Raw genomic sequence first — 72089 nt, 5'->3', positions numbered from 1 at the left:
ATTGGGTTTTTAAAAAATTTGTATTAATTTATGAGGCACAAGTGTGATTTTGTAACCTAGATTGTGCAGTGGTGAAGTCTTGGCTTCTGTAACCATCACTGGCATAATGAATATTGTGTCCATTAAGTAATTTCTTATCCCTCAGCCCCTCCTACCCTTTCCAGTCAGCAATGTCTGTTTTTCCACACTCTATGCCTATTTGGAAACATCATTTAGCTCCCACTTATTAGTGAGAACACGTAGTATTTGTCTTTTTGTTTCTGAGTTGTTTTACTTAAGAAAATGGCCACCGCTTCCATCCATGTTGCTGCAAAGGACATGGGTGCATTCCTTTTTGTGGCTGAATAGTGTTCCACTGTGTGCGTATACCACATTTTCTTTATCCCATCATCCACTGATGGACACTTCGGTTGATTCCATATCTTTGTTATTGTAAACAGGGCTTCCAGTACAGGTATCTTTTCTTTTAATGTTGAGACGGAGTCTCCCTCTGTCTTCCAGGCTGCAGTGCAGTGGCACCATCTCGGCTCACTGCAACCTCTGCCTCCCGGGTTCAAGCAATTCTCCTGCCTCAGTCTCCCGAGTAGCTGGGGATACAGGCGTGCACCATCACAACTGGCTAATTTTTGTATTTTTATTAGAGACGGTGTTTCACCATGTTGACCAGGCTGGTCTCAAACTCCTGACCTCTAGTGATCCACCCGCCTCAGCCTCCCAAAGTGCTGGGATTACAGGCATGGGCCACCACGTCCAGCCAGTGCAAGTATCTTTTTGATATAATGATTTCTTTTTTTCTTTTCCTTTGGGTAGATTTCCAGTAGTGGGTTGCTGGATTGAATGATAGTTCTATTTTTGGTTCTTTGAGAAATCTCCACACCCTTTTTCATAGAGATTGCACTAATCTACATTCCCATGAACAGTGTATAAGTGTTCCATTTTCTCTGCATCTTCACCAACATCTGTTTTTTTCTTTTTTTTTTTTTTAGTAATAGCCATTCTGAGTGGTGTAGGATGAAATCTCACGGTATGTGAATAGCTTGCTAAAGGGTGTTTGAATGTACTTTGCTGTGTGGCTCACTTTACCACGAAACAAAATCACAGCCCATCATATCTTTTAGTGGCAATTAAAACGCTCACATGAGGCCAGGCGGGGTGGCTCACACCTGTAATCCCAGCACTTTGGGAGGCTGAGGCAGGCGGATCACTTGAGGTCAGGAGTTCAAGACCAGCCTGGTCAACATGGCAAAACCCCATAGCTAGGTGTGGTGGTGCACGCCTGTAATCCCAGGTACTTGGGAGCCTGAGGCAGAAGAACCACTTGAACCTGGGAGGCGGAGGTTGCTGTGAGCCGACATCATGCCACTGCACTCCAGCCTGGGCAACAGAGCAAGACTCTGTCTCAAAAACAAGCCAACAAAAAGTGCTTACATGTTAAGGATCTACCAGAAAATTTGGTATGCATACAGAGGTTACAGATAGGTCTAGGCTGAGTGTACTTGTGGCTCCATGAATCTACATAAAAATCAATCATCTACTTTGTCATTTACAGCACTGTTCATATGGAAGGGGGGCAGGGAAGTGCTGCGTAGAAGAAGGTGTGGTCCTTGGCTAGGGCTCCACCTGTGGGCCTGTGCCCATGGACCTAAGTGAGGACAGGCACTCCTGTTTTCCTGCCCAAATGTTGCATTTCCCAAGAGCACTCTGGCCTGCTATACTCCCAATCTGTGCTTATAAAAACCTCGAGACCGTAGCAGGCAGACACGCAAGGGCCTGGACATTGAGAGGAACACATCAGCGGAAGAAGACATAGCAGCCAGACCTCGAGGGGAGCACGTCAGCGGAAGAGTGCACTGGCAGACGCCGGCAGGCCGGCAGGCCATTGACCGGCAGAACCACACGGAGTTTCACGGGGAAGGTCAGAGGAAAGCCGGGGCTGCTGAGCGGCCGGCAACTCCGGGCGAAAACCATCTCCCTTCTGGCTCCCGCATCTGCTGAGAGCTACTTCTACTCAATAAAACCTTGCACTCATTCTCCAAGCCCACGTGTGGATCTGATGCTTCTGGTACACAAAGACAGGAACCCGGGGTACAGAAAGCCCTCTGTCCTTGTGATAAGGCAGGGGGTCTAACTGAGCTGAGTAACACAAGCCGCCTATGAACGGCTAAGCTAAAAGAGCACCCTGTAACACATGCCCACTGGGGCTTCAGGAGCTGTAAACGTTCACCCGCAGATGCTGCCGAGGGCAGGAGCCCCGCAACCTCCCCAGCTGCCTGCACCTCCAAGCGGTTTGCGCAGCGGGGCACTGAAGAAGTGAGCCGCACCCCCATTGCACGCCCTGTGAGGGAGATGGGGGAACTTACCCCATTTCGCGGTGGTTGAGATAGTCAGATTCCTACGTGATACTCATTTTCCGTTACTTCTTTACTGAGTGTACCATGCTGCATACAGGTGCCCAAAGATGTCCACATCCTAATCCCTGGAACCCATGAATATGTTACTTTGTCTGGCAAAAACGACTTTGCAGATGTATGAGGTTGGTGCAAAGATAATGGCAAAAACCGCAATTACTTTTGCAGCAACCTTATAATTAAGTGAAATGTCCTGAGATGGGGAGATGAGCCTGGGTTGTCCAGGGGCACCCTGATGTAATCACAGGGTCCGTAGAAGAGGGAGCGAGGAGGGTCAGAAAGAGAAAGACTGGAAGACACTAGGCAGCTGGCTTTGAACATACAGAAAGGGACCACTAATTTCCCCACAAGAGCCTCCAGAAGGAACACAGTCCTGCCAGCACCTTAATTTTAGACTTCTGAGCTCCAGAACTATAAGATAATACATTTGTCTTGTTATAATCCACTAAATGCGTGGCAATTGGTTACAGCAGCTATAGGGAAAACCACTCACATACCCACACACTATGCAATATGCTCAACAGAAAAATTTATTCTTTTCTAAACACTCTTCCAGTTGACGCTGTGAAAGTTCAGTGGTGCTGGGAGCTCCTGGAGGGGGTCTTGTTTTGTTTGTTTTTCTTCCTTCCTCCTGTTCTCCTGATTTATGTCTGGAATACAGATGGGGTGGCTGAAGAGTCAGCAGCTTTTGTCTTTTTTTTTTTTTTTTTTTTTTTTGAGGTGGAGTCTGGCTCTGTCCAGGCTGGAGGCACGACCTAGGCTCACTGCAACCTCCGCCTCCTGGGTTCAAGCAATTCTCCCGCCTCAGCCTCCTGAGTAGCTGGGATTACAGGCGTGTGCCACCATGCCTGGTTAATTTTTGTATTTTTAGTAGACATGGAATTTCGCCATGTTGGCCAGGCTGGTCTTGAACTCCTGACCTCAAGTGATCTGCCTGCATTGACCTCCTGAAGTGCTGGGATGACAGGTGGGAGCCACCACGCCTGGGCAACAGCTTTTGTTAAATGTGGGAGTTCACATGCTAAGGGAAGAGGGTGCTGGTATCCCAGAACTCCAGCCTTGGGTTTTCCATCTCCAGAATTCTTATCAGTGAGGCAGAAACAAATGGTACTCTTGTTAAAACACTATTTCTGCCAAACAAACACAGTATTTAAATTGTACAAGCATTTTCAAGTCAAGTTTTTTATTTTTCTTAACACCCTGACCCCTTAGGAAACAGAAGAATGTACGGACTTTGGAGGATTGACTAAAAGAAAGAACTAGAAATCACCCTTTTTTTAGACACCTCCGATACATCACTCATCAATTAAGTCCCAAGAATTATATAAAGCCTGGATGATGAGAATAAAACAAATATTTTTGTTATTTGATTACCCACACTGTAGCACAAACAACAACAATAACAAAAACCAGACATACATACATGCAAAAAGTTTATATAGTGTTTTAGGAAAGTCTCACACATTTGCCAAGAGAAAAAAAGTAAATGAAAGTATTACAATAAAGTCACTTTCTAAAGAATTTAGACTGTATTTTATTACAACTGCATTTTATTCTATTGAAGAAAAAATAATCACACATGATTCTAGCTAACCTTTGAAGAAGGCTATTTTTTATGAAATTAATAAAAAATGAATGTTCAAACTTATCTCAAGTATGGGTAGGTGGATATAAAGATAGATAGAAAATAGATAGAAAGATAGACCATAGAGATGATAGATGATGGATAGACCAGCAGTCCTCAACCTTTTTGGCATGAGGAACCAGTTTCAGGGAAGACAATTTTTCCATGGACTTGATGGAGAGGTGGTTTTAGGATGATTCAAGGGCATTGCATTTATTGTATACTTTATTTGTATTGTGATTACATTATAATATATAATGAAATAATTCTACAACTCACCATCATGTAGAATCAGTGGAGCCCTGAGCTTGCTTTCCTGCAACTAGATGGTCCCATCTGGGGGTGGTGGGAGACAGTGACTGATCATCAGGCATTAGATTCTCATAAGGAGCATGTGGCAAACTCTAGATCCCTCACATGCACAGTTCACAATAGGGTTCTTGCTCCTGTGAGAATCTAATGCGGCCGCTCATCTGACAGGAAGTGGAGTTCAAGCAGTAATGCAAGCGATGGGGAGCAACTGTCAATACAGATGCAGCTTCACTCTCTCACCTGCTGCTCACTTCCTGCTGTGTGTGCCAGTTCCTATCAGGCCACCGACTGGTACCAGTCCATGGCCTGGGGGTTGGGGACCCCTGGGATAGAGGAGAAACAATCAGTAGGTGATAAATTAGACAACTGATAGAGATCAGATACATAGATATATATATATAAGACAATTTATAGATTGATAGAAATATAGATGGATACATGGAGGATGGATAGATAAGTTTACCTGTTAAGAAAAAAATAGAGTATGCTGAGAGTTCGTAAATAAGAAGTCTGTGCTTGCTGTGCAAATATTGTTTATATTAAGGGTTCTATTATAACGCTCCTGGAGAAACATGGGAAGTGTGGTTTCACAGTGGCTTTCAGATGTTCTGTGCATCATATCCATGGGTGCTCATTTCATGATGTGCAGATTCTGTGCCTATTTCACTAGATTGAAAATGGATGCTAACATATTTGGTTCTTTACTAAAAAACATTATAGGCTGGGTATGGTGGCTCATGCCTGTAATCCCAGCACTTTGGGAGGCTGAGACAGAGGGATCACTTGAGGTTGTGAGTTAAGACCAGCCTGGCCAACATGGTGAAACCCCGTCTCTACTAAAAATACAAAAAATTAGCCGGAAGTGGTGGCACGTGCCTGTAGTCCCAGCTACTCAGGAGGCTAAGGCAGGAGAATCGCTTGAGCCTGGGAAGTAGAGGTTGCAGTGAGCCAAGATGGCGCCACTGCACTCCAGCCTGGGTGACAGTGAAACTCTGTCTCAAATAAAAAAAAAAAAAGCGTGACATATAATTTTACCTATCCATCCAATGATCAAGAAATAAACAAAATATGTTCAATATGTTCAATTCCTACAGTCTAATATGATTCATTCATGAAATGGAATGAAGGTCTAATACAGGCTACTATATGTGTGAACCTTGAAAACACCATGCTCAGTAAAAGAAGCCAGTCACAAAAGACCACATATTATATCATTCCATTTACATTAAATTTCAAGAATAGCTAAATCTATGGACAGAAAACATAAAATAATTGGTTTCCAGGGACTAGGAGAAAAGGAGAATGGAGAGTGACTGCTTAATGGACATAGGGTTTCCTTTTGGGATGTTTAAAATGTTTAGGAACTAGATAGTGATGATAATTGCATAATATTGTGAATGCACTATAGCAGGGGTTTCTAACCCCTAGGCCATGGACTGACTCCTGTCCATGGCTTATTAGGAACCAGGCCACACAGCAGGAGGTGAGAGGCAGGTGAGTGAGCAAAGCTTCATGCCTATTTACAGCTGCTCCCCATGGCTCACATTCACCTGAGCTCCACCTCCTGTCAGATCAGTGGTGGTATTAGATTCTCATAGGAGAGCAAACCCTACTGTGAACTGAGCATGTGAGGGATCTAGGTTGCATGCTCCTTATGAGAATCTAAGGCCTGATTATCTGTCACTGTCTCCCATCACCCCCGGATGGGACTGTCTTGTAGGAAAACAAGCTCAGTGCTCCCACCTATTCCACATTATGGTGAGTTGTAGAATTATTTCCTTATATATTACAATGGAATAATAATAGAAATAAAGTGCACAATAAATGTAACATACTCGAATTATCCTGGAACCAACCTCCTCAACCCCACCACTACCGTCCTTGGAACAATTGTCTTCCACTAAACCAGTCCCTGGTGCCAAAAAGGTTGGGGACCACTGCACTAAATGCCACTGAATCATACTTCAAAATGGTTAAAATAGTCCATTTTATGTTATATGAGTTTTACCCCAAAATAGAAAGTGAAACTCATGGAATTACTAAACTTCAGACACATTTTATTTAAACGAGTAGTATTTCTTTTTAAAAGATTATTTCGGCCAGGTGCGGTCACTCACGCCTGTAATCCTAGCACTTTGGGAGGCCGAGGCGGGCAGATCACGAGGTCAGGAGTTCAAGACCAGCCTGACCCATATGATGAAACCCCGTCTCTACTAAAAATACAAAAATTAGCCGGGCGTGGGGGCGTGGTGGTGCATGCGTATAGTCCCAACTGCTTGGGAGGCTGAGGCAGGAGAACAGCTTGAACTCGGGAGGTGGAAGTTGCAGTGAGCTGAGATCACGCCACTGCACTCCAGCCTGGGCAATAGAGCAAGACTCAATCTCCCCCTAAAAAAGATTATTTCAGAGTAAAAGAAAAAAAAAAAGAAAAACCAGGAGATGAAAAGCACAATGCGCCTTGGTCTTTTAGGAGTTTAACTAGGTTAACCTCATATTCCTTAATGGCTTTAAGTTTAAACGTCAAGGCAATAAAACATTCAGTGGTCCTTTTAAACATAAAAATCAGAAGACATTCTTTCTAAATCAGACAAATCCCCCTTTTGGGTATAAAACCAAAAATGCTTAGAGTAAAAAAAAGGAAAAAAAATTCAGTACTAAGCCTTTTTGTCTATCGCCTCTCTCTTCTTCCAGTCTTAAACACAAAGTAGCCTTTAGGAATTTCTTTTAATTTCTCAGAATTTTTATATATAGCAAATCATTTATTAATACATATAGATGTGTGCCAATTAAAATATTTTAAATAATGAAAGAATAACACTCATACTTATGCCTATCTTTACAATGATTATGCCTGAGAAATAAATGAGGAAAGACTGATCATAAACAATTATCTTATAATAATTTAGTCTTATCTAATATCATTAGATAAGATATTATAATATTATTAGATAAAACATTAATAATTACATTATCAGATAAGATAATATTAATAATCAATCATGTCTAATAATTTTCAAAATAAAAACCCATGGGTAAAATACTCTGCCTTATAATAAAAATACAATATGACATAATAATAAAAACAAAGCAAAACCTACCTTCATGTGTTGGTTCTTGGTTCTTTCCTCTAGTTCCTTACCAGAGGAGTAGTGGATTTGGTAATTTAAGAAGTGTCAAATCTTCCCTTCAGCAACCACACGCCTGTCCAGGGAGTCAGCTCACAAATCACGTGTCAATTATCAGGAGAGATGGTAGACCCTGTGCAAGAGCTCTGTATGAGTTTCCTGTGGCTGCTAAAACAAATACCAAAAACACTGGTTGAAAACAATGCACATTTATTCACGTGCAGTTCTAGAAATCAGAAGTCCTAAATGAGTCTCCTGGGGCTGAAATCAAAGTGTCAGCCAGGTTGGTTCCTTCTGGAGGATGCAGGAAAGAATCCATTTCCTTGCAGTTTGTACCTCCTAGAGGCTGCCTGCATTCCTTGGAATGTGGTTTCTTCCTTCATCTTCAAAACCAGCAACAACCAGCAGAGACCGTTTCACATCTCATCATTCTAACCTCCATTTCTGCCTCCCTCTTCTACTTTTAAGAGCCCTTGCAATTACATGGGGTCCACTTGGATAACCCAGAATAATCTCCTCATTTTAGGATCAGCTGATGAGCAAACTTCATTTTCCCTCCAACTTTGATTCCCCTATTGACATATAAGGTAACATTTTCATAGGCTCTGGGAAAGAGGATGTAAAAATATTTACTTAAGGATCTTGGGATGAGATCATCCTGGAATCGACCCTAAATGCAATGACAGGTGTCCTTCTAAGAGACAGAAGAGGAGATGGTGCAGACACAAAGGAGAAGGCCGCGTGGAGACAGAGGCAGAGACTGGAGTGATGCGGCCACAAGCTCAGGAATGCCTGGAGCCCCCAGGAGCTGGGAGAGGGAGGAAGGATCCTCCCTTAGAGCCTCCAGAGAGGGTGCAGCCCTGCCCACACCTTGACCTCAGTCTTCTGGCCTCCAGAACTGGGAGAGCATACATTTCTGTTGTCCTAAGACACTCAGTGGCGGTTTGTGTGGCAGTCCTGGGAAATGCATACAGATTGTGCCCACGTTTGAAGGTCAATTAAGAATAATTACCAAACCACACAGTTTCTGTTTAAGCTAAATACTATATTTGCCTTTTTCTTTGTAATGTATTCAGGGCAACATTTACAAGCTGAATTTTCTCATCCAGGCTTTCTAACGGCTTTGAGTTATTTGTTTCTTTTACTTTATTCTTAAGAGAGTTATATTTATATCTTTAAAGTGCATGTTCCAAAGTGTTTTGATACTTCTTTAAAATACATTAGTGCTCCTTTGAATTTAGTCTGAGTTTTAGTGAATCTCTAAGCTTGTCCACTTACAACACACACCTGTATTTAAAATCGAGTAAATCTCAGTATGTTTCAATCTCATGATTAGGCACACGTGAAGGTCACTGTGTATGAGAACTAATTTCCTCTTCTGTATTTTAAGAATAACTTCAAGCTTGCTCCGTGAGTCCCCCTCGGTCTGTTAACTGAGGCCGCTTCTTCTAATTCATGAAAGAGACTTCTTACCAAAACGGAAAGCACTTCACGCGGTGTCCTATAGAATTCTGAGTGTTCATTATTTATAGGACATCTTTCTGAATTAATAGTTTCATGCTGAAGGAGAGACCACTTGCCATTTTTATTTCGAAAAGTGAGATGGGTCTTGGAATCCATCCACATGTAAGAAGAATGTCATAGGACAGGGGTTTGCAACCCCATAGGCCATAGACTGCTACCAGCCTGTTAGAAACCAGGTTGCACAGCAGGAGGCGAGCAGCAGGCCAGTGAGCGAGGCTTCGTCTGTGTTTACAGCTGCTTCCCATCCTGAGCTCCACCTCCTGTCAGATCAGCAGCAGCATCAGATTCTTACTGGAGCAGAAACCCTATTGTGAACTGCACATATGAAGGATCTAGGTTGCAGGCTCCTTATGAGAATCTAATGCCTGATGATTTGTCACTGTCTATCCCATCACCCCCAGATGGGACTGCCTAGCTGCAGCAGAACAAGCACAGGGCTCCCATGGATTTTACGTGATAGTGAGTTGTAGAATTATTTCATTGTATATTACAGTGGAATAATAATATAAATAAAGTGCACAATAAATGTAATGTGCTTGAACCATCCCAAAACCATATGTCCCACCCCCATCCTGCTCCACAGAAAAGCTGTCTTCCATGAAATTGGTCCCGGTGCCAAAAACATTAGGGACCGCTGCCCTAGGAGATTTCTAGACCATGCCACTCGAGGGCAAGGTCTCCACCAGCCATTAGTGCTCAGACTAGTTTCAGTGACATTCTTTCCTTCTTCCTCACAAGCTTCTAGGGCAGCTTCCATGTGGAATCCCCTAGAAGCCATTTGGTTTGTATTCCAAGAGGCAGCTTGTCTGAAAGAAGACGAATCAGCAAAAACATAAGCCAAAACAGAACACGGGAAAGAAAGAGTCTCAACTCTTTAAATATAGACTTTTAAAAACTAGACTTTATTTTTAGAGCAGTCTGAGCTGCAAAATTGAGCAGAAGGCACCGAAATTTTTATATATCCCTTTCCTACACACACACCCGCTCTTCCATGATCAATATCTCTCAGCAGGGTGAGACGTCTGTTACAACAGATGAACCCACACAGAGACACCAAAGTCACCCAAAGTCTGTAGTTTTCATTAGGGCTCCCTCTTGGTGTGAACTCCAGAATTGTGAGTGTTCATCATTTATAGAACATCTTTCTGAAATGAATAGTTTCACGTTGGAAAAGAGACCCTGTGCCATTTTTATTTTGAAAAGTGAGATGGGCTGAGTGTGGTGGTTCACGCCTGTAATCCCAGCACTTTGGGAGGGCAAGATAGATGGATGACCTGAGGTCAGGAATTCGAGACCAGCCTGGCCAACATGGTGAAACCCCGTCTCTACTAAAAATACAAAAATTAGCCAGGCATGGTGGTGCATACCTGCAGTCCCAGCTACTTGGGAGTCTGAGGCAGGAGAAACGTCTGAACCCAGGAGGTGGAGGTTGCAGTGTGCCAAGATTCCATCACTGCACTCCAGCCTGGACAACAGAGTAAGACTTCATCTCAAAAAAAAAAAAAAAAAAAAAAAAAAAAGTGAGCTAGGTCTTGATTTCTGCTGAATTACCCATCTAGGATTGAGGTCTTTGAAGGGATTCATTAATAATTGCTGACATTGCCGGGCGCAGTGGCTCAAGCCTGTAATCCCAGCACTTTGGGAGGCCGAGACGGGCGGATCACGAGGTCAGGAGATCGAGACCATCCTGGCTAACACGGTGAAACCCCGTCTCTACTAAAAAATACAAAAAACTAGCCGGGCGAGGTGGCGGGCGCCTGTAGTCCCAGCTACTCGGGAGGCTGAGGCAGGAGAATGGCGTAAACCCGGGAGGCGGAGCTTGCAGTGAGCCGAGATCGCGCCACTGCACTCCAGCCTGGGTGACAGAGCCAGACTCCGTCTCAAAAAAAAAAAAAAAAAAAATAATAATAATAATAATAATTGCTGACATTTCCTTGCCTTTCCCTGTCTGCAATTCACTGGCCTGTGTGGTCTGGGTTGGGGAGGAATGGGACAACCTTCTGTGATCTCATCTTCTGCAGCTGGTTTTCTACCAATTGAAATTTTAGGGATCCAGAGCGGAGAAGCTTGTGTCTGTGAGTTCCGTGTTCTAGGTGCTGCTGGTCACGGTAAGAGACAGTAGTAGATAAACAGCTTTCATTTTGCCCGGAAATCCCCATCAGCACGTCCGCCCAAGCTGGGTCAGGCAAGTTCACTTCTCCACGACGTGTTTTCTCTGTAGGCTGATGTGCACCATGCTAAGCAGAATTTTCTCCAGCCTAATTTGCAGAGATAACTCAACCGTGTTCAGGAGATCTAGAGGGTTTCTCTGACATGTTCTTTGTGTTTATTTACTTATTTTCCACGCTGCTGTTCTATTTTAAAGTATGCTGTTGAGAAAATCTGGGAACATTTTAGTACATGCAACAGAACAGGGTATTCCTCCTGGCTGTGCTAAGATGATAAGAAGGAAAACAAAAATACCCCCTCCTTTTCATCGAGGTGGCCAGTAGCCCGTATTTTCATTTAAGGTTTACCCTAGACGGATGAGGGCAAGTTCCCACGGAAAATTCCTGAAAGTCTGTTTCTGCTCAAATAAAGATACAACCCCACTAGCTATTAGTCTGCCCCCGGGATTTCTGAGCTATGCAAGCCCATGAGTTTGAAGTAGAGATTTCCTGTGTAGACTATTTTTTTTCCCTCCAGTCATCCAAGGGTATTCACTAGGTCAGCCCTTCTCCTGATTACAGAGTTTGGGAAGCAGTGGGGTTTGCAGGCATGTGACTAAGAAAGTTACTTTTACAACCCCTGTTAAGAAAATTACATAGTGATCCACAGAGTCCTTTAGAATATTAGATTTTCACATTGAAATCAGAATCGCCAGGAACTGCAGTTCATACACAAAACAGCCAGTGCACCTCCAGAGACTGCATTGGGGTAAAACCTGGATAGGAAGATGAAAGACACAGCAATAAAGTTGAAAAAATGACTGTAGGTTCACTGGATCCTCTATATAAATATTAACTACAGATGTGGTGCAGGTAGTATGTTCAGTTCTCTCTATACAGCATTGCATTCTGTCTTTACGACACCTCCAAGAGGTAAAATTACCCTTATTGTACCCCTGAGAAATCTAGTTTTAGGAAGGGAGAATAGTGTGTTCTAGGCCCTCTGGCCAAGAAATAGCAAGTAGTAGGAGGAGGTGGTTTGAGCTCTACTATCTGTCTGACTTAACCACCTATGGTTCTGCTGTTGGTTAAAGCCTTGCAAGAAAAGTGGATTTTAAAGATCTTATGACGAAGGCAGAGGGATGATGGCTTCCCCATGGTAAGGGCCTCCTGGGTCTCCTGGGCTGCAAGTTTCCCTATCTCCACATTTCTAGAGGAGAGAGGGTCTCTGTGGAGGGTCAGGGTTGGGTAATGGGAAGTGAACTAGCAAACCTGTTTGGATTTCCTTCTGAATGCATCAGTCTAGCGGGTTGAATTTAAAGGGCAGGCACTTCTCAATCATGTCTTTTCCACACATCGTTTTTTAAAACTGGCATGCCACCAGCCTGCTTCAGGGGCATCTCAGCAAACAGGATTGGTTACACAAGGAAATGGTACCATTAGGCTTGTCAAAAAAAAAAGCTTTTTTTTTTTTTTAATACTCACAGATGTCTTTTGTAGATCAAAGACAAAACAGGCAAACGCTGATGATAAGGACACGTTGTCAAAATGCTGGCTCAGGAAGAGAAATGCTGCTAACCAGAGGAACAGTGAAAAGCAGTGGCTGGTAAAAGTCACTTTCACTGGTGCATCCTGCAACAAACTGCAATCCGTCAGGTTCCATGGCATTTGGCGATTAGGAAGGCTCTGACCTTTTGTTAATCACTGAGCTCAGTATCATTCTTTTGCTTGAAGTACATTCTGTAGCTACAAGGATTGACCTGCCCGTCATTTGATCATCCCTCCTCATCCTCCACATGGTGGAATTATTAGCAAACAGATGAATTTAATTTAGCCAACATGTACTCCAAACCTCCTGTATTTAAGGAACTCTCTTGGCACTTCAAGGGATTCGACAATTAATAAAACATGGTCCCTGCTCTAGGAACACATAACCAAGCAAGCAGGCAACATTAGCAGGACAAACATCAAAACAAAAAAAGACTAAATGCAGCAAAATATGCATTTTATTTTAAGAAAGGACGGAATGACGAGATTCCATAATGCTTTATTTGTGGATTTATTGTGCAAGTTATGCCCTGGGACTTTTCTAGTCTAGGCATTTATTTTTATTAGTATGTGTGTTATTAAAAAATAATTTATTGAGATGAAATTCACATCATAAAGTAAACCATGCTAAAGTAACAATGTAATGGCATTTTGTACATCCTCAATGTTGTGCAACCATCACCAACATGTAGTTCCGAAATATTTCTGTCACCCCAAGCTAAAACCCTGCACCCATTCAGCCGTCTCTTTCCACTGCTTACTCCCCCTCATCCCATGCATGAAATTTTCAAAGCAGAATTTAATTAGTTGACTTGGCATTTTATTTACTTCACACTTGTAAGGAATTAAAACTGCTATGTTTGAGTTAACCATCTCATTTCCGTAAACCTACGCCTTTAACTAGACTTCGATAAACCACTTTTGGGGTGCAGATTGTACAGGTAGCACAAGTATTTAGAGGTATTAATAGATACTATCTATTAAATGTGCCAATAATAATCCCCCTGGATAAGGTAGTATAAACAGATTTCCTTACTGCAGGGAAATTCGGACTTTTTTTTTTTTTTTAAGGCAGGGTCTTACTCTGTCACCCTGACTGGAATGCGATGGTGTGAACTTGGCTCACTGCAAACTCTGCCTCTCAGGCTCAAGCAATTCTCCCTTGTCAGCCCCCAGTATGTAGCTGGAACTACAGGCATATGCCGCCATGCCTGGCTATTTTTTTTTTTTTTTGTAGAGATAGAGCTTTGCCATGTTGCCTAGGCTGGTCTCAAACTCCTGGACTCAAGCAATCCTCCCACCTTGGCCTCCCAAAGTGCTGGGATTACAGGCGTGAGCCACTGTGCCTGGCCAAATGTAGACATTTCTTAATAGAATTCAACCTCAGTCATGCACACATTCATTCATTCCATTGAACACCTAGTGTATGCCAAGCTCTGTGCTATACTCCAGGTGTCAAGAAGCTATGATGGCATAAAAAGGTGAGTGATTGTCCACAATGCAGGAAAAAGCCCACATTAGCAATGGGCACGGAGGTAAGGAAATACTACACAATGGAGACTGAGGAGAACTTTGTCAAAACAGTGGCATGAACCGACAACAAAAATCAGGGATGTGCTACCTGATCTTGACCAGCCAGTCCTATCACCAAAAGGAAGATCCCAGGGACAAGCAGGCTGGGAAGCACAGGGCATGGCACCGGCCACCCATGGAAAACTTCAGCCTTGGGTGTGAGGATGATGGCACCCCTCTAAGTTTCAGTGATGGCCTGGAAGGGATGAATGAGAAGGAGTTGGTGGAGGAAGAAGTTGTCAAAATCTAAGACATATCTATGCAACTGCAGTGAGAGAGGTGGAGAGAAGAGCACGTTGGGCCCAGAGATTCTTAGGCATCAGGATCTAAACTTGGCAACCAGTTGACTGTGACGAAGACATGAAAGAGAGGCAGAAGGCAACGATGGCTTGAGTTTCTAGTTTAGCTGATGAGATGGGTGGCAACATCATTAACAGAGGTAAAGACGTGTTCAAGAGACAGTTGTTTTCTGTTTTGTTTTGTAATTTAATCAGTGGATTTGGGGCATGCCCAGAAAGAGGCTACCTAAGGGTATTAGGTGACTATTCCCTGGAACTATGTCAACACACACTGAAAACGAAAGCTAGAGAAGGAATGAATTCCCATTTATGAACCAGTGTTTCCTGACTCTCAACTCTGTCTGACTCTCAACTCTGTGGAAGCCACCCTAGGCATGGGAGGCAGGTGGTGAGGAATTCCCAGACGTTGTGTTTCTTTGGAGGAGCTAAGATGGTCCAGGCTCCATGCAGGGGAAGCAACTTATTTCTTAGGCTTAGTCCTTCCTTCCTCCTGAAAGACCCCTGACAGAGTGCTAGATGTAGGGCAGGACTTCTGAACCTAAAGAGCAGACACTTCTCAATTATACTTTTTCCATGCATTGCCTTCAAAAAACTGCATGCCTGCTGGGCTCGGTGGCTCACGCCTGTAATCCCAGCACTTTGGGAGGCGGAGGTGGGTGGATCACTTGAGGCTAGAAATTCGAGTCCAACCTGAGCGACGCAGTGAGACCCTGTCTGTACAAAAAAAAAAAAAAAAAAAAAAGTACAAAAATTAGCCCAGCGTGGTGGCGTAAGCCTCCAGTCCCAGCTACATGGGGGGACTGAGGTAGGAGAATCGCTTGCACCTCGAAGGCAGAAGTTACAGTGAGCCGAGATCACACCACTGGCACTCCAGCCTGGGCAACAGAGCGAGACTCCGTCTCAAATAAATAAATAAATAAATAAATAAATAAATAAATACCGCATGCTATCAGCCTGCTTCAGGGGTATCTCAGCAGACAGGATGTGTTGTACAAGTACATGGTACCACTGGGCTTGTAAAAAAAATAATTTTTTTTTTTTTTTATGCTCACAGATGTCTTTTGTAGATCAAAGAACACAAGAGGTAAACACTCATCCTAAGGACGTGTTGTCAAAATGCTGGTTCAGGGAGAGGAATGCGGCTAACCGGAGGAACAAGGAAAAGCAGTCGCTGGTGCACCCTGCGACAAGCTGGTGCAATGGTGCCTTTCCGGGCCCTGCACGCCTGTCTGAGCCCCATGTTTTTACCCCAGGTGGGCTCTGCTGACTGAAGATCCTCGCCTGACCTCTCCCCACCATTCCAGGTCTGACTTATCCAGGAAGCCAGACAACCGCCTCCTCCTCCTCCTCTGCCTCCTAGAATAGGGACCTACCCTCTGCACCCTCTACTTTTTGCCTTTTCGCCAGGTCGCTCCCCCCATCCCTCCGCCCCCTCCCCGGACAATACCATCAGACTCTCCGAACATCCCAGCCCTCGCCCTGCCCCTCGAAGGTTCCCCACGCCGGAAGGGAGCCGTTCCACCTTTCAGGCTAGAAGACTGGCAGGGGGAGGGAGGCGGGCGCCGGGGAGTCCCGGAGAGGCGGGAGGGCGTGGCGGCGGCTCTCACGTTGCAGCCCTGCCTGCAGCTAGCTGGATGCCGGCGGGGCCAGCCCGCTCCTGCCTGCACACGGGCCGGGAAGAGCTGCCAGAGAAAACGCCGTCTGGCCGGGAGAAGCGCAAACCCTGCTCCTTCTCTCTCTCCTGAAAGGAACGGAAACGTTCCCAGCGCTGCTTAGGCGCTCTCCAAGCGCGGACTCAACTGCGGCTCTCACCGCGCTCCCTGCATCTCACCCTTCTCTCCTGGGTCTCCAGACTTCTCTCTGACAAAGAGCCCTCCTTCCCCGAGCCGCCTGCGGTTCTTGCAGCGGGAGTGGGCGAGGCATGCCCACCCAGGCCCAGGCGCAATGAAGACGCAAGAAGAAGGCTGAGCGCAGAGCGGCGCGGCCAGGGTCCCTTGGCTCGGGCCCGCGCCCCGTCTCCCCGGGGTGGGGCAGGGTGGGGGTGTGCCGAGGCGTGGACTTGGGGAAGCCTTGCAGTGCCGGGAATAAAAGGGCGCCGGCTCGCTGTGCCGCGCTGGGAAGCCGAGCTGCCTCACCCCTGGCCCCGGGAAGGGCATGACCCCGGCAGACTCCCGGCCGTGACTCGCGCGCCCCAGCTCGGTGGATGCTCTCGGCGCACCGCTCCCGTGTGCGGCGGCTTCTCAAGGACAGGTGAGGACCCAGGGTGGCCAGGGCGCCCCAGGGCTGCCGTTTCTGCCCGCAGGGGGTGAAGGGATTTGAGACACCCAAGGGAAAACTGGGGGTAAAGGACCTGCATGCAGGTAGGTTGCACCGTTCCCCAGCACTGTTTGAAGTTGCTAAGAAATCAGGATACCTGATTTCCTGCAAATTTAAGTAACTAAAGATCAGTTAGGGAGGAGAGCCGGATCTTGAAGGAGGATGCACTGAATAGGTCTAATTAAGCCCAGACATCCCATGCCTCCTTTCCTCCCTCTCCCCAACGCGCTCCCCATCCCTCGCTCTCTCTGGAGACCTTCAACCCGGCCATCCCGCGTTTCTGGGAAGCTGCCAACGGAATTCCTAAGTGAAGCCCACTCTGCTCTTGCAATCGGTGGGGGAAAGGGCACTTGAGGAGCCTCTTTCCAAGTTGCTCAGGCTGTGGCTACTTCAAGTCTCCTCTCCCTCTTCTCTTCCCCCACTCCTTCCCCGCCTCTTTCCTCCTACCCTTACCCAGGCTTTCCCTGGAAAGGGGACAACCCAACGCCTAGAGTGAGCTGAGCCATGCAAAAAAACCGGGACAGTCATCACGCAGATAGAAGGGGTTTGATGTCCGAGTCCCGGGCGGCGGGGACTCGCAGGGCCACCCCAGCCGCGTTCCGGGAAAGCGCGTAATTCACCCCGCAGCCAGCTCGACGCGACTCAGCGGACTCTGGAAGCTGGCCAGGGGCTCAGGGCTGCCCGCCCGGCCACTCCAGGTTGTCCGCCCCGGGCCAAAAATAAAGTAGACGGCCTCACGCCCCCACCCCTGCTTCCCGACGGGATTCGCAGACCGTCTCTGGCGGCCTAACTGGCGCGTGGCCGCTTTCTCCCCGGCGGAGAGACCCGACCTCGCGTCCCTGGGATTAGGGTTGTCTGGGGGCGAGTTTCCTGGGTCTCCCGAGAGGTTGGTGCCGGGGAGGGGGCGGAGGGAGGCCGGACAGGGAGTTGGGGCTGAAGAGTCCTCTGGAACGCCCGGGCCAAGTCCGCCCGCCGGCACAGGACGCTGGGGACTGGCGCGGCTGCCCTTGGAACCAGCCCACCGCCGAGGTCAGGCGCGCAGGCAGGGGCGGGGAAAGCCCGGGCTCTGGCGAGAGAGGAAACTCCGAGGACTTTTGCAGAGCTGCAGGAGCCGGTTTGTTCCAGCGCTCAGAGGCGGAGCCCGGAGTTGTTTTTTTGCAAAGCTACCTGTGTGCAATCAGTTCTTTATGGGCAGCTGAAGGGAGACGCGCCCCCGGGCTTAAGAGGATAACCTTTTCTAGGCCACTTAAAGGCAGGGAAAGCTGCAGGTTTGGGATGCTCCTCTCTTATAGGAAGGGTTTTAGATTTTTATTTTTATTTTTCGAGACGGAGTTTCACTCTTGTTGCCCAGGCTGGGGTGCAATGGCTCGATCTCGGTTCACCGTAACCTTCGCCTCCCGGCTTCAAGCGAATCTCCTGCCTCAGCTTCCCGGGCAGCTGAGATTTCAGGCATGCGCCACCACGCCCGGCTGATTTTGTTTTGTTTGTTTGTATTTTTTTTTTAGTAGAGACGGGGGTTTCTTCATGTTGGTCAGACTGGTCTCGAACTCCCGACCTCAGGTGATCCGCCCGCCTTGGCCTCCGAAAGTGCTGAATGACAGACGTGAGCCACTAAGCCTGGCCTGGATTTTAGAATTTTTAATCAGCAGTTCGCGCTTGTTCAGAACCCGGGCGAATGGGCAGGCGCGTGTTTGTTGTGTATCCCTATTTACTTTCCATGTGTGCCACTATTTTTAAGTGAACGCCATTCAAGAGATGACAAAAGGTTAGATGACATAGGCATTGCCAGGGCACGAAGAAAATGATCACCGCCATTCTAAATGAAGTAGCTGATGCAATCTAGCATTTACCCGAGCTTTTCCATTTTTTAGTGACTCCATTTTTTTTTCTGTTTGCCTGAATATATTTCATAAGCAGTCCCTTCCTGTTTATTGAATGATCAGAGGTTCCCCCAAACTTCCTCCCCAATTAACAGCAACTCTAAATCATCACAAAAACTCGCTGGCTTTTCCAAGAAAAATAAATAAATAAATAAATAAAATAAAATAAAGATAGTAAATAAACCCAGAAATAACAGGATGAATATCCTCCTAGCAAATGCCTCTTTAAGCTCTTCAAGAAGCTAGAATTAAAGGTTTGAGAAATATCATTAAAGGAAAGAATACGAATACACTTTTCTTGGGATGTTTTAAATTCAAATATATGCAATATATAATAGCTCAGTCGTTGTTGGAGGCAGAAACATAATATTTTATTATTTCTTTTATTATAGAAACATAAATATAAACCTCTCTTTTTCTTGTTTCTCTCTCTCGCTCTCTCCTCTCTCTATTTCATACCCACAATTACAGAGTGCAAGATAGATTTCCAAATCATAGTATCCAAGCCAAGAATCAGGACTATATTCTATAGTCATGATTAAAGTGAATGGTGAAAAGTTTAGAAAAAAACATGTTTCATCTTTCTCAATTCCCATGGTTTAAGCATCACTACAACACATCGTGTGAAGTCCTGGGAAGCTTGAAACCCTGATGCACAATTCAAATTTAAAAATTGCCCACAGGAAATCGGTGCTACCTGTGAATAAGCGCATCTCTTTTCCTTGTTCTACCTCAGGTATCCGAGAATCAGGCACCCCGACAAGATGCCCAAGCGCGCGCACTGGGGGGCCCTCTCCGTGGTGCTGATCCTGCTTTGGGGCCATCCGCGAATGGCGCTGGCCTGCCCGCATCCTTGTGCCTGCTACGTCCCCAGCGAGGTCCACTGCACGTTCCGATCCCTGGCTTCCGTGCCTGCTGGCATTGCTAAACACGTGGAAAGAATCAATTTGGGGTTTGTACCACCTTCTTCCCGAACCATTCCACTGTTAGTGCGTGCGTCTTGATCTGGTTTTGCATGTTTGTATGTGCATTTACTTAACTTCATATGTGCATTTCCTCTGTGTAGCTCTGTCGAGAATTATGGAGCTGCAGATGGGCAGAATAGAGAGGAAACCTTTTAGTTATGCTAAACGCAGCTTTTTCGATGATTATCTGAATATATCCATCAGCTGCCACTGCTGTGAGGTCTATCAACGAGCAGCATGAACAACTTTAGAGTTTGTTGAAAAATTCCCTTGATACCATTTCTTTAATACATTGTTAAGGTGAATGAATGAGACACACACTTAAACATATGAAGATGATTTAAACAGACTTCAGCAACGATTTAAGAATAATAAAAATAAGTAGAACATCTGTGCCATTTTATAAGTCATGTAGATGATAGAATTGTGACTTTGAGGCAGTAAAAGAATTCCTGCAGATTTTGGCTATTAAAAATATCAACATCTTTTTTAAAACATATTTTGATGTGGGGTGCCAGGTAAAATTTTAATGTATTGGTTTCATTTTATACACACGAATGTTTCGTGGACCTAACTGTTAGTCGCTATGATCTACAGGTACTCAACTGCAATTTTAATAGTCAACAATCATTTGGAGTTCTTCAACAAAATGTATTAGCTACTTTCTAGCGTCTATCCCCAGAACAACCGATTAAATTAGTGTTTGAGAAATATCCACCATGGAGATGTTTTAATAAAAATAAAATGGTCAGATTTGAGCCAATGCAAAATAACTGTAAATGTACCTGGACATCTTATAGAACAAAGTTAAAAAAAAAAAAAAAAAACTCTCCTCTATTGACAGTGGTAGAAGAAGAGAATGAAACATTGACATAATAAGATGGAAATTTCTCTATTGACAGTGGTAGAGTCAGAATGAAACATTGAGGGAGTAAAATGGAAACTTCCCTATTGACGGTGGTAGAACAAGAGAACAAAATGTTAAGGGAATAAGATAATAATTTCCCTAACCCATGGCAACAGACGATTAAATAGGTTTCTCAATGAAATGCTGTTAGACTCTAGGAGTTGACCATCTGAACATCCAACCACAACGATGATAGCTCATTGGGGAAAACAGCCTGGCGTTGCCAGAGGAGGGAATAGTAACATGTAAGCCAGTTTCCCTTTTCACAATCTTGTAATTTATCAGGACACATTTCTTGTGTAATGGAAGTAAGAAAAAGGGAAGAGGTGCTAAAGCCCATTTGATTTATTTATTTATTTATTTATTTAACTTTAAGTTCCAAGATACATGTGCAGAGTGTACAGGTTTGTTACACAGGTATATGTGTGCCCTGGTGGTTTGCTGCACCTATTGACCCATCCTCTATGTTCCCTCCCTTCACCCCCCACCCCCCAGCAGGCCCCAGTGTGTGTTGTTCCCCTCCCTGTGCCCATGTGTTCTCAGTGTTCAACTCCCATTTATGAGTGAGAACATGCAGCATTTGGTTTTCTCTTCCCCTTGTTAGTTTGCTGAGGATGATGGCTTACAGCTTCATCTACATCCCTGGAAAGGACAAGATTTCCTTCCTTTTTATGGCTGCATAGTATTCCATGGTGTCTATGTACCACATTTTCTTTATCCAGTCTATCATTGGTGGGCATTTGTGTTGGTTCCATGTCTGCTAAAGCCTGTTTGAATCCTGGGGGATGGCGCATGTGATATTTGCAGAACAGAAAGTGGAGCTTTAACTGTAACTTCTTTTTCTTCCGCCCTTGGGGTGCAAAATGGCTCTGTCTAGGAATTGTTTTTTATACATGAACCATTTTAACACATGGTCCCACTTGCTGGGATTAGCCACCTCGTCTCTCAAATCCGGCACCTTGGCAGGTCCCATGCTGGGGGCACCATCAGCCAGGACTTGGTGGAACCCTCTAAAAAGCATGGGGCTGATGCAGAAATATATATATATATTGAGGTACTTCCTGCACAGCAGGTTTGTGTGTTTGTGTTGGGTGTTGGGAAGGGGGCTATCAGGCTGGAAATGAGGGTGGGGACAGTCCCTGCATGCACCCTCCCCAAAGAGGTGATTTGTTTAATGGCTTGAGACTCATAGCACCAATAAGACTATTACCTCTGAAGTTGTTTGCATCTCATTTACAGTTTCTGGGATGCTTTTCTTCCCATTCATTTTTAAACTGAAGTACTTTGTGAGAGCAAAACATAACTAACCTCTAAATCACAACACCGTTTCTGATGGTTTCATTTTAAACAACTCACAATAAAGATTGACTTTAACATGGGAATAAAACAGACAAACCAACATGTTAATGTTTCTTTTTCCTATTGATGCCAGTAATATCTAGAGACAGTTTTCTGTAATATTAAAAGGAAAAGAAAAATATAAAAAACCCTAGAGAATCACTTCACTGTATCAACATCTATTACCTCCATCTAGTTTAATTTGTAACATGAATTAATATACTACTTGAAAAAATCACTAATAATATCATAGTAGCATTGTTTTAGAAAAATCCACCTCAAATTAGGGAATGAGTCTGGCATCTTGCATCTTTTTGGGGAAAAAACTTAAGCAAGAGCAATGTCTAACAGATAAAACTCGGAGACTGATCTGTGTTTTAGCAGTCTGGAGAAAATATAAGACTCTCAAGGAATAAGGAATTGTTGGCCAAGTGTTCATGAATCCTTCTATTCCCACACAGCTGTTTTTAGGGTTCTTTGTCAGCATTGCTGTTTCCTGCTTGGACAAACTAAAAGCATTTCTGAAAATTGCTTTCCAAATATTTTTTCCAGGAGCCAACAATATAGCATCCACTTAGAGATGGATTTACAGACTCTTAAATATTTTTTTTCTCTTGATTAAAAGACTGGTTTTGATGATGCCTTTCTGCAGCTTTGACAAGGGCCATACTTGCCTATTTTATTTTAAGTTCTGCCTTGTGATATTAACCGGAACCTTTGACATAATTTTGCAAATATTGTCTGCCATAAACATTTCACAGAATTGGTTATACATTCAGTGATTGCCAATCAATAGTGATGAAGGTAGTCTGGAATGTAAGCCAAAGGGCTAATGAGCCACCGAACTGCACTTCATGCAGGGTCATCCCAGTCTCCAGTTAGATTCTGTTCCCTGAGTGTGGTGCTCATTTCCCAGACTCTCTGCTGATTTTTAGAAGGATGCAAAAAGGGGACATGTATACCCTCGGGTTCTGAAAGGGGGTACTCAGGTGATTCCCCAGGCTTCTGTCTATTCCAGAATATCTACCCCATTCTCACGTCTGGCATCCTTGGCAGCTGCATCTACAAGCTCTCTAATGCCCCTTAAAAACAAGCAGGGGGGCCCGGCGCGGTGGCTCACACCTGTAATCCCAGCACTTTGGGGGGCCAAGGAGGGCGGATCACGAGGTCAAGAGATCGAGACCATCCTGGGTAACACGGTGAAACCCCGTCTCTACTAAAAAATACAAAAAATTAGCTGGGCATGCTGGCGGGCGCCTGTAGTACCAGCTATTCCGGAGGCTGAGGCAGGAGAATGGCGTGAACCCGGGAGGTGGAGCTTGCAGTGAGCCGAGATCGCGCCACTGCACTCCAGCCTGAGCGACAGAGCGAGACTCCGTCTCAAACAAAACAAACAACAACAACAACAACAAACAAGCAGGGGGAAGATGACAGGGTCAGACAGGTTTACTGAGCTGATGTGGAGCCCGTTCCAGACTTTGGGTGCCTTCCCGAACAGGGGGATTTATTCAGATGTGAAGGGAAATGAACCAGTATTGATCCTTTGTTCCTATCTTCCCTTCTTCTCCACCTTGATAGTTGTCATCAAATTTCTCAGGTTAAATTTGACATTCAGCTATCCATGGCTTTAGTATGAGCCATTATGTTTTTCTCAATATCTCTCTCTCTCTCTCTCTCTCTCTCTCTCTCTATTATCTATCTATCATTTGCCTATTACCTGTCTACCTACCTATCATCTGTCTCTATCATCAATCAACCAATCTATTTCTCTACCTACATCTGTATCTATCTATCTATCTGTCATGCATCTGCCTCTCACCTATCTACCTACCTATGATCTATCTCTATCATCAGTCAATCTATCTCTCTACATACCTATCATCTATCTATCAATCTATTGATCTATGTATCATCTGTCTGCCTATCACCTACTTATCATGTATCTCTGTCATCTATCTATTGATGTACTTATTCTATCTATCCATCTATCTATCTGTCTATCTATCATCTATTAATCTACCTATCTATTCTCTATCATCAATTTATCAATAATCTGTCTACCTACCTATCATCTCTATCAATCAATCTATCTCTGTCTATCATGTATTCTATTTATCTATCTATCTATCTACCTACCTATCATCTATCACGTGTCTATCATCTCTGTACCTGTCATCTATCTCTATCATCTATCAATCTGTCTGCCCATATATTATCTATGTATCTATGTACTTATCTATCATCTGTCTGCCTATCTACCTATCTATCTGTCATCTGTCTGCCTATCTATCTATCTATTATCTATCTATTGTATCTATCATCTGTCTGCCTGCCTATCTATCTATCTATCTATCTATCTATGTATCTATCTATCATCTATCTATGACAGTAGTTAGCAACAATGGATGAGTTTGCCCCTGGAGAACATTTGGCAACATCTGGAGACCTTTTTGATGACCACAACTATGGAAGGAAAACATATCACACCCTTGAAGTAAAATGTGCTGAGGAACATCCAGCTGCTTCTGACCCACTTCAGAGACTGAGCCTCAGAACCCTATCTCCTCTCTCTGAAGATCTGCCTCCTTCTTCTGGGCTCTGTTCAGGTGATATTATTTACTCCCGGAGCTCTATTCCATTGGTCGGTTGGCCAGTCTTGCCTGAACGTGTATCTTGGGTCTCCATCTTGGTCTTGAGCCCTATTATCCCCTTAGATTCTTACAAAATTCTCAAACATCCCATGGCAAATACAGCTTTGAATTCTTTCCCCAACACCTGTCTCTTCCAGCCTTTGCTGTCCAGCAAATGGTAGAATCCACCCACTTGCTCCCCTCCAAGCAGAAGTCCTTCCCCCAAGTTTGTCCTCATTCTCACTCCCACCACTCAGCAATGCCTGCTGGCTCTTCCTCTAAGTACATTTGGAAATGTTCTGTGTGCCTTCATGTTTACTGCCACACCTGGTCATGAATCCAACATCCCTCAATATCTCTGCAGGAGTCACCACATTTCTGCCTCCTTCTCTTGCCCAGCTCTGACACGTTCTCCAGGTAGTGGCCAACATTGCTGTTTTAACACATACTTCAGTTCATGTCACTCCCTTACTTAAACCCTCCAATCACTCCCTTTTGCACTTGGTGTGAAGAAAACATAGTCCTTCCCATGTTTTCTCAGCTCTTAGTTAACCTGGTCCCTGACATTCTCACCTACTCATCTGATACCATTATTTCCCCTGCTTGCTGTATCTAGTGAAATGTCAGCATCCAAGAAATGGAAAAGGATTTTGATGCTGACATCAGTTCCCCTCTGTGTGTTCAAAATTCCAGATGGATTACTAAATCTAGAATCCTAAATAACCATAAAGAAAGCACATCTGCCCAAAGATTATCTATGATTAGAGCAGGGTTTCTTCACCTCAGCATAACTGACATTTGGTGCACTATTACCATTTTGGATAGGATCATTACTTTATGTGGTTGTCCTGTGCATTGTAAGACTTTGAGCAGCTTCCCTGACCTTCACCCATTAGATGCCAGTAGCACCCCCTTCCGTAGTTGTGATCACCAAAAATGTCTACACATGATGACAAACGTTCCCTAGAAGCAAATTTACCCCTGTTTGAGAACTACTGCCATAGATAGAAAATAGACAGACAGACAGACAGATAGATGATAGAATGATAGAGTGATAGATTGATAGATAGGATGATAGACTGATAGATGACAGAGATAGATGATAGGTAGGTTGTTGATAGATAGATAATAGGATAATAGATAGATGATAGATATGATAGAATGATAGCTAGATAAGATGATAGACTGATAGACTGATAGATGATAGAGATAGATGAAAGCTAGGTATGTTGATAGGTAAGTGATTGGATGACAGATAGAATAGCTATACATATATAGAAAGATGATACATAGATGATAGATGTCTTGGATGGATAGATAATAGATGATAGATAGATGTGATGGATACATAGATATTAGATAGATAGATGCCATGAATGGAACAATAATAGATGATAGATAAATAGATAGATATATGTGACGGATGAATAGACATATGATAGATGCATAGAGAGATAATAGATGATAGGATAATAGGTAGATGATAGAATAATAGCTAGATAGGATGATAGACTGATAGATGATAGGGATAGATGAAAAGTAGGTATGTTGGTAGGTAGATGATATGATGATAGATAGATAGATGGAATAGATAGAGATACATAGATAGATGATAGATAGGTGGATAGATAGATACAGAGATACATAGATACATAGATAGATGCGATGGATAGATAATAGATGATAGATGTGATGGATGATAGATACATGATTGATAGATAGAAAGATGGATGTGATGGATGGATAGATAATAGAAGATAAATAGATATGATGGATGAATAGATATATAATTGATATACAAATGATAATAGATAGATGCTTGATAGATGATAGGATGATGATAGATGGACTGATAGAGAGATAGAGAGGATTATAGATAGATTGATAGATGATAGGTAGGTAGGTAGATAGATAGATAGATAGATAGATAGATACAGACAGAGAGACAGATAGACAAATTTGCACATGCTAAGGTAAGGTTACCAAATTTCTGCAATCTTGATGTTTAGGACTCAATCAATCTGGGTTGTAGGGGCCATCATGTGCACTACAGGATGTTGAGCAGCATCTCTATAGAGAACAAATCAATGGCTGTGCCATAAAGCGGGCAAGTTTGGTGAGTCTAAGGAACAGAAAGATGGCCAATAACTCTGAACTTTATGGCAAACAGCAAAAACCAGAGAGCTAACTAATTGTCCACTATGGAATATTCTTCTAAAATGATGAGGCCATGCCCAAGTGGACCAAGAATGAATCACTGGAAATAGAAGGAGGCATCTTGGAGCTGAGAGTTAAGAAAGTGAATGAACTATAAGTCAACCCATAATGGAGTGAAACACTGAGGCAGCACCCAAACCAAGTTCCTAATCAGGGTCAACAAACCAAACAGTGGGCTTTTGTATAAAGCAATGAAAATCTCTGGGTGTCTTCCTCCATTGGGAATGCCTTGCCCCAAGAGAGGTGTACACGGTCACATCCCTTTGTTTCTTAAGCCCTATTTCAAATCTCAGCTCCCCAGAGAGCACTGCCCTAGACATTGGCCCACCAAACCCCTTCTACTCTCCTTCCTGTGCTTTAATTATTTTCTTGTGAAATTTACAACTACCGGAAATGATCTTTTTCATTATTTTTACCCTTCTAGTCATCCTTCTTGCTAAGAGAGCTGAGCCCTTGCCTATTTGGTTGACCCACCCAGAATAGTAAGTTGCAGACACACAAAGCTCAAATTATAGCTGTGATTGCGTTGCAGAATGATTCCATGCATGTAGAATCTCTAGCAGACATTGTTTCATATTGAGGGAAGTTCAAACAGCATCTGCCTTATTTTTCCTTTTATTTCTCCATCTCTAAAAGCATTAAAGCTTGTTTTCAGAGCCCACTATATCCTGAAGGCACATACAAAGCTGACCTGTACAATGTTTTTGCAATTTTTTAAAGTAAAATTCAAATGATATGGCATTCACCCTTGTAGACTCTACAACTCAGTGCCATTTAGTACATTCAAACTATTGTGTACTCATCATCTCTATCTTGTTCAAAACATTTTCACCACCCCGAAAGGAGACCTCATATCCATTAAGCAGTCATTCTCTACTCCGTCTCCTCCTCCAGCCTTTGGGAACCACTGCTTTGTTTTCTGTCTCTATGAATTTGACTATTCTGAACATTTCATATACACGGAATCATACAATAGATCAGCGGTCCCCAGCGTTTTTGGCACCAGGGACCAGTTTCATGGAAGACAATTTTTCCACAGACAGGGTTGGGGAGGGGGTGGTTTTGGGATGACTCAAGTGCATTACATTTTTGTGCACTTTATTTCTATTATTATTACATTGTAATATACAATGAAATAATTCTACAATTCACCATAATGTAGAATCAGTGGGAGCCCTGAGCTTATTTTCCTTCAACTAGACAGTTCCCTCTGGGGGTGACAGGAGACAGTGACAGATCATCAGGCATTAGATTCTCATAAGGAGTGCGCAACCTAGATCCCTCGCATGCGCTGTTCAGAATAGGATTTGTGCTTCTCTGAGAATCTAATGCCGTCGCTGATCTGACAGGAGATGGAGCTCAGGCAGTAATGCCAGCAACGGGGAATGGCTGTAAATACAGATGAAGCTTTGCTGGCTCACCCACTGCTCACCTCCTGCTGTGCAGCCTGGTTCCTAACCGGTCCGGTACTGCTCTGTGGCCCGGGGTTCGAGGACCACTGCAACAGGTGACCTGTAACGGCTTCTTTCAGTGAACAACAGGTTTCAAGGGTCACCCACATGGTAGCCTGTGTCAGAGCTTCATTCCTCTTTGTAGTGTGCATCTTGAGCAATGAATATTGCCACTGCATAGTGATTTTGCAGAAAGTCAATTTAAAGAGTGAATGAGAAAATGTGTCAGGTAGACTTCTACTCTGTAGTCGGTGACTCTGAAACATACATTTAGACTCTCTTTGCTTCTCACTCACGTGCATTGCATTTTTCCTCATAGTTGGTATTTCAGTCAAACAAAAACCTGTGAACAATTCTGAGGATGCCATCGGCAAACCCATCCTGTAAGACTTTCTTGGCCCCCGCTTGTGTGCTGGATCATTTTTGCTTGTGTCTAAATAAGAAGAAATAAGGTCTTCTTTTAAAAATAAAAATGGCGGCCGGGTGCGGTGGCTCATGCCTGTAACTCCAGCACTTTTGGAGGCTGAGGCAGGCAGATCACCTGAGGTCAGGAGTTTGAGACCAGCCTGGCCAACATGGTGAAACCATGTGTCTACTAAAAATACAAAATTAGCCAGGGGTGGAGGCACACGCCTGTAGTCCCAGCTACTCGGGAGGCTGAGGCCAGAGAACTGCTTGAACCCGGGAGGCAGAGGTTGTAGTGAGCCGAGATGGCACCACTGCACTTCAGCCTGGGTGACAGAGGGAGACTCCATCTCAAATGAATAAATAAATAAAATAAAACAAAAATAATAAAAAATAAAAAATGGCAACTTAGTATGGTCATTATGCATGATTGGCACTTCATTTACCCACAAGATGGGAACAAAAAAACCCTGCAAACACAGCAACAGCAACAATAATGTCCCATTATAGAGGAAGGGAGACTCATAGAAGACACTGAATACATCCAAGAATACACAGTCACTATGGTAAAATACAGGTATCTTGAGACCAAAGCTTCACCTTGCATTCAGAGACTGAGGCGGGAGAGGCTATCAATATCTACTTGACACTTTATTTTATTTAGTGAGTTGAAACATATGTAATCAGGCTGCAAAGTTCCTTGAAACATAACATGGCAAAGAATGAATTAGAAATGTATCAGGTAGATTTCTACTCTGGAGTCAGCTGAAATCAGGTCTGAAATTGGTCACTTGAGTGTCTCTGAGAAGAATCATTGAATGGACGTGTTTACGAATAGTATGATTCCTGTATGATTTTTACATTATTCATATTATATATAAATTTTTGAACATCTGAATATGTTTTCATTGAATGTCTTTATTCATATAATATATTGCTCATTATTCCCCTGCCTAACTACATTTTAGTTGCCATTTTTAACTCACAGATTTTTATCATGTCTCTTTTTGTGTCTTGCTTGGCTGTGACTTTCCCTTTGATCTCCCTGGTGTCAGCTTTGTTGTACCTATTCCCTCCAGAAACTCTTTAGCAGCCCTTGACACAGAGCAATGTCTGAGTGGCTGCAGACATTATGTCCTTTAACCCACACATGGCTCTCTGAGAAAAGAATCCTCAGCAACATTACTAATGAAGAATTTGAGCTTCCAAAAAGCTTGGTAACTTCTCTGGGATAACCAGCAGGCAACGTGAAGTGTGCCTGACCTCAAAACATGAGGCCTGGCCAGGTGTGGTGGCTGACACCTGTAATCCCAGCACTTTGGGAGACTGAGGCGGGTAGATCACTTGAGCTCAGAAGTTCAAGACCAGCTCGGGCAACATGGTGAAACCCCATCTCTACTAAAAATACAAAAATTAGCCAGGTGTGGTGGTGTGTGCTTGTAGTCCCAGCTATTCAGAAGGCTGAAGTGGGAGGATGGCTTGAGCCCAGGACACAGAGGTTGCAGTGAGCCGAGACTGTGCCACCACACTCTGGCCTGGACACCAGAGCCAGACCCTGTCTTGAGAGAGAGCGAGAGAGCAGGAGAGAGTTTTCTATGCTTCTATCTCAGCTCTACACACTGGGACCCCCATTCCCCACGCAGCTTGCAGGAGTCAACACCTTCCTTCCCCTTTATTACACTCCGCAGGAAACTGCTGAGCTCATGATTGGAAAAATGCACCTCTTTCTTCTCTTACGTGGAATTTTACCCACTAAGGAGGTTCATGGTCCTTAACATGAAATAAAACTTCATGCCCTTGAATTTCACTTATCTCTGCAGCATTATATTTCGGGGAGTTTTGTACCATGATTCCATACATTTGAATTCACTAAATAAAATACAACGTCAAGTTGATATTGACAGCTTCTCCTGCTTCAGTTCACAGTGTCTGAACGCAGGTTGAAGCTTTGGTCTCAAGATGCCTGGATTTCACTCTCACTGACTGTATTCTTGAATGCATTCAATGTCTTCTGGGAGTCTCCTCTTCAGTAATGGGGACATTATTGCTGTTACTGTGTTTGTTTGTGGAATATTTAAGTTCCCATCTTGTTTTAATAAGACCAAAATACCACTAGGTAGTAGCAAAAAAACTTTGGAATGGAACATTGCATGGTTTTACCTCCCTTTTTTCCTATTCCTTGAAAAATTTTGGAAAGTTTCTTTTTTTCTTTCTTTCTCACTTTTTTTTTTTTTTGAGATGGGGTTTTGCTCTGTTTCCCAGGCTGGAGTGCAGTGGCACAATCACAGCTCTCTGCAGCCTCGACCTCCTAGGTTCAAGTGGTCTTCTCTGCTTAGCCTCACCAGTAGCTGAGACCACAGGCATGCACCATCACACCCAACTCATTTTTGTATTTTTTGTAGAGATTAGGTCTCACTATGATGCCCAGGCTTGAACTCCTGGACTCAAGTGATCCTCTTACCTCAGCTTCCCAAAGTGCTGGGATTATAGGCATGAGCCGCCATGCCCAGCCTGGAAACTTTCTTGAATCTCAGTTTCTGCTGTGGAAAATTAGCCTGCTTCATGGGGTTTAGGTGATAAAGGGCAAAAAGCAATACAAAGAGGACAAGACTCACTTCCAGCTAAGTTTCCCACCTTCTATGGAATCCAAAGCATGTTCATAAGGTACACAAATAGCTATGAGCCCAATTCTTTTAATATTTTACCTCTCAGCAGTGTTAAATAAAGCAGAGCTTAGCTGACAACACACTGGAGTAATGCACTAAAAAGAAGAGTGGAAATGTCATCTAATGAAGAAGAGAGAACCACTATATATGATTGTTCATTGACTACATGAGTCAAAATGATGAACAGGAAATAGGATCATCTTCTACTATATTTTCCTCATGCACCATATTGAATCTATACATTATTTCAATAAGATGGGATGCATTTCATTCCATCTGATGTTTTCTTTGCATAAATTGTTCTTAAAGAGAAGAATGCAATTATGAAAGGAGGTCTTTGAAAAGTTTGATGCAATCAAGGTGAATGGTTTTTGAAAATAGAGTTTATAAATTTCCTGCACTCAAAAATTTGTAGCTGAAAGGAGCTTCCTAAGGCTGGGTCTTAGGGGAGTCACAGCTAACCTGGTGTTTCTGTTGACTTTGGAATTGTAGTCCAGGTTTGGGCACATATGAGTATGAGAAAGTTGGACCATGCTAGCCTCTGCTGCATTTAGCTATGAGCTATTCACTTATGTTCTCTGCTAATTGATTTCCTTTTATTTAAGTGACAAGGAGAAGCAATGGATGATATCAGGCTAGATGTGTTATATCTCAGCAGAAACAGTGATTTATGGTAACAGCATGCAGGCTTCTCTATTCGTTTTTCAAATTGCTTATGCAGGGATCAAGTTTAAGCATTGTTGTATGCTATTACCAATATGGCAATGAGACATTTCTGAATTCGTCAAGAAAGCATCTTGACAATTATATACACAACAACAAAAAGCCAAACATTTCAAACAAAAAGAACTCCTCTTGAGGACAGGTTACAGGAAAAAACAAAACAAAAAAAGAAACCTAGCATGTCTACAAGTAACTTTGATCATCCGTCAGACATGGCAACCTGTCCATGGGAAATAAGAGTGTCGGTGTCTGTGGTCAACGTTTCTATTTGGCCCTTAGCATGAAGCTCTCTCCTTTCTTGCCATATGCAAAGCAAATTCCAATGCTGTGGATTTTCCCGTCCCTGCTAGCCATGTGTCCCTTCTTATTACTGTCACTTCAGCACAGAGTTTCCAAGAAAGAGACATGTGGAACAGCCTCATGTTGAATTCTAAATCCTACTGATGGACACCAAATAGCCTCCTGATCACATTAGCATATTCCAAGTCGAAGTTCTCCATGAATGTTCCTTAACAGAACGAAGACAAATAAATATGTGTCACTTTTTTCTTGACTCCAGAGATAGGGACACAAAGGGATAAACATCTTTCGGAATGGCACCCCTATAACCTCAGAATCACTATTTCATGACCAGGTGCAGTGACCAGGCGCATGTTTGTAATCCCAGCACTTTGGGAGCCCAGGCAGGAGGATCACATGAGGCCAGGAGTTCCAGACCAGGCTGGGCACATATCAAGACCCTGTTTCTACAAAAATAAAAAATAAAAAATTAGCCAGGGATAGTGGCCTGTGCCTGTGCTTCCAGCTACTTGGGAGGCTAAGGTGGGAGGATTGCTGGAGCCTGGGAGGTGGAGGTTGCAGTGAGCTACGATTGCACCACTGCACTCCAGCCTGGGTGACGGAGTAAGATTGTCATAAATAAATAAATAAATAAATAAATAAATAAATAAACTCACCATTGTACTAATTTGCTCTTGGGCAGGCTAGAGAATGTTTCCCATGTGGGAGTTAAGCATTTGCTATTTATTTTCTTAATAATAATTATTATTACTATTCCTTAGGTTTAATAGCATACAGGCCCTGTCAGAAACTTCATTTGCAGGACTGACCAAGTTGGAGTTACTTATGATTCACGGCAATGAGATCCCAAGCATCCCCGACGGAGCTTTAAGAGACCTCAGCTCTCTTCAGGTAAACCCGCGGCATTTGTAAGTGTCACTAATTGCATCCTCTAAGACCAGTAATAAAGAATGGAAACTATGTCATTCTCCTTAATGATCAATAAAACGGCTATTTTTTGACATGAAAGACAAGTTCCATGTTATTATTCTCCAGCCCTTTGTACTGGTTTCTATTTGGGGCTGTGGCTTTTAAACTATAAACAGGAGCCTTTTGTTTTGTTTTGTTTTCCCCTGCCCTTGTAGGTTTTCAAGTTCAGCTACAACAAGCTGAGAGTGATCACAGGACAGACCCTCCAGGGTCTCTCTAACTTAATGAGGCTGCACATTGACCACAACAAGATCGAGTTTATCCACCCACAGGCTTTCAATGGCTTAACATCCCTGAGACTACTCCATTTGGAAGGAAATCTGCTCCACCAGCTGCACCCCAGCACCTTCTCCACGTTCACATTTCTGGATTATTTCAGACTCTCCACCATAAGGCACCTCTACTTAGCGGAGAACATGATTAGAACTCTTCCTGCCAGCATGCTTCAGAACATGCCGCTTCTGGAGAATCTTTACTTGCAGGGAAATCCGTGGACCTGTGATTGTGAGATGAGATGGTTTTTGGAATGGGATGCAAAATCCAGAGGTAAGAAGAGAGGAGAGTAGACCACTCCTAGCTGCACATTCTTTTATCTTTTTGGAGACGTTCCTTTCTCCAAGGTTCTTATATTGACTTATTCATCTTGCCTTGGATGAAATCTGAGCACCCAATCAGTAAGATAGGAACCCACACTTTAAACGTTACCACTTAAATGTTAAGCCACCTTCATTCCCCAATGCAAATGCAGTTATCCCTTAGTGAAATGTAGTGGTCAATGTAATCAGTTACATACAGGTGATGTGGGTTGCCATGGAATGGGTATCTGGAGAATCATGCCAGCCTTGAACTGCAGCTTAATGTGGGAAACTGGGACTGGGGAGGGGCTGTGAATGCATGTTCCATGAGAAAGTTACAAAGGATGCTTAGAAAAGAGCAGGCTGGTGAGGAGTGGCTACAAGGTCGTTATTTTATGGACAGGGAAGCGATGCTCAGTATTGATCCAGAGAGCTATGGCAACAACCAGGACTTATATGTAGCAGTTGCAACAAAGTAGATTGTGATTCCTTTCTCCCCTTCTTTCCTTCCTTCCTTCTTTCTCGCCTTCCTTCCTTCCTTCCCTCTTTCCTTCCTTCTTTCTCTCCTTCCTTCCTTCCTTCTTTCCTTCCCTCCTTCCTTCCTTCTCTCCTTCCTTCCCTCCTTCTCTCCTTCCTTCCTTCCTTCCTTCTTTCCTTCTTTCTCTCTTTCTCTCCTTCCTTCCCTGGTTCCCACTTTCCCTCCTTTACTCCTTCCTTCTCTCCTTCCTTCCTTCTTTCCTTCCATCATTCTTTCCTTCCCTTCCTGCTTCCCACCTTCCCCCGCTCGCTTCTTCCTTCCTCCCTCCCTTTTTTCCTTCCTTCCTCCTGACTTCTCTACTGCCTTCCTTTCTTCCTTCTGTCCTTTCTTTCATCCCTCCCTTTCTCCCTCCCTCCCTCCATCATTTTCTTCCCTTTCTTCCTTCCTTCTTTTCTCCCCCTTCTCTAAGCCCTACCTTGCAACCTATCCCCATCCTCAGATTGCATTGTGTTTACCATATCCTGGATCTATTTCCTCAACTCCATTCTCACAGCCGCTGGCCTGGATCAGGCTCCTTTCCTTCTCTCTCTGGTAGGAAAGGGGAGCATTCTAAACAAGTGTCCCCATGGCCTTGTCAGCCCTGTTTTCCACCCACTCTCTACAAAGCAGTGAGAACATTTTTGCAGAATGTGCATCCAGCCAGGCCACACCTCTGCGTAACTGATTTTCATTGCTCTTAGGATAAGATGCACATTTGCACATTCCCTCCAAGAAGTCTCCACACAATGGTCGCTCCACCTGTCCCCACTATCCTCTAGCATGGTGGTCCCATTGTTCTACTTATTCATCTATTTCTAGCCACACTGTCTTCCCGTCTGTTCCTTGCAGCTTCTAAACTTATTTCCAACTCAACATCATTAGATTTGCTCAATTTGCTGCTTGGGAGTCTTTACTGCTAGACGTTCAAGAGGCTTGCTTTTTCTTAGCTTTTAGAGTTTCCTTCCAAGAGACCATCAAGCAATGGATGGAGGAAAGACAGAGGTATACCCACTTGTGAATGGTATTAACCAGAAAAGACACACACCTCCTCCACTCATATTCCATTCGTGAGAACCAGTCCTCACACCCCAGTGAATGCAAGGGAGCCTGAAAATGCATTTGGATGGCTATTTTGTAGCATTAGCACTACATTATGGATGTGGACCCATAAAACTTTGCTGGGCAAAGAACCATCTCTGCTACTGTCTGGAGATGCTCATGCATGTCTTTGTGTGTGCATGTCTATGCATCTATGTGTCTGTGTGCATGTGTGTACATCTGCATATGTGTAGATTTGCATGTATGTGAAATAAACCCAAGATTTTAAAGTATTAAAGTTAGTCTTAATAGTGAGCCTTTCTGAAGATTGCAATCCCAGAATCTTTCAGAGAGTTTCTGTTAGACTGTTCCATAGCAGTGTTTCAGCCCACAGCTTATACACAGGTGGTGGAGCTTCTGCAGGTGCTCAGAAGTCACATCAAATGTGGTCAGAATTCACATCAGATGTGCTCAGAGGTTACATTAGAGCTGATTCTCATCAAAGTTTGGGTGCCAGGGGACATCTGCTTACAGGTTACAGAGGCATAGTCATTAATCCTGCCAGACATTATCTTATGTGCAGAAAGAGGCAGGGGCTAGGTGCATTGAACTCATCTTTTCTAAAAGTGCAGTGATTCAGGCAAGTGACATGCGGACCTGTGCTCCATCCTGCTCATCATCTTCAGGGCATTCATTTATAGGCTGTGCTCATTCCCTGAACCCTGAAATTGAGCTGGCCAAGGGATTTTGTGAAATGCTGCTGATGTTTGCTGGTTTGTCTCACAGCATGTATGTGTGTGGGTATGAGTGTGAGTGTGTGTATGTGTGTTGGGGGGAGACGTGCAAAACAATCCTATTTGCATGTTGAGGTGTTTACTTTGAAAGTCACACAGAAAACCATGGTCAGGAGGGCAAAAGGAAAGATGGCAAAGCCAGTTAGGAGTTTTATAATTCTCCAAGTCATAGATGAAGCAGTATGACTGGCTTCTTCCCAATGTGAATGGGCAGAAGTAGGCAGAGGACTATTAAGAAAAACTCCTAGTCTTCCAGTTTCCCAAGCTGAGAGAGTATGCCATCACTTACTGAGATAGAACAGGCACGAGACTCTACATTTAGGTCAGGGAGAGAATATAAGTTTGTTTCGTAGATGTCAGTTCGAGGAGCCTTCATGCTATCTAAAAAGACATATAAAGAGGCAATGGGGTGTGGAACTCAGAGAATGTGTTTGGACTAGAGAAGCTTGTAAGATAGTCATCACTGGCAGGTGGATGGTAATTGGAACCACACATGTGGGAGAGACCATTGATGCTGAAGCAGACCAGGAAAGAAAGGGGCTTAGGACCAAGTCAAGGAGGACCCAGTCAGCAAAGATTCAGGCAGAGGAGGAGGAGGAAGCAGTGACTGAGACTGAGTTGTGGCCAGAAAGGATGAAGAAAATTCCAGAGGATTTCATATCCAGGAGACTAAGAGGACAATGTGAACTCAAAAGCAAACCCTCTGTGAAGTATTTACTATAGAGAGAGTTATAAATATAGATATAGTTACCTAGATACATACATATTGATTATACATACATTATATTTATATTGTATATATTATATATTATATATACATTATATATTATAAATGTATACATATAGTTATAAATACAAATATAGTTACCTATATACATACATAATGATTACATATAAATTATATATTATGAATTTATAAATATACAGAGCTATAAATATAGATACAGTTCCTAGATACATACATATAGATTATATATAAATTATGTATTATAAATTTATACATATATAGATATAAATATATAGTTCTTACATAGATACATATTGATTATATATAAATTATATGTTATAAATTTATATAGAGTTATATATAGTTACCTAGATACATACATATTGATTATATATACATTATATATTATAAATTTATAAATATATAGAGAGTTATAAATATAGACATAGCTACCTAGATACACATTGATTATATATATTTATATATAAACATATAAATTATGTATTATTATATGTTTATAAATTATTTATAATATAAATATGCTGATTATCTATTTATAAATATATATACATCTATACATTTATATATTTTTATGTAACAATTTAAAAAAGTAAATATGATGTGATACATGCCAAAGATTCTTCCTTTTATCTGAAAATGCTTTCACAGGTTTATATATTTATATCCATATATATTTATATATTATTTATATATATTTAGACATACATAAACATTGATTATATGTCTATATATCTACATATTAATACATATTTATTGATATATCAATATATGTTTATATATTATGATAGATATATATCTATGTATTATATAAAAATATATCTATTATTTATGTATATATTATATAAATATATATCTATTAAGATAGATACATATTTGTATATATTGAGATAGATATATTTCAAGATTTTTTAATATATGTTGGTATATATATATATCAAGATGAAAAAACAACAAAAAGTAGATATGATGTGATACATGCAAAGATTCATCTTTTTACCTAGAAATGTTTCCCCACTTTGCAGTTATTTATATAGATTCTCCTAAACTTTCACAGAAGGTACATTGTATAATGTATGTGAGTGAAGTTGCTTTCTTTAACTTAGAAACGCTTTTTAAATACCCGTTAGTAAGTATTTTAAGGTATTTTTAAGTAAAAATTATTATTAATGGTTAAGCAGTTATAAAGCACCCGTTAGTTACCACACAGTGTGCTAAAACTGTGGTTTAACATGAAGCCTCAAAGGCAACTCATGTATAGGATTCCTTGGTTATGGGATTACAGCTGGGTGATAAAGACACAAACATAGGCTTTATTCTCTGGCCATGTGTAAGGCGTGCCTTTTCTTTGGCTCCTTACGCTATTGAGTGTCTATTTGCTTATTTGTTTTAGGAATTCTGAAGTGTAAAAAGGACAAAGCTTATGAAGGTGGTCAGTTGTGTGCAATGTGCTTCAGTCCAAAGAAGTTGTACAAACATGAGATTCACAAGCTGAAGGACATGACTTGTCTGAAGCCTTCCATAGAGTCTCCTCTGAGACAGAACAGGAGCAGCAGTATTGAGGAGGAGCAAGAACAAGAAGAGGATGGTGACAGCCAGCTCATCATGGAGAAATTCCAACTCTCCCAGTGGAATGTCTCTTTGAACATGACTGACGAGCACGGGAACATGGTGAACTTGGTCTGTGACATCAAGAAACCAATGGATGTGTACAAAATTCACTTGAACCAAACGGATCCTCCAGATATTGACATAAATGCAACAGTTGCCTTGGACTTTGAGTGTCCAATGACCCGGGAAAACTATGAAAAGCTATGGAAATTGATAGCATACTACAGTGAAGTTCCCGTGAAGCTACACAGAGAGCTCATGCTCAGCAAAGACCCCAGAGTCAGCTACCAGTACAGGCAGAATGCTGATGAGGAAGCTCTTTACTACACAGGCGTGAGAGCCCAGATTCTTGCAGAACCAGAATGGGTCATGCAGCCATCCATAGATATCCAGCTGAACCGACGTCAGAGTACGGCCAAGAAGGTGCTACTTTCCTACTACACCCAGTATTCTCAAACAATATCCCCCAAAGATACAAGGCAGGCTCGGGGCAGAAGCTGGGTAATGATTGAGCCTAGTGGAGCTGTGCAAAGAGATCAGACTGTCCTGGAAGGGGGTCCATGCCAGTTGAGCTGCAATGTGAAAGCTTCTGAGAGTCCGTCTATCTTCTGGGTGCTTCCAGATGGCTCCATCCTGAAAGCGCCCATGGATGACCCAGACAGCAAGTTCTCCATTCTCAGCAGTGGCTGGCTAAGGATCAAGTCCATGGAGCCATCTGACTCGGGCTTGTACCAGTGCATTGCTCAAGTGAGGGATGAAATGGACCGCATGGTATATAGGGTACTTGTGCAGTCTCCCTCCACTCAGCCAGCCGAGAAAGACACAGTGACAATTGGCAAGAACCCAGGAGAGCCGGTGATGTTGCCTTGCAATGCTTTAGCAATACCCGAAGCCCACCTTAGCTGGATTCTTCCAAACAGAAGGATAATTAATGATTTGACTAACACATCACATGTATACATGCTGCCAAATGGAACTCTTTCCATCCCAAAGGTCCAAGTCAGCGATAGTGGTTACTACAGATGTGTGGCTGTCAACCAGCAAGGGGCAGACCATTTTACCGTGGGAATCACAGTGACCAAGAAAGGGTCTGGCTCGCCATCCAAAAGAGGCCGACGCCCAGGTGCAAAGGCTCTTTCCAGAGTGAGAGAAGACATCGTGGAGGATGAAGGGGGCTCAGGCATGGGAGATGAAGAGAACACTTCAAGGAGACTTCTGCATCCAAAGGACCAAGAGGTGTTCCTCAAAACAAAGGATGATGCCATCAATGGAGATAAGAAAGCCAAGAAAGGGAGAAGAAAGCTGAAACTCTGGAAGCATTCGGAAAAAGAACCAGAGACCAATGTTGCAGAAGGTCGCAGAGTGTTTGAATCCAGACGAAGGATAAACATGGCAAACAAACAGATTAATCCAGAGCACTGGGCTGACATTTTAGCTAAAGTCCGTGGGAAAAATCTCCCTAAGGGCACAGAAGTACCCCCAGTGATTAAAACCACAAGTCTTCCATCCTTGAGTCTAGAAATCACACCACCTTTGCCTGCTGTTTCTCCCCCGTCAGCATCTCCTGTGCAGACAGCGACCAGTGCTGAAGAATCCTCAGCAGATGTACCTCTACTTGGTGAAGAAAAGCACGTTTTGAGTACCATTTCCTCAGCCAGCATGGGACTAGAACACAACCACAATGGAGTTATTCTTGTTGAACCTGAAGTAACAAGCACACCTCTGGAAGAAGTTGTTTATGAGTTTTCCGAGAAGACTGAGGAGATAACTTCCACTGAAGGCGACCTGAAGTGGACTGCAGCCCCTACACTTATATCTGAGCCTTATGAACCATCTCCTACTCTGCACACCTTAGACACAGTCTATGAAGAGCCCACCCATGAAGAGACGGCAACAGAGGGTTGGTCTGCAGCAGATGTTGGATCCTCACCAGAGCCCACATCCAGTGAGTATGAGCCTCCATTGGATGCTGTCTCCTTGGCTGAGTCTGAGCCTGCGCAATACTTTGACCCAGATTTGGAGACTAATTCACAAACACATGAGGATAACATGAAAGAATACACCTTTGCACACATTACTCCAATCCCCACCACCTGGGTTAATGACTCTAGTACATCAAAGTCATTTGAGGATTCTACTATAGGTGAACAAGGTGTCCCAGGCAAATCACATTTACAAGGACCGACAGAGAACATCCAGCTTGTGAAAAGTAGTTTAAGCACTCAAGACACCTTACTGATTAAAACAGGTATGAAAGAGAAGTCTCAGACACTACAGGGAGGAGATATGCTAGCGGGAGACCCCACACACTCCAGAAGTTCTGAGAGTGAAGGCCAACAGAGCAAATCCATCACTTTGCCTGACTCCACACTGGGTATAATGAGCAGTGTGTCTCCAGTTAAGAAGCCTGCAGAAACCACAGTTGGCACCCTGCTAGACAAAGACACCACAACAGCAACAACAACTCCAAGGCAAAAAGTTGCTTCGTCATCCACCATGACCACTCACCCTCCTCGAAGGAGACCCAATGGGAGAAAGAGATTACGCCCCCACAAATTCCGCCACCGACACAAGCAAACCCCACCCACAACTTTTGCCCCATCAGAGACTTTTTCTACTCAACCAACTCAAGCACTTGAAATTAAGATTTCAAATCAAGTGGAGAGTTCTCCGGTTCCTACAGCTTGGGTGGATAACACAGTTAATACCCCCAAACAGTTGGAAATGGAGAAGAATGCAGAACCCATATCCAAGGGAACGCCACGGAGAAAACACGGGAAGAGGCCAAACAAACATCGATATACCCCTTCTACAGTGAGCTCAAGAGCTTCCGGATCTAAGCCCAGCCCTTCTCCAGAAAATAAACATAGAAACATTGTTACTCCCAGTTCAGAAACTATACTTTTGCCTACAACTGTTTCTCTGAAAACTGAGGGCCCTTATGATTCCTTAGATTACATGACAACCACCAGAAAAATATATTCATCTTACCATAAAATCCAAGAGACACTTCCAGTCACATATAAACCCACAACAGATGGAAAAGAAATTAAGGATGATGATGCCACAAATGTCGACAAACATAAAAGTGACACTTTAGTCACTGGTGACTCAATTACTAATGTCATACCAACTTCTTGCTCCTTGGTCTCCACTACAGGAGAATTTAAGGAAGAATCCTCTCCTGTAGGCTTTCCAGGAACTCCAACCTGGAATCCCTCAAGGACAGCCCAGCCTGGGAGGCTACAGACAGACATACCTGTTACTACTTCTGGGGAAAACCTTACAGACCCTCCCCTTCTTAAAGAGCTCGAGGATGTGGATTTTACTTCTGAGTTTTCATCCTCTGTGACAGTCTCCACACCATTTCAACAGGAAGAAGTTGGTTCTTCCACAACTCTCTCCAGCATAAAAGTGCAGGTGTCTTCAAGTCAGGCAGAAACCACCACTCTTGATCAAGATCATCATGAAACCACTGTAGCTATTCTACTCTCTGAAACTAGACCACAGAATCACACCCCTACTGCCGCCCAGATGAAAGAGCTAGCATCCTCGTCCCCACGCACGATTCTCATGTCTTTGGGAGAAACCACCACCACTAAGCCAGCACTTCTCAGTCCAAGAACATCTCAAACATCTAGAGATTCCAAGGAAAATGTTTTCTTGAATTATGTGAGGAATCCAGAAACCAAAGCAGCCCCAGTGAACAATGAAGGGACACAGCATATGTCAGGGCCAAATGAATTATCAACACCCTCTTCCGACCAGGATGCATTTAACTTGTCTATAAAGCTGGAATTGGAGAAGCAAGTATTTGATAATAGGAGTCTACCACATGGCCCAGATGGCCACCACCAGGATGGAAGAGTTCATGCTTCTCATCAACTAACCAGAGTCCCTGCCAAACCCAAACTGTTCCTACCAACAGGAGCAGTGAGGCTGCCTGAAATGTCCACACAAAGTGCTTCCAGATACTTTGTAACTTTCCAGCCACCTCATCACTGGACCAACAAACCAGAAATAACTACATATCCTTCTAGGTCTTTACCAGAGAACAAGCAGTTTACAACTCCAAGATTATCAAGTACAACAACTCCTCTCCCATTGCACATGTCCAAACCCAGCATTCCTAGTAAGTTTGCTGACCGAAGAACTGACCAATTCAATGGCTACTCCAAAGTGTTTGGAAATAACAACATCCCTGAGGCAAGAAACCCAGTTGGAAAGCCTCCCAGTCCAAGAATTCCTCATTATTCCAATGGAAGATTCCCTTTCTTTACCAACAGGACTCTTTCTTTTCCACAGCTGGGAGTCACCCTGAGACCCCAGATACCCACTTCTCCTGCCCCAGTAATGAGAGAGAGAAAAGTTAATCCAGGTTCCTACAACAGGATACATTCCCATAGCACCTTCCATCTGGACTTTGGCCCTCCAGCACCTCCGTTGTTGCACACTCCGCGGACCACGGGGTCACCCTCAACTAACTTACAGAATACCCCTCTGGTCTCCTCCACCCAGAGTTCTGTCTCCTTTGTAACATCTTCTGTCCAGTCCTCAGGAAGCTTCCACCAGAGCAGCTCAAAGTTCTTTGCAGGAGGACCGCCTGCATCCAAATTCTGGTCTCTTGGGGAAAAGCCCCAGATCCTCACCAAGTCCCCACAGACTGTGTCCATCACTGCCGAGACAGATGCTGTGTTCCCCTGTGAGGCAACAGGAAAACCAAAGCCTTTCATTACTTGGACAAAGGTTTCCACAGGTAAGATGTTTAAGCATCTACTTTTTTTTTTTTTTTTTGGTCAATTTTTATTTTATTGGCTAGCAATATAATACATTAAAACAGCATGTGTTGAACAACATAAGCACATTAGGAGAAATTTTTATAACACATTTGGGGAATTGTTTTTACTTGAATAAGCGTTTATTGTTATTTTTATAATTTCAGCTTTTGTTTTAGATGCAGGGGGAGCATGTGCAAGTTTGTCGCACGGGTAGATTGCATGATGCTGAGGTTTGGGGCACAGATGATCCCATTACCCAGGTAGCTAGCACAGCACCCGATAGGTGGATTTTTCAGCCCTTGCCACCCCTCCCTCTCTCCTCTAGTAGTCCCAAGGGTCTATTTGTCCTATCTTAATGTCCATATGTACCCAATCTACACTTTAACCAGAGTTTGTGTAGGAGAGAGTTACCGGAGTCTTACTTTAGGATTAATTCACCTTTCTTATGGACTCAAGGGCCTCTCTGGGCAGGGGTGGCTGGCCACTGCAAGCCTGGCATGCCCATGCAGCCAGCTAGCCCGAGGAGTTCAGGAGAACAGCATTAGCATAAATAAATAAAGGGGAGGCTGTGTCTCTAGTAATTGAGCTTGTGCCATCTTAGCTCACCTTGGAAGTGGCTGGGACTCATGCCTGCTTCTAGAATTCTCTATTAAACCCACGTTTGCCCTCCTTTGCCTGAAGATGGCCCTGTTTCTGGGACTAGTGTAAAAATGAAAAAGAGAAACAAAACATTCTTTTTATCTATCCTTTTTTTTATAGCATACTTATTTCGTATGTGTGTGATGACAACACAAAATCTACTCTCAACAATTTTCAAGTATAAGCTAAATTGTTATTACCTGTAGTTGCCATGAGTATAATACCACTTAAGCATATTCCTCCTAACTGAACTTCATACTCTTTAATTAATATCTTCCCTTTACTCCCATCCCCATCCCCTGGTAACCACCATACCACTATCTGCTTCAGCTTCAGTGAGTTCAACTTTCTTACATTGCACATATAAATGAGATCATGCAGTATTTGTCTTTCTGTGCCTGGTTTATTTCACTTAACCTAATGTCCTCCAGGTTCATTTATGTTGTGGCAAATGACAGAATTTCCTTTTTTTTTTTTTTTTTTTTTTTTTTGAGACGGAGTCTCGCTCTGTCGCCCAGGCTGGAGTGCAGTGGCGCTTCTTTTTTAAAAAAAAAAAAAAAAGAAAGAAAGAAAAACAAAAGACAGAATGGTATTTCATTGTGCATATATGCCACATTCTCTTTATCAATTCATTCATTGATGGACACTTAGCTGAATTCCATATCTTGGCTGTTGTGAATAGCACTGTAGTAAATACGGGAGTGCAGATGTCTTGTCAACACACTGACGTTATTTCCTTTGTCTAAATACCCAGTAGTGGGATTGCTAGACTATAGGCAGCTCTATTGTTAGTTTTATGAGGAACTTCCATACTGTTTTCCATAGTGGTTGTACCAAATTACATTCCCACCAACAGTGTACGAGGGTGCCCTTTTCTCCACATCTTCACCAGTGTCTGTTGTTTTTGGTCTTTTTGATAATAGACATTCCAGCAGGCATGAGATGATATCTCAGTTTTTCATTTCTTTAACGGTTAGCACCAAAACAGGCTGGGTGTGGTGGCTCACACTTGTAATCCCAGCATTCTGGGTAGCCAAGACAAGAGAATCACTTGAGGTCAGGAGTTCAAGACCAACCTGGGCAACACAGCAAGACCATGTCTCTACAAAAAAAAAAAAAAAAATAAAATTATCCAGGAGTGGTGGCCTGCACCTATAGTCCCAGCTACTTAGAAGGCCGAGTCCAGGAGGTTGAGCCTACAGTGAGCTATGATTGTACCACTGCACCCTCACCTGGGAGACAGAGCAATACCCTATCTCTAACAAATAAAATAAATATAAAAAAACCTTTAAAAAACACTAAAACATTCTACCTTCTACATTTGCTTTTGCTGTCTGAGTGATAAAGTGGAGAATTAGATTAACTAATACTGCTCGTTTGAGCATTATCAAAAGGGCACAGTTTATGCCAAAGCTGACTGTGTTACTTTTCTCCAGGAGCTCTTATGACTCCGAATACCAGGATACAACGGTTTGAGGTTCTCAAGAACGGTACCTTAGTGATACGGCAGGTTCAAGTGCAAGATCGAGGCCAGTATATGTGCACCGCCAGCAACCTGCACGGCCTGGACCGGATGGTGGTCTTGCTCTCGGTCACCGTGCAGCAACCTCAAATCCTAGCCTCCCACTACCAGGACGTCACCGTCTACCTGGGAGACACCATTGCAATGGAGTGTCTGGCCAAAGGGACCCCAGCCCCCCAAATTTCCTGGATCTTCCCAGACAGGAGGGTGTGGCAAACTGTATCCCCCGTGGAGGGCCGCATCACCCTGCACGAAAACCGAACCCTTTCCATCAAGGAGGCGTCCTTCTCAGACAGAGGCGTCTATAAGTGCGTGGCCAGCAATGCAGCCGGGGCGGACAGCCTGGCCATCCGCCTGCATGTGGCGGCACTGCCCCCGGTTATCCACCAGGAGAAGCTGGAGAACATCTCGCTGCCCCCTGGGCTCAGCATTCACATTCACTGCACTGCCAAGGCTGCGCCCCTGCCCAGCGTGCGCTGGGTGCTCGGGGACGGTACCCAGATCCGCCCCTCGCAGTTCCTCCACGGGAACTTGTTCGTTTTCCCCAACGGGACGCTCTACATCCGCAACCTCGCGCCCAAGGACAGCGGGCGCTATGAGTGCGTGGCCGCCAACCCGGTGGGCTCCGCGCGCAGGACAGTGCAGCTGAACGTGCAGCGTGCAGCAGCCAACGCGCGCATCACGGGCACCTCTCCGCGGAGGACGGACGTCAGGTACGGAGGGACCCTCAAGCTGGACTGCAGCGCCTCGGGGGACCCCTGGCCGCGCATCCTTTGGAGGCTGCCCTCCAAGAGGATGATCGACGCGCTCTTCAGGTAGGCGGCTCTGCGTGGCTTCCTGTAAATCGCTGGGCTGGTGGCCCCAACGAATATGAGTCCATTTTCAGGATGAATATGCACACACACTGCTCCCTGCGTCCGATAAAATTAAATGAAATTAATTAGCAGGGCACGGTGGCTCACGCCTGTAATCCCAGCACTTTGGGAGGCCAAGGTGGGCAGATCACTTGAGGTCAGGAGTTTGAGACCAGCCCGGCCAACATGGTGAAACACTGTCTCTAATAAACATACAAAAATTTGCCGGGCGTGGTGGCAAGTGTCTGTAGTTCCAGCTACTCGGGAGGCTGAGGCAGGAGAATTGCTTGAACCCGGGAGGTGGAGGTTGCAGTAAATCAAGATCACACCACTTCACTCCACCCTGTACGACAGAGTGACAGTCCATCTCAACTAATAATAATAATAAATTCATTAGAGACAGGGTGTCACTCTGTTGCCCAGGCTGGAGTGCAGTGGTGTGATTATAGCTCACTGCAGCCTCAAACTTCTGTGTTCAAGCGATCGTCCAGCCTCAGCCTCCTGAGTAGCTGAAACTACTGGTGCACACCACGAGGCACGGCTTGTTATTATTATTATTATTTACTTTTTGTAGAGATGGGATCTGCTATGTTCCCAAGGGTGATCTCGAACACTTCACCTCAAGCAATCCTCCCACCCTGACCTCCCAAAGTGCTGGGATGACAGGCCTGAGCCCCTGTTCCTGGCCCAGTGTGTGATTTTTATGCAATGAAATGTTGTCCCTCTAAACTCGGATCCAGAAGAAATACCTAACTTCTTAACAAATACTTAACTTCCTCCTCTCTTGCCCAATGGTTTTTACAGCCTGGAGAAGGTTGTGGAAAGTGATTGACTGCAAATAAGAACTCCCTGTTGAATCTGATGTTAGGTTGGCCTGACCATGGGTTCAAGGGCATGAAACGTAGTCGAAGATGTCAATCCTATTCCTGCAAGTGTGTGTGGATCAAACCATTGGGCATTTTGCAATAGTAGCCATCTGGGCTGATGCATCACAGAACCAACTATTTTTGTGTTATTCCAGTGACCTAATGCCACAGTAGAGCATTTGGGAAACTGACATCTACTCCTTTTTCTTTTTTTCTGTAGTTTTGATAGTAGAATCAAGGTGTTTGCCAACGGGACCCTGGTGGTAAAATCAGTGACGGACAAAGACGCTGGAGATTACCTGTGCGTAGCTCGAAATAAGGTTGGTGACGACTACGTGGTGCTCAAGGTGAATGTGGTGATGAAACCGGCCAAGATTGAGCACAAGGAGGAGAACGACCACAAAGTCTTCTATGGGGGTGACCTGAAAGTGGACTGTGTGGCCACCGGGCTTCCCAATCCTGAGATCTCCTGGAGCCTCCCGGATGGGAGTCTGGTGAACTCCTTCATGCAGTCAGATGACAGCGGTGGACGCACCAAGCGCTATGTCGTCTTCAACAATGGGACGCTCTACTTTAACGAAGTGGGGATGAGGGAGGAAGGAGACTACACCTGCTTTGCCGAAAATCAGGTCGGGAAGGACGAGATGAGAGTCAGAGTCAAGGTGGTGACAGCGCCTGCCACCATCCGGAACAAGACTTACTTGGCGGTTCAGGTGCCCTATGGAGACGTGGCCACTGTAGCCTGTGAGGCCAAAGGAGAACCCATGCCCAAGGTGACTTGGTTGTCCCCAACCAACCGGGTGATCCCCACCGCCTCTGAGAAGTATCAGATATACCAAGATGGCACTCTCCTTATTCAGAAAGCCCAGCGCTCTGACAGTGGCAACTACACCTGCCTGGTCAGGAACAGCGCCGGAGAGGATAGGAAGACCGTGTGGATTCACGTCAATGTCCAGCCACCCAAAATCAACGGTAGCCCCAACCCCATCACCACTGTGCGGGAGATAGCAGCCGGGGGCAGTCGGAAACTGATTGACTGCAGAGCTGAAGGCATCCCCACCCCGAGGGTGTTATGGGCTTTTCCCGAGGGTGTGGTTCTGCCAGCTCCATACTATGGAAATCGGGTCACTGTCCATGGCAACGGTTCCCTAGACATCAGGAGTCTGAGGAAGAGCGACTCCGTTCAGCTAGTATGCATGGCGCGCAACGAGGGAGGGGAGGCCAGGTTGATCGTGCAGCTCACTGTCCTGGAGCCCATGGAGAAACCCATCTTCCACGACCCGATCAGCGAGAAGATCACGGCCATGGCGGGCCACACCATCAGCCTCAACTGCTCTGCCGCGGGGAGCCCGACACCCAGCCTGGTGTGGGTCCTTCCCAATGGCACCGATCTGCAGAGCGGACAGCAGCTGCAGCGCTTCTACCACAAGGCTGACGGCATGCTCCACATCAGCGGTCTCTCCTCGGTGGATGCCGGGGCCTACCGCTGCGTGGCCCGCAACGCCGCTGGCCACACGGAGAGGCTGGTCTCCCTGAAGGTGGGGCTGAAACCAGAAGCAAACAAGCAGTATCATAACCTGGTCAGCATCATCAACGGTGAGACCCTGAAGCTCCCCTGCACCCCTCCCGGGGCTGGGCAGGGACGTTTCTCCTGGACGCTCCCCAACGGCATGCGTCTGGAGGGCCCCCAAGCCCTGGGGCGCATTTCCCTTCTGGACAATGGCACCCTCGCGGTTCGTGAGGCCTCGGTGTTTGACAGGGGTACCTATGTATGCAGGATGGAGACGGAGTACGGCCCTTCGGTCACCAGCATCCCCGTGATTGTGATCGCCTATCCTCCCCGGATCACCAGCGAGCCCACCCCCGTCATCTACACCCGGCCCGGGAACACCGTGAAACTGAACTGCATGGCTATGGGGATTCCCAAAGCTGACATCACGTGGGAGTTGCCGGATAAGTCGCATCTGAAGGCAGGGGTTCAGGCTCGTCTGTATGGAAACAGATTTCTTCACCCCCAGGGATCACTGACCATCCAGCATGCCACACAGAGAGACGCCGGCTTCTACAAGTGCATGGCAAAAAACATTCTCGGCAGTGACTCCAAAACAACTTACATCCATGTCTTCTGAAATGTGGATTCCAGAATGATTGCTTAGGAACTGACAACAAAGCGCGGTTTGTACGGGAAGTCAGGCTGGGGAATCGGAGCTCTTAAATAATGTGTCATAGTGCATGGTGGCCCCCTGTGGGTTTCAAGTTGAGGTTGAACTTGATCTACCATTGTTGGGAAAAGGAAGCAATACAGACACCAGAAGGAGGGCTCAGCCTCGCTGGGAACTTTCTTTTGTGTTTACATCATTCCAGAGGCTTCATTCGCTGTATCTGTGCTCTGACTGCAATTTTTCTTTTTTTGCAAATGCCACTCAACTGCCTTCATAAGCGTCCATAGGATATCTGCAGAACATTCACCAAAAATAAACCATAGACACGAACAATCCCCCACTACCCCATTAAAGACGCATCACCTAGTTAACCTGCTGCAGTTTTTACATGGTAGACTTTGTTCCAGATTGACAAGTCATCTTTCAGTTATTTCCTCTGTCACTTCAAAACTCCAGCTTGCCCAATAAGGATTTAGAAGCAGAGTGATTGATATATATATATATATATTTTAAATTCAGAGTTACATACATACAGCTACCATTTTATATGAAAAAATCCATTTCTTCCTGGAACTCACCTTTTATATAATGTTTTATATATATTTTTCCTCTCAAATCAGACGATGAGACTAGAAGGAGAAATACTTTCTGTCTCATTAAAATTAATAAATTATTGGTCTTTACAAGACTTGGATACATTACAGCAGACATGGAAATACAATTTTAAAAAATTCCTCTCCAACCTCCTTCAAATTCAGTAACCACTGTTATATCACCTTCTCCAGGAACCCTGCAGTGGGGAAGGCTGCAATATTAGATTTCTTTGTATGCAAAGTTTTTGTTGAAAGCTGTGCTCAGAGGAGGTGAGAGGAAAGGAAAGAGAAAACTGCATCATAGCTTTACAGAATTGAATCTAGAGTCTTCTCCTAAAAGTTCAGAAATTTCTCTGCAGTATCTGAGCTGTCCATCCAGTCTAAGGTGGCTGCTTCTTCCCCAGCCATGAGTCAGTCTGTGCCCATGAATAATACAAGACTTGTTATTTCCATGACTGCTGTACTGTATTTTTAAGGTCAATATACTGTACATTTGATAATAAAATAATATTCTCCCAAAAACCAGGCAGTGATGACAATGCTATTTTCAAACAAAAGAGAGTCACATGAATTTGGGTTTCCATCAGCGTGGTTGAAAAAACTGCTTTCATTCACCTTCTCTCAATGATTATCTTCTCTACACATTTTTAACAGGCAAGGAAACTGAGTCAAAGGTAATGCTTCTGATGACAGATTGGGCAGGCAGGAAGGCAGAGTTTGAGTGTCACTTGCATGTAGTGACAATTTCAGTATGCAGCAAGACAGTGTGGGGACTGAGAAGCAGTGTTCTAGGAAATCCTTCAGGATTTTTCTTTTTTAATTTTTTGTCAAAGAGACATCTGGAAATACATGTACTGGTGTTCCACAAATATGCAAAACTGTCCTTCTTTTGCTTCCCCTGAGAGGAAGGAAAAAGGCAGACAAGATAAACATTTGGGAAAAATATGACTGTCAGCATTTCAAGAAATGCACTGTCGCCAATTGTTAAAGAATGTCGGTCATGGAAACTAAAGAATGCATTTTTTTTTTAAACTCTGTGGGAGGCAAAGAGCCTGTCTCTCATTCATCAATCCACTTATCTGCTTAAATATATCTGCACAGCCCTTACTGTGTGTTGGATATCAAGAGAGGCCTGAGGAGGCAGAGAGGTGGAGGAGGAGGTGGTGCTTGGAGTGTTTATCCTCAATAGACAGGCTCTTCAGATGATGCAAGGTCTCTCAAAATGCACATGAATGACATTTGGGGCTGGATGATTCTCTGGGCTGGGGTGTCCTTTGTAGGGTGTTGAGCAGCATCCCTGGGCTCTACCCACCAGATACTAGTACCCCTCCAACCCCCAAAATTGTGATGACCAAAAATGTCTCTGGACATTGCCAAATGCCCCTTTAGGGGGTGCAAACTTGCTCCTAGCTGAGAGCCACTGACATAAAGAACAGATTAGATTGGTAGATAAATAACTGACAGAAGATTGATATAGATAGATAAGTGATAGATAGATGGTAGATAGATGACAGATAGATAATATATATGGATAGGAGACATAAAGATTGATACAGATAGATGATTTATAGATATAAATAGATAATAAATATAGAAAGGAGTAAGATAGGTCGATAGATAATAGATGGTTGGATGGATGATTGATTGATAGATAAACGGTGGATGGTTGGATGGATGACAGATACACAGATGGATAAATGATGGATGGTTGGGTGAATGTTAGATAGATAGGTATATAGATAAATAGATGATGGATGTTTGGATGAATTATAGATAGATGATAGGTAATAAATCATTGAATGGATGATCAATAGATGGATAGATACATACATAGACTGATGAGAGATGGTTGGGTGGATTAGATAGGTAGTTGGGTAGATGATAGATGGGTAGATAGAAAAATAGACGATGGATGGTTGGATGGGTGATGGATGGATGGAAAATAGATAGATAGATAGATAGATAGATAGATAGATAGATAGATAATAGATTGAGTTTCTCATGCTAAGGATTTCTCAGCCTCAGCACTATGGACATCTGGGGCTGGAGGATTCTCTGTGGTGGGACCGTCCTGTGCACTGTAGGGTGTTGAGCAGCGTCCCTGGGCTCCACCCACCAGATGCCAGGAGCATCCACCACCCCAGTGTGACAACCAAAACGGTCTCTGGACATGGCCACATTCTCCCCATGAGGCTGTACCATCCCTGGTTAGAAAACACTGTGCTAGATAAATACACGCAGCAGAGGGTTTTAGAAACACATTCATCTGGACTCCCTGCTTCAGTGAATGATGCGGAAACTGAGATCTGGGGAGGTAAATTCTCCTAGGTGTAGAGAATGTTTCTGCAGGACATACCTTGGTGAAATTTTACCTGGAAAAAAATGGTAAAAACATCCTATCAACCCAAATTTCTGCATTCACATGAGGTGATGGGCTGAAGAGGCATTTGGAAACATTCAAAGTGGTTCAGAGAGCATTCAGATTCTAGGGGATGAAAAAACAGGTGGGATTGTAGTCCCATTAAGAAAGAGCTATATTTTGATGGCTGACGTAGCATTTTCATGGAGCCAAGAATAGAAGAATGGCTGGGCAGAATGATATGGACAAATCGGGGGACGTGTTCTCCTGGCAGCAAAAACATCATGAAAAAAGTTCGAGCCTCAAGCAAGGAGACCTTGGGCCTAGTGATAGATAAAATGTAATAGTGGTGCAGGCCCATAGTCACAGCTACTCAGGAGGCTGAGGTAGGAGGATCACTTGAGCCCAAGAGTTTGAGGCTGCAGTGAGCTATGATCACACCACTGCACTACAGCCTGGGTGATAAAGTGAGACCCTGTCTCTGAATATTAAAAAGTAATAATTAATTTTTTAAAAATAATAGACATATTTGGACTACAGTCTAATGTGTTTCATTTGGGGTTGAACATGGTAGGATATTGTAATCGGTTGAACAACATTCTGCAAAAAAATTATCTCTACCTGGAACCTGTCAGTGCAACCTTATTTGGAAAAAGAGTCTGCAGATGTGATCATGTGAATGATCTGGAAATGAGATTATTCTGGATAAGGATGGGTCCTAAATGCAATAAGTGTCACTATAAGAGACAGATGAGGGGACACAGACACAGAGGAGGAGGTCACATGGAGACAGAGGCAGAGACTGGAGTGACATGGCCACAAGCCCAGGGATTCTTGGAGCCCCCAGGAGCTGGAAGAGGCAGGAAGGATCCTACCCTAGAACATCCAGAGGGAACTGCATACAATTGTAGTGTATTGAGCAGTGGCCCCCAAAATATATGCCCATATTCTGACTCTCAGAAGCGGGGAATGGGACCTTATTTGGAAATAGGGTCTTTGCAGGTGTAATTACGGTAAAGATCTTGAGATGCGATCATCCTGGATTAGATGGGCCCTAAATCCAATTACAGGTGTCTGTTTAAGAGACAAAAGAGGAGGCACAGACACAGGAGAAGGCCACGTGGAGATGGAGGCACAGACTGGAGTGATGCCCAGGGACGCCTGGAGCCACCAGGAGCTGGGAGAGGCAGGAAGGAGCCTCCCCTAGAGCCTCCAGAGGGAGCATGGCTCTGAGATACCTTGATCTCAGACTTCTCATCTCCAGAGCTGGGAGAGAGTTCATTACTGTTGTTTTAAGCCCCTATTTTGAGGTGATTGGTTACAGACGTCCTAAGAAATAAATGCAAATATTTTAAATTTTCTTGTAGGAATGGTCATGATGAGAGATACTTAGCACCTCATGACTTAGGTAAAATAAGAGCCATTTAAACCAGTGTGTCCAGAACACGAAGGTGTGTGATTTGAGCAGATCATTAATCAGAATCACATATGGCTGTATCATTATTTGTAAATAATACACTAACTGGAAGATAGTTGTTTTTTCTCCCTAAATGGCTAAGTTCTGCCATCTGGTATATGTGCTTGTAAACCTGTGGACACAAGCAAAATCCCTAGCTAACAGTCCACTGTTACCAATTAATTACTCTCAGGACCTCACAGAAAAACAAAACTTCAACCAGGTTCTAGTCCTTGAAGTCTGGTTTGTAATTGCAAAGGCAGCTCTTGTTTCAATGAAGCTTGGCTGAATGTGGGACAAGATGAGGAAGACCCCAACCCTGCTGTTGAATTCAGTCTGCAAGACACTGAACCCCACAAGATCCTTTTCTGCACTTTTGTCATTAAAGACCCAAGTCTCACCTGTAATCCCAGAACTTTGGGAGACCAAGGCCTGCAGATTGCTTGAGCCCAGGAGTTCAAGACCAGCCTGGGCAACATAGCAAGATCCCATCTCTACAGAAAATACAAAAATTAGCTGGGTGTGGTGGTGCACGCCTGTAGTCCCAACTACTCTGGAGACTGAGGTAGGAGGATCACTTGAGCCCGAGAGGTTGAGGCTGCAGTGAGCCGAGATCGCACCACTGCACTCTAGCCTGGGTGACAGCGTAAGACGGTCTCCAAAAATAAGAAAAGGACCCAAGTCTTTTGGAGGTGGAAGTTCAGTAACAGATTAATTATGAAACTAAGAGGGGTAGTGTTAGTGAGTTTCTGGATGGCCAGCATGAACTGACTCTGTTTTGGAAAACAAAAACAAAAAAAAACCAAAAACGTTGGTTTACCTTCATCCAGAGAGGCTGTTTGGCTTCCTTTTTAGCAGTATTTTTTAACCTTTGGTTCTTGTTGGCTTTATGTTATCATCTCCTGGATTGATTTAAACATCCTCATGTCCAAGTGTCTTCATTTCCTGGGACTGCGATTGCAAATGACCACAGAACTGGTGGCTTAAAACAACAGGAATTGATTATCTCACAGTTCTGGAGACCAGCAGTCTGAGGTCAAAGTGTGGCCAGAGCTGCGCTCCTTCTGGAGGTTCTAGGGGAGGATCCTTCCTGCCTCTCCCAGCTCCTGGAGGCTCCAGGAATCCCTGGGCTTGAGGCGGCATCAATTCAGTGTCTGCCTTGGTCTCCATGTGGCCTACTCCTCTCCATCTGTGTCTCCTCTTCTGTATCTTAGAAGGACACCTGTCATTTGCTCTAGGGCCACACTAATCCAGGATGATCTCATCTTGAGATCCTTGATTTAAGTATATCTGCAAAGCCCTTATTTCCAAATAAGGTTCCATTTATAGGTTCTGGGGTTAGGATGTGGACATATCTTTTTGGGAGACCATGGTTCAATCCATTACAATTGTATCCCGTTCCTTCTGGAGGCTCTAGGGGAGGATCCTTCCTGCCTCTCCCAGCTCCCGTGGGTTCCAAGCATCCTTGGGCCTGTAGCCTCATCACTCCAGTCTCTGCCTCCATCTCCATGTAGCCTTCTCCTCTGTGTCTCCTTTTCTGTCTCTCTCTCTCTCCCATTTTTTTTTTTAGACGGAGTTCCGCTCTTGTTGCCCAGGCTGCGTGCAATGGCGTGATTTCTGCTCACTGCAACTTCCACCTCCCAGGTTCAGGCGATTCTCCTGCCTCAGCCTCCCAGTCCTCTGTCTACTATAAGGACATTTGTCCATAGATTTAGGGCTCATCTAATCCAGGATGATCTCATTTTGAGATACTTAAGACAATTATATCTTATGTAAATAAGTTCACATTTATAAGTTCCAGAGGTTATGACATAGATAGACACATCTTTGGGAGCCGCCATTCCACCTGTTACACCAGACTCTGACCTACAAATCAGAATCTCTGAGAGAGAAGCTTGGGTGAGTACAAAGTGCAGCAAGAATGTGATGAGGAAGTGGCATCTTTAGCGCTGGAATTCATTTGTTCCTGAAGTGGTTTGGCAAAACTATACTGTGATCCATCACATATTTCTTATTATTTAACCCTCTATGGGGCAACCTATTGTGCTAATTTGTACCATATTGTGTGATACCTCCCCCCATGAAGACATTAGAACCTTGGTGTGGTGTTGAAATTCTGCATGCTTCTGTTTTCAGATTTGTGGGAAAGAGGAAATTTATAGGACACTCACCTCATAAGGCCATTGTGAAAATAGAAGATGAGGTTCTTAGAACAAAACCTGTCCAATCACAAGTACTCAGTATATGTTGGTTATTTTCATATTTATTGCTATTATTTCTCCAGTATTTTGAAGAGCAATGGTTTTCAAAGTGTGTTCAAGTTAAGAATCACAACCACTCTTGGGAGAGTTGAATTCTGAAGAAGGGTGCTTAGATATGACCACTATAATGGTGTAAGATTGGAGCATTGGTGTAGGTCCAATCCTACACCATCCAACTTCAGCTGCAGCTTATGCATCCTAAGCCATGTAGCATAACCAGAACTAGAAACCAAAACTAGAACCAACGTGTGTGCTGTGCTGTGTTGTGCCTAACCATGGAGCTTTGGGAAAACATGGCCGATCAAACAAGGTTTTGAGTGGATGGGACACTTGGGAAAACATGGCCAATTAAGGCTTTGAGTGGATGAGGAGTCTTGGAAAAGCATGGCTGATCCACAAGGTTTTGGGTGGATGGAAAGCCTTGGGAAAACATGGCTGATCAAACAAGGTTTTGGGTGAATGGGAGCCTTGGGAAAACATGGTTAATCAAACAAGGCTTTGAGAGGATGAAAAGCCTTGGGAAAACATGGCTGATCAAACAAGGTTTTGAGTCGATTAGGAGCCTTGGAAAAACATGGTCCATGAAACAAAGCTTTGAGTGAGTGAAGAGCCTTGGGAAAACATGGCCAATCAAACAAGGTTTTGGGTGAACGGGGAGCTTTGGGAAAACATGGCTGACCAAATAAGACTTCAAGTGAATGAGACACAAGCTTGAATTTAGGTCCTGTTCTTGAATAGCTGTGGGAATGTAGATGTCATCTACTTAAACTTCTGTTTCTTTGTGTGTGTCAAATGGGGATGACACCACTCACTTTACTGGGTCATTGGGAAAACCACTGCATATAGCTGGTGGGACAAAACTTGAAAGTTCCATTAAAAAAAGAAGAAAAACACTGAAGCTGTGTCCACTCCCTGGTAGGGTAGTATAAATTATCTGAAAGAAAAAGTACCTTTTTTGTTTTAGAAAACACTCTATGATGCTTTCTGATTATGTAAATAGAAAAAGCTTCAGGGGCTAGTCAGTGTTTTCAGTCAAGGGAAATTACTATATGGTGTTGTCGGCAGAGAGAAAGGAAGGGCTGAGGAGCCCAACTAGAGCAGTAGGCATCCCAGAGAGTGAGTTGCAGAGTGACGATGTATCACTTGTGGCTGCAACGTTGCTGCCCAAGGCTGAAACAGAGGAGATGCACCCACCTTCCATTCCTCCCACTTCTCCTCCAAACTCCTGCTAACCGGTCCCACTGCTGACTTCGGTAACAAGCCAGCTGATAGAAGCTCTGTTGGGAACGTCCTCCTTGCCATGCAGAGCTGAAGATATATAGGAAGTAGACCAGGGAAACGGGTGACAGGAAAACTGGTATAGAAGAGAACCACTACTCACAATGTCTGGTTGAAGATGTGTCTAGTTTCTTCAGTGCTGTGTGCGCATTGACCTGGCCAGTGCGTGGAATATGGTAGATACTAAAAAATGTCTTGAGTGGCTATGATAAAGGTATTTGAATTTTCTCTTTGGCTGGGAGGTGATTCTGAAGTTGACTCATTTTGTCTTCCTCTGGGGAAAGCCTTGAATTCTGAGCTTTATGGCAGTAATAAGGATCACATGAACTGTTATATTTATAATTACTTCTTAATTTGTTCCCACTTATGCACAATTTTCATTCTCCAATATTTGCAAAACTTTAGTAAAGTTCTGTGACACAAAGCAACCTTGGGTTGGTGGTGTGTTGGGGCATGAAGAAAGATGGCTGCTTTCTCTTCTGTTGATGAAGACTTTGAGAGGGAAAAGCAGCAACCTGAATAAACATAATATAAAGATCTGAGAGATTATCAAAATCCAGATGAAGAAAGTAAACAGAGCCTGTGGACTATTTGAAGTACTAGGAAAGACCGCAAATCTGCTTGACACTCAACTTGACTCAATGTATGCCGTCATTTAATTAAGGATAGCCCCTGGAAGGCTGGCGAAACGGAAAATCCTTAGATTGGGGTATAAAACCTTTATCTCATGTCTGCCTCATCATGGATTCTCATAAATAAGGATGCTCCTTTCCCACTATCATCTTTTCTTTGATTCCAGGAAAGCATCCACTGCCATTTAACCCAATGTAATGCTTTATCTGCTGGGTATCTTCAGGGATACAATTTTTTTTAGGTTTTTGTGATGCTTGTAGAATGCCATAAGGATAGGAAATGATTCCTGCCCTTATTATCTCTCCTTTCCCACCTGAAACCCACTCAAATGAACTACAGCATGTAAGAAAAGCAAGGGTGATCTTCATACGAGCTTTTCACAGTAGCCCAGTTCTGTGCATGTGTGGGCAAGTGAGTATAACCATGATGCAAGCATCCATGATATTGTCTAAGCTTTTTATGACCGAGGGACCTTTGAGAACAATCTGGAAATTCTACATATTCCTTTACTCTTTATATCTGTTCTAGGGTAGGGTCCCACCATAACTGCCACTGCTGATTTTCTTTGTACTGCAATATCTTTTTTCTTCCTCAACTTTTATTTACCCAATTTTATTCTTTTCTGTCTTCAATCCATTCTTTTCTCTCCTCACTCATAAATCCCACTAGCTTCAACCATAACTTTTATATATTAAGGGATTTTACTTATGTTTCTTTTTCCTGAGTTCCATTTCTTCTTGTTTTTCTGCAACTTTCTGCCACTCTCTCTCTCTCACTCTGTACTCACTAGAATATTCCACTGTGTTCCAAACTGCATTCACCATCTGGGACAAATTAGATCATGTTTCCAATGAGCTGCTTCCTCAGACAAGAAGGAAATTATACAGATTCTCTCGTGATCATATGACATGTTTAGACCAGTGAAATGTAAGTGGATATGATGTAAATTTTATCCAAGCAGAGGACTCAAGACATTCCTTAACCCTGTACCTCCAGCCCTCCACCATGAGGGCAGAAGGAAATGTTTCTTTTGGCTCCAAAATAGGAACCCAGCCCGGCTGAACCCAGCAGAGCCCAACTGAGCTGTAGCTGACTTGCAACCTTCCTATCACACAAGCACATTTATTTTTGAATTGGAGTATTTGTTACTGCAGCAGAAGCTGACGTATACACCATCTTTCTTCCAAATTTAGCTTTTCCTCCTTTGCTATTTCTGTTAATGCCACCACCTCTTTCAGTTTATAAAGCTAGAACGTTTTATGATACTTACTCTTCCTTGCTTTCCTTTCAATCACTCACCAAACTATGTTGAGACACCTTTGTAACACTGATCTTATCCTTCTATTTCTCCCTATTCCTGGTCTATCACTGCTCTGGAGCTGATGCCAAATTTGAGATCTCACTTGGATTATTGCTGATGTTGCCTACTAAAGTCTTCAACTTAATGCATTCAACACACAATACTGCTAAGCTAGTCTTATGCTCTAGAGTTCCAGTCATGCTACTTCAGTCAAAAAGCCTCAGATTGGATCTTCAAATTTACATAATAAACTCCACCACTCTGGATTAGTAAACAAGGGCTTCAGCTACCTTTCAAGTCTTCCATTTCATTTTTTACTCCATCTTTTAACACAAGAAGGATTCTTATTGTCACCCAAACATTTATGACCCTCTATCAAAGACTTTTCTCACCATCACTATCATCATCATCATCATCATCATCACAACAATCACCATGATCACCATCATTATTGATATCATCATCATCATCCTGTTTATCAACTGCAAGGTCACTCCTCTTACTCCTCGCTCCCTTTCACCATCACACTTTCACACCATGCAGTCTTAGACTGGACATCAGCAGAGGTAAAATTGTGTAAAAGCTTCCCTTTGGAAATAAAGCTTTGCCTCTTTGAAACATACTTGGTAAACTAGAAATGAAAATCATAGACCTTGTAAAAGATTTCTTTGTCTTTCTTACTCTCACCATTCTCTCAGAATTTGGTCAACATTTACTGAGATGTAGCATGGGATAAGCACTGAGTCAGACAGTGGAATGAAAAGTGAATTGCATGGGATTCCTGTATCCCAGTTAACTTATAATACAAGTTGTAGATTCAGACGTTAATTGTAACATGATAAGATAAGCATCTAATGATGTATGTACAAAGGACAAAGATTATGAAAACAATTAAATGAGAATTATCAGTTGTTGATAAATGTAAAAAAAAGGGTACTGGTTTATTTTCTGTTTTTTGAAAGTTTATTTTATTATTACACTTTTTTCAGAAGCTGGGTATGGGGAGGGTCTTCCAGGCTCGGTGAGCAGCTATGTGTATAACACTCAGGTGCATCATTTTCTATCTCCTGTCTTTATCCCTTCACATATTTATGGCCTTTGACTTTTCTACGATGGTGATTTAAAAACGAATATTCCCTGTTATACCACTTTTCCCTACATTCCTGACTTTTACTGCCTCTAGAATTCCCAAAAACTGCCTTTGCTTATTATATATGTCACCCAAATGACAAGTTCTCCCTCTGCCCTTCACTTAAACATGCCGGTAGAATGATTTAGGTACTCTCCCGAAGACTACGGAAAGCCCATAGCTACTTCCTATTCTGAGGTGCTTCGGTGGGAGAAAGGCGAATAATTGTTCTCATAGCCACTGAGTTGCAATGTGCCTCCTCTTGCTTCAGTCTCCAGCTTCTGGTAAAATTCTCCATCAATTCTACCTGCCAACGTATGACCACGGAAGGCTTCTGTCTCAATGACTGGGTAAATTTGTCCCAATCTCGTATTCAACTTCTCTCCTTCATCTTCCAAAATTCAATACTGATGATAATAATTGGTATCTATGTAGAGTCTTGACAGTCTTGGCCAGTTTCCATATATTACTCATTTGATTATCACAACCACCCTGCAAGTTGGTGCCGATACCACTGCTCCCATTTTACCTAGTAGGAAGTTGAGGCACAGTGAGTTTGAACAGCTTGCCTTTGGTCATTCAGTTCGAAAATGGTACAATTACTATTCCACCTTCCTACCTTCTTAATGAGAACTTTAAATCTAGAAAGACTGTGCTTTATATTCATGTTCCTCTTCTGTTCTATGAGAACTTCAGAACCTAGGAAGTTTCTGCGCTACATTCCATTATCTTAACCTCTGTACAACCTTGTCACATGAACGTGGGTTAGAAGATAATGAAAGGCAATATCATATAGGATGGGGCATATGGGGACAATAAAACTTCAAATATCACCACTCTTTAAGGCAATGGAAATGTCAAACCCTGATAAATCTCCTCATCAGTGGTTCTTAATTTTGGATGCACTTTGAAATCATTGTAAGAGTTTAATAAATCTGATGTCTGATAACATCTCTCTCTTTCCCTTACCCCACTGTTAGCAATTCAGATTTGATTAGTTTGGGGAATGTTTTGGGTGTTGGTATTTGTGCAAGCTCCCTGGTGATTCTAATGATCAGCCAAGATTGAGAACTTCTGTTCTAGCTTGCATCTCTGTAGACTTCACTCTACCTCCTTACTTTCATTCTAAGAACTTTACATCCAATCTTGCTTGAAGCTCCAACCTTTTGTTCCCCCAACTGGTAGCAGTAAACCTTCAAATGCCAATCACTATGCGGAGCTGAGCCATCAACATCCTTACTTTGCCTGAACCTGTTCCGTACACACCAGCACTGGGACACACTCCACCCTTTGCAAAGTCAAAAAGGCTCATTGACATTTTAGTTTACTCTCCCAAAAGAACAAGTTTCTTTCCAAATAGAATTATTTAGCACTTTAGTGCACTGACTTAAATAGTATTTTTTCCTTCTAAGGAGAAACTACCCTCAGAATATATGTTATTTGAGCCATTTTAAAAATAATTATTAGTCTGGGATAAGTAGATAGATAGAATATATAGTATATAATATAAAACACATAAATATAAAATATAAGCATAAAATTACATATATGAGTATGTGTGTGTATCAATAGATTCAAGATTGAGGGACTCATTTTTTAGACTGCTATTAAATCCATTTTAAAATAACCTGCTAAATCCTTTATTACACAAACACTTACCCAAATCTCACACTGTAATTACTGCTGACTGTTTTAGTCCACACCATAAAAATAGCATACCTTGCACCTTTAGGATTCATTAAACCCAGTTAAAGAATTTCATTTGAGCATGTCTGTCATCTGTTTATAAAAAGCTTCCTATGTGTAAAAGAGAATACCACACTCATGAATATTACCCAAGTTCTCGGACACATCTTAATGTAGCCTAAATTGTTCATTCTTATTTTAAAAGTCTTTTTCTATTTCTCTTTGGAAGTTATGGAATAACAGATGGAGAAATGAAGAGATGGGATTCCAAGTGGAGAGATGGATAATCCAAACAGTCACATGTAGGAGGGAAAACATAATTTGGGGGACATTTTCAAGTACAAATAATAAATTAAAAAGAAATCTTGGTTATTTTTTGTTTGACACATTCCTCCTTTTTGAGTGCAAAAGAAAACATGTGTTAAAGAAGCAGTTCTGCCATAATGTTAGCCTGGACCTACATCTGACTCCGTTATTGAGTTGCCCAGTTCCTTGACCGGCAACATTGATGGTGATGTGACTGCCCTGAGGTAGAGGTGGCTACCTGTCCACCAAGCGCCGCGTACTTCCTGCGATATTGAACGTAGATCCTTAGGCAAAGACTACATTTCCCATGCTCCCTTGCTCTGAGGTGGAGTCATGTGATGGATTCCCGCCAATGGGGTGATGTGATGAATTCCGTCAATGGTGTGTGTCCTTTCTTGGCTCAGGAGTAAAGAAGCAAGGACGCTTTTCTACCTCTCTGTTCTCATTCCCCACTCAATAAAGGGATTATAAGGCACTAGGGGATGGGGAAGGCAAGGTGGGAAGAACTTGAGTTCTTGAATGAATTCAGAGCACTTTCAATGGGTGTCCACAAAGTCTCTCTATTATCGTACTATACCTTACCTTCTTACCCTTACTGCTGCCATACCTCTTGAGAAACACTCTTGCTCTTGACATCAGAGAGCAATACTTATCAAGGTATGCCTTTGTTAGACTGAGGTTTATTTTACCCATAGTATATTTCCACAGAGCCACAAAATGTTGTCATGTTTGAATGAAATAATATTTGTGAAAGCCTCCCCTAGAAATGATATGTAAATACCATCTATTATTGTTATGATGATGATTATTATTATTTCTTTGATGCAATGGTATTAATGGCATAACTCCAATTTACACAATGAACTGTAATTTTTTAAAAGCATTCCCTTATACTGCCATTTAAAGGGTATAACAATACTGGAGGTGGAACATTATTTCTTTATTCCAGATTAGAGGACTAAGGTTCATGGGATTATGTACCAATTTAAGTTCTCCCCACAAGTAAGTGATAGAGAAATGTTGTCTGCAGCCCAGGCAAGTGTCCCTGATACAATTTAGTTGAATTATTAATCACAGCATACATTACAATTTTCTACAAGTCCCCATTCACAATCTTAAGACTCTTAGCCCTCTTTATCATCTAAGAGATTTCTAAACAAGTATATTTTATGTTTTAAAAAAACCATAAAGAGGTTGGGGAATAGGGAAGCATTGTTAGTGGAATCTAGCTTCAACTTTCTGTTGTGAGAAAGAAATATGGACATGTGGCTTTTGGAAGAAAAAAAGCAAAGCTATTTTTCATTAATGTCCAGCAACATGAATTTTAAGACAATAAGAAAAAAACAAGCAAACAAAAAATCTAAGAGTTTCCATGTATAACAGGAGGCTCACACAGTCTTTTTTCATTATTTTATGTTATATAAGCTTTTGTGAAATATGTCAACATAATGCAATCACACATTTTCTGGGCTTGGCTGAGGGGTTGAAGTTTACAGTTTTTCCTCAAGATTTGGCTTTGAATCATTATAAAAATAGCTTATGTGTATAAACATTTTCTATCTTACTTTCTAGATGATGGTAGGAGATTGAGGTTCATTTTAAGTAAGTACTTAAAGGAAGAGATAAAAAATGATTTTCAGATGACTGGATTAAAACCCACTGCAGTTTTATTTTTTTAGTGTTGATTCTGGAAAAGTGAGACTTTTATTAGGCAAGGATTTAAACTAATAGAAAAAAAAACCACTGATATTTTGCTACAGAAAATACTGAATTTAATACATTCTTAAACAGAGAAAGATAATCTGTCTTGATGTCCTCCTTGCTGAAACAAGAGCAGGCACAAAAACCCACCCTGCAGCCAGGTGGCTGGAGGACAAGGGGAAGTAGGAGGAGGAGGAAGAGGAGGAAAGGAAGAGGAATAGTAGGAGGAGAAGGAGAAGGAGAAAGAAGGAGGAGGAGGAGAGAAGGAGGAAAAGGAGGAAGAAGAGAAGGAGGAGGAGGAGAAAGAGGAGGAGAAGGGGAGGGAAAAGGAAAGGGAAGAGGAGAGGAGAGGGAGGAGACAGGAAGAGTATATCCCTTTGTGACTATCAAATTAGTTGTTAAAATGATAGCAATTCTTGGGAAGCGTGGAGGTAAAATGTGCACTCTCATAGGCTGGCATAGTGACAATATAAATTGAAAAAAAAACCTCTTTTAAGGGCATTTAAGGAGGAGAATCGGTCCCTGTTTGGAGAGGAAAAACAAGTTTCCAGCATTTTCACACACATAGCTGGAACTAACCTCTGACTTTGTGAAAAGCCTTTATTTCATAGTGTAACTGTTATAAATAACAAGACATAGAAATATATTAGAATATGATATTCTGTATAATGTAATATATATTAGAATAGAAGATAATGAAAAAATAAAAATTATTTGCAATCTCATTCCTCAAAGATAAATATTCTGAACAAGTCCAGATTTTGGTTAGTGTGCATGCACACTATGTAATTGCAGTTTGGATTATAAATCAGATCATGTGGTTTAAAGTTCACCTCCGCCTCCCAAAACCCCAATATGTGATTTGCATAGCTCAACATTAGTCAGCCCCATCCTACGGATGTATAGATATGTCATTAAGTATTTAATCCTACCTTGGGGGACACTTAGACTGTTTCACAACTTTGCCCACCTCTGCAAACAATCCCCATAGTCTCTGAAATTCTGAGATATGGAATGGCCACAGTGAAGTGTATGAGCATATTTAAGACTCTTGCAAAACATTTCCAAAATGCCTTTCAAAGAGATTTTTCCAATTTGTATTGTCTCCGTGACAGCCTATGAGAGTGTACATTTTACCTCCACGCTTCCCAATAATTACTATCATTTTAACAACTCGTAATTTGATAGCCACAAAGCGGTATGCTCTTCCTGTCTCCTCCCTCTCCTCTTCTCTATCCTCTTCACTCTCCTCATTCTCCTCCTTCTTTCTCCTCCTCCTCCTCCTCTTCTTGCAGTAGCACAAATAATAACTTAAAAAGAGATCTTGGTTATTTTTTGTTTGGGTGTTGGTATTTGTGCAAACTCCCTGGTGATTCTAATGTTCAGCCAAGATTGAGTACTGCTGTTCTAGCTTGTGTCTCTGTAGACTTCACTCTATCTCCTTACTTTTATTATAAGATGAAATCTTAGATTGAATCTTTAGATGCAATCTTACTCCAACCTCTCATTCCCCCAAATGGTAGGAGTAAACCCCCAAATTCCAATCACTATGCTGAGTTGAGCCATCAACATCCCTAATTTGCCTCAACTTATTTTATGCACACCAGCACTGAGACAGACCCCACCTTTTGTAAAGTCACCTGTCTCGATGACCTCCTCCTCTTCCTCCTCCTCATTCTTCTTCCTTTCTTCTTCTTTTCTTCTCTCCCTTTCTTTTTGCTCCTCCTCCTCCCAATCCCCTTCTTCTTTGCCAAACAACCTAATTTGGCCATCTCTTGGAAGAGTTTTATTTCTTGTTTTGTCCTTACATTTCTTTTTAAAAGTTTTTAACTGACATAGGATAATGTAGGGGGTACATAGTGAGGTTTTGATGCATATGATGAATACTGATCAGATTAGGGTAATTAGCATATTCATCATCTCAAACACATATCATTTCTTTGTGTGGGGAACGTTCAGTTCCCTCTTTCTAGCTATTGGAAACTATAGAATATATTTGTATTACTATAGTCATCCTACAGGGATGTAGAACACTAGAACTTATTCTTCCTTTCTAGCTGTAATTTTGTATCCTCTATATACTGAGCTGTTCAGCCTTAGTTTGCTGAGCAGTAAGAATTAATCTACATAGCAAGCCTTAAATACAGCAAATACATAAGAAGGCATTAATATTGTTCTAAATATAACAAATACTTTGTTCACAGTTATCATTTTTCTATTTTGTTTATGGAACTGCATTTTTGGAAGGTACAGTAGTGTTAAATTGTTTGTAGTTGTATTTTTCAGTTTTTTTCCTTTGTTATTCACTCTTCTTTGTGTTTAGAAAGTAACTCTTCTTTCTGACATGAGATATTGCTCACATACTTTTATAATATTTTTCATCTTTAAATATTGGAATTTGGTCAGGTGCAATGGCTCACACCTGTACTCCTAGCAGTTTGGGAGGCTAAGGTGGGAGGATTGCTTAAGGCCAAGAGTTCAGACCAGCCTGGACAATGCAGTGAAACCATCTCTACAAAAACTTTTTTTAGAAATTAGATGGGTGTGGTGGCGCATGCCTGTAGTCCCTGCTACTTGGGAAACAGAGGAAGAGGATTGCTTGAGTCCGGAAGCTGGAGGCTGCATTGAGTTATGATTGTGCCACTGCACTCTAGCATGGGTGGTAAAGCAAGACCTTGCTTCTAAAATATATATATATATATATATAATGTATTATATATTATGTATATAAACTGAAAGCATTTGGAACTCACTGGAGTATATGGTGTGAAATCAAGATCTAACTTTGTTTTACCTGAATATTAAACCAATTATTCTAACATCATGTATTAATTTGTTCTCATGCTGCTATGAAGAAATACCCAAGACTGGATAATTTATAAAGAAAAGAGGTTTAATTGACTCACAGTTCTGCATGGCTGGGAAGGTCTCAGGAAACTTACAATCATGGTGGAAGGCACATCTTCACAGGGCGGGAGGAGAGACAATGAGAGCTGAGCAAAGGGGGAAAAACTCCTTATAAGACTATCACCCTCAATGATTCAGTTACCTGCCACTGGGTCCTTCCCATGATATGTGGGGATTATGGGAACTGCAATTCAAGATGAGATTTAGGTGGGGACACAGCCAAACCATATCACACCATGTAGTAAGTAATTTATTATTTCCTCAGTGACCATAAATGTCACTCACATTAAATACCCATGTGAGTTTCTGTTTTCTGCTTTATTGTAGGGTGTCTTACAACATATTTTAGTGTGAAAACCCATGCTTTCTTATGTTTTCCATATTGTTATATGTGTTCACACTAATTTTTGTCTATAAATTTCATTTACTAAATATTTATCACCAAAAATCATTGAGATTTTAATTGGATTTCTTCTAAAAGATGAATCAAATTTTTCGTATGTATTCTTTATAACATTGTGTTTTCCCATGCAAGGACATATATGTTTCCAGGTTTTCAGCATCTTTGTAGAAGCCTTGAACGCTTTTGCTAAACTTTCTTGGGAAGGTCTTGTTTATTTGCATCTTTTTCGGCTGAACTACTTAATTGGTCATATTGCCTGTGAAAAAATATAGCTTTCCCTCTCTTCCCATAGTTATATCTCTGGCTTCTTTTTCTTGTTTTATTCTACTGGCCACTTTCCAAAGTTGTGGTTGGCAATGTTTCTGATTCTTAGAGAAGAAAAATGTCCCTAGGACAGTCTTTTGTAGGTAATGCTCAGAACTCTGGTTCTGATTTTAGCAGATTGTCTAAAAAATAAAACAACAAGGACTTCTGTGTTGAAGAAAATGTGCAACCTGTAGCCAAAAGAAAATGTTCATCGCCTTTAAGAAGAATCTTCCCAAGTCTAGATTACTAAGTGTACTCTGTTTTTGAGAAAGGTTGTTGAAATTGAGCAAGGGCATCCTCACACCTTTATGCATGAGCAGTGCTCTGGAATGGGCTCATTCTGACTTTCGGAGCTAACCATGAAACATCCAGGAATTGTGTGAGCCATCTGTCCAACCATTTGTAGCTCGAAATGAACATAGTGGGAGAATTTACACCATGGGAATTGGCAAACACCATTAATAAGTGTGTGTGTATTTTGAGAGCTGGTTTGCTTAGTACATCACCTATTATATAGATAATCTCATCCATGCCTTTATTTGATAAGGGGCATATTCTATATGCCAAACAAGGTAAAAAGAGTTTAATAAAAATTTCAGTAATTAAGGCAAAGTTTCAATGAATAATTATGCCAATAACCAATTGATAATGCAGTTATGATCAGTACTATAAAAGTCAGATGCTGTCAGAGTTTATAAAACAGATGTGTGGTGAAATCTGATGCAAGATTTCCCCTAGGAAATGACGTGTCGACTTTGACCATGCCACTTTGCAGGACTCTTGGTCTATCTCATAAATACATAAACAGTTGTTTCCTGACTGGATTTACCTGCATCACATTCAAGGAAAGCATATTTTATTTTAATAGCTTACCACAATCAATAGAACTCACTTCTGTGGGTACGTCCAGGCCTCAGGATTGACTGGCAGGAGGGAGATCTAAGATGGAAAGAACAAGATAGAGCATTGAGAGTAGAATATGCAGGAGAGTCTCTGCCATCTCTTCTGAAGGGTTTGCCATTTCAAGACTTCCCAGGTTTGCTTTCTCACAAATAAAGTGACCACCAAGTTTTGCTGTTTGGTGTTCAGATACATAATTCTCTCTGTGTGGCAGACTGCTCCCCAGAAAATAAAAAGAATGAATTCCATTGTGTATGTGGACCACATTTGCTTTATCCAATCTGTCATTGATAGGCATTTAGGTTGATTCCATGACTTTGCTATTGTAAATAGTGCTACAATGAACATTCACGTGCATGTGTCTTTATGGAAGAATGATTTATATTCCTCTGGGTATATACCCAGTAATGGGATTCTGGGTCAAAGGGAATTTCTGCTTACTATGCAGCCATAAAAAAGAATGAGATCATGTCTTTTGCAGGAACATGGATGGAACTGGAGGCTATTATCCTTAGCAAACTAACACAGGAACAGAAAACCAAATACTGCATGTTCTCACTTATAAGTGGGAGGTAAATGATAAGAAATTATGAACACAAAGAAGGAAACAACAGACACTGGGGTCTACTTGAGGGGGGAGGGTGGGAGGAAGGAGATGAGAGAGGGAGGGAGGGAGGGAGGGGGGGAGGGAGAGGAGCAGAAAAGATAACTCTTGGGTACTGGGTTTAATATGTGAGTAATGAAATAATCTGCACAACATGCCCCTGTGACACAAGTTTACCATTGCAACAAACCTTCACAAGTACCCTCAAACCTAAAATAAAAGTTAAAAAAAAAAACTAATGAATTTCACATGGTTTGAAAAGAAATGAAATAAAAATATAACTCGGAGTACTTCATATTCTCTAACTTCCCACCCAAATTAATTCTACATACATATTTAAGTAGGTTCTTGGAATTTTCCCCCCTCCATGACTGCCTTTTTTGCTTTCAGTTTGTCAATAACCCAAGGTACCAACAGGGTTTACTTTACCAAGCATTATTCATGTTCCCTTTATGCAATAGAAGCACCATTTTTCTATTGTATTTGCTGTTAAGATAGCTGATGAAATATCAGAACAACATGTTTATGAATGAGTTGTTTTTAATTGAACTCAAACTTTAGTTCTTAGCGACAGAATTCCAAGTATAGTTGGCCTTGCATGACAGTTTGAACAAAAAGGGATGTGATAATTCAATGTTGTTCCATATATTTTAGTTTCAGTCATTTACACTTTTCCATATTGGGTGAATACCTACCATTGAACATGATTTGCCATCTGGTGGAAGAAATGAGACAGACGCCCCAGTGAGTGTTGACAGGCTAGATGACCTCCTATACGCTCATTAGCAGAGGTAGATGAGGGAACTATAAAGGGAATAAATTTGGGTTAGAAACGGGGTCTTAGAAGAAAAGTCACTCAAGGATGACTTTGATTTGTACAAGCCCCTTTAGAAGGGAATTGTCAGCTTGAGCCAGACCCAGGGATGTGGTTCTTTAGGGTGATTTTGGGAAAGAATGAGTGGTTCAGTTTGGCTTAAAGATGGGTTGTATGGGGTTTGGGGTAGAAGAAAATGCTGGACATGATGTGCTGCATTTTATTTACTTTTTTATTTTACTTATTTATTTTTAGAGACAGGCTCTCGCTCTCACTCAGACTGGAGTGCAGTGGTGTGATCATAGCTCACTGCATGCTTGACCTCCTTGGTTCTAATGATCCTCCAATCTCAGCCTCTCAAGTAGTTGGGAATACAGGTGCACACTACCATGCTTGGCTAACTTTTTAAATTTTTTGTAGAGACAGGATTTTACTATGTTGCCCAGACTGGTCTCAAACTCCTAACCTCAAGAGATAATCCCAACTTCGTTTCCCAAAGTGCTGGCATTATGGCTGTCAGCCACTATTCCCAGCCCCTGTACTGCATTTTAAAGCATGTTCCATATTGGAATTAATTGGATAGTCAATATGGAACAGTTGTGGGGTTTTTGTTTGGTTTAGCAAGATACTTTGGAATATGTAATCAGTAAGGAATTTAAACAACATTAAATAACATTAACTAAGCATGGCGACTTTGATTGATTTGCATTAGACAAAATTAATTGGCTTCCTCATAAAAATTAGTTAGGCGGTGCTTGTCAGATCAGTGAGAAATTTCACGAAAATTAATAGGGGATTGAGTTGGATTGATTTCCATTATGCAAAATTAATTGATCACCTGGTCAAAATTAGTTAGGAGGTGATTGTCATGATTTAGACAAGGATTAATAAAAGTTTGATATAAAGTGGTTCTAGAGAAAATAGAAATTGGGAAAAATAGTTGCAAAATATAAGAGAGCTTCTTAGAATTTGGTGATTGTCTGCTTGTAAGAGAGGAAATATAAGTTTCAAAAAATATTTGAACCTGAGTGACTATGAGTAACAGGTCTCATTCAACCAGGGTGGGGATGTTGAAAGGGGGACTGTTTTTCTAGATAATGAATTGAGGGTATCATGCAAACAATTAAAAATAACAAAGACAGATATCCATTCAATATCACCAGATTCAGAAACAATCACATTAAAATGATTTTTCTTTTCCATTATTTTAAAGTTCAGTTTCCTTGACTGTTCAATATTTATTAGTATGTTCGAAGCCAAAGACACAAAGAGAAGAAAGCTTAGAGTATGAGGACAAAAATAAAAGTGTAGCCAGGTACAAAAAGGATTTGGAGACACAGAGCAAAGTGTTGAAGGAAGTACACTGGGAATTTTTATTTGGGTTTTGAGATCCAGTTATTATAACCCCAAGTGTGCGCTGGTTGCAGTTGCTGAAAGGTTTATTAGCTTCCTGTAAAACCTTCCTTTATTAGCCCAAACTGAGGCAATGCATCTTCAAACAAGAAAATCTGCCTTTGTCAAAAAGTGCACTCAAATCAACTTAGAGAACCACAGGCCAGAGAACAGTCCCAGCTGGCCTGCAAAACTGCACCCTTTACTGCTGAGACCCCACTGTGATTCATGGCCCATGGGGTCATCCAGCAGGAATTGGGGGCACCGCAGCCCACTGGAAGGAAAGCCCAGAAATAATGGCTCCCTGCAGGTATTCACAACAAAGACTCATAGAGGTATGGAGACAACCTCAGGGTGCAGCTTTTACTGAGTCCATGGACATGACTCAGGCTCTGCTTCTTCCGCTGTGAGCCACAAAATTAGCACGAGAAAAATTAAGAAGGGTTAAAAAAAATCACGTTTGCTTTTCAAGAGAGGGGAGACTCAATGTGTTCAGTTTTCATCATCACGAATGGTATATGTTCAATGAGATGAAGGAAATTCTCATTAGTTGAAAGGTTTAATTGATCTTGGTGCAGCCCTTATGCCCACAAAACAACTGCCCACTGCCAGTTAATTTGCCAGGATAAATAAA

At 42.7% G+C, this 72089-nt stretch overlaps 1 protein-coding gene and 1 long non-coding RNA gene across 2 annotated transcripts in view; one reads left to right on the top strand and one right to left on the bottom strand.

Moving 5' to 3' along the window:
* The first annotated feature begins 16204 nt into the window (after positions 1-16204).
* LOC126947108 (matrix-remodeling-associated protein 5) lies at positions 16205-50542 on the top strand. The gene is made up of 7 exons (XM_050777725.1): positions 16205-16809; positions 19492-19707; positions 33119-33248; positions 33482-33872; positions 38389-43362; positions 45460-46360; positions 47486-50542. The coding sequence occupies exons 1-7, from the start codon at positions 16763-16765 to the stop codon at positions 49392-49394; spliced, it is 8568 nt and encodes a 2855-aa protein (XP_050633682.1). The 5' UTR covers positions 16205-16762; the 3' UTR covers positions 49395-50542.
* A 17630-nt stretch (positions 50543-68172) lies between these two features.
* The window catches only part of LOC126947110 (uncharacterized), an 18170-nt gene continuing 14253 nt past the window's right edge, over positions 68173-72089 (bottom strand). Inside the window, exon 3 of the long non-coding RNA XR_007722930.1 lies at positions 68173-68684. This is a non-coding gene — a long non-coding RNA (uncharacterized LOC126947110). The remainder of the gene's footprint in view (positions 68685-72089) is intronic.

Source organism: Macaca thibetana, chromosome Y (genome assembly GCF_024542745.1).
Source record: "Macaca thibetana thibetana isolate TM-01 chromosome Y, ASM2454274v1, whole genome shotgun sequence".
Classification (NCBI taxonomy): Eukaryota; Metazoa; Chordata; class Mammalia; order Primates; family Cercopithecidae; genus Macaca; species Macaca thibetana.
This window is presented reverse-complemented; position numbering and strand designations above follow the sequence as displayed.

Bases quoted from the DNA above. Each gene is read 5' to 3' on its own strand.
- LOC126947108 (XM_050777725.1), top strand. From the start codon at position 16,763: ATGCTCTCGGCGCACCGCTCCCGTGTGCGGCGGCTTCTCAAGGACAG. The intron at 33,873-38,388 runs GTAAGAAGAGAG...TATTTGTTTTAG, and splicing joins ATGGGATGCAAAATCCAGAG to GAATTCTGAAGTGTAAAAAG. The intron at 46,361-47,485 runs GTAGGCGGCTCT...TTTTTTCTGTAG, and splicing joins ATGATCGACGCGCTCTTCAG to TTTTGATAGTAGAATCAAGG.